General features: G+C 51.3%; 1 protein-coding gene and 1 long non-coding RNA gene across 2 annotated transcripts; both read right to left on the bottom strand.

Annotated features, from left to right (window-relative positions):
• Positions 1 to 22,233: 22,233 nt before the first annotated feature.
• On the bottom strand, positions 22,234 to 28,348 carry LOC119239423 (uncharacterized). Its single transcript, XR_005123856.2, has 3 exons — positions 27,766 to 28,348; positions 27,106 to 27,227; positions 22,234 to 23,276 (listed from the first exon to the last, which is right to left on the bottom strand). It is a non-coding gene; the product is annotated as an uncharacterized LOC119239423 (long non-coding RNA).
• A 14,055-nt stretch (positions 28,349 to 42,403) lies between these two features.
• Positions 42,404 to 46,230, bottom strand: TCL1A (TCL1 family AKT coactivator A). Its single transcript, XM_037502009.2, has 4 exons — positions 46,074 to 46,230; positions 43,999 to 44,169; positions 43,572 to 43,629; positions 42,404 to 43,085 (listed from the first exon to the last, which is right to left on the bottom strand). The coding sequence occupies exons 1-4, from the start codon at positions 46,188 to 46,190 to the stop codon at positions 43,054 to 43,056; spliced, it is 378 nt and encodes a 125-aa protein (XP_037357906.1). The 5' UTR covers positions 46,191 to 46,230; the 3' UTR covers positions 42,404 to 43,053.
• Between the last annotated feature and the right edge of the window lie 23,854 nt (positions 46,231 to 70,084).

Genomic DNA, 70,084 nt, shown 5'->3' with positions numbered 1-70,084 from the left:
AAGGTGCCCACACAGGGTTTGGGGGTGATCTGCTTATGCCTAGAGGCTCCCAAGCACAACACTTCCCCTGTGACACTGTATTGTCCTTTAAATAGCTCCGCTCTTCCCAGCGTGGCTGCAGAAATGGAGAAGGTGTTGTCACCTCTAAGCATTAGATTAGAGGATGGATTTTTTTTTTTTTGCCTCATAATTCGCCAAACTCCGTGATTTACAATGAAAAATATTTATTTTTCATATCCATGGATCCGGGTCCACGAGGGTCCCTCCACTTCAGGCTGCAGGGGGCTCATCTTTGCTCTGTGTGTCTCTGGTTCTGGGGTCAGAGGACGTGACATACTCGTGTCCCGGCAGGTGGCAGGAGAGCCCTGGCTACAAGCAGGTGCGGGGTACCTCAGTCTCCACCTGGTGCTGGCACGTCTGCCCACATTCCATTGGCCGAAGACAAGCACATGACCAAGGTGAGCCTCTGAGGAGCACGCGGTGCAATACGCCTCCACGGGGCTTGGGTGCATGGACACAAGGGAGGCAGAAACCCTTCACCTGGAAGCCCCACCTCATTGCTCATGGAACAGCTGGCATCACCTGCAGGGAAAATGGGTTAAATCAGGCTTTTTTTCTCCTTCCCGCTGCTACGCTGCTCGCCTTGACGGCTGCCACCTGCTGCCTTGCTTCCTCCCAGGTTCACTGTCCACACGTGGTAGCGTGTTGCTGTGGAAGATGTGGGAGTGTGAGCGCAGGGCTCACACTCCTGATGATGCAGACACCTGGGCGGCGCCCATAGGCATGAGCACAGGGTGCACAAGCCTGTCGGTGTGGACGCCCGGGACAGGGGGCATCGCAGGATTGGAGAGAGAAAAGCCAGCATGTGGTGCTTGGGGAGGAGGGCGTGCTGGAGGCTTTGGTTGCTGCCAGCCTCCCAGCCCCCGGCCTCCCTCATGCCCGCCTCCCTGCCTGCTGCTCTGCCTCTACCTGGCCTCCTGCTTCAGCACCAAAGGCCTGTCAGATCTACTGAGGGTTCCAAGTCTCTCTGTTTGCGGGAATCAACAATGAACCCGCAAGCTCGGCTCCATGCCTGGTTGCCACTGTGTACCCCACTCGCCCCATCTCTGTAGACCTAACAACAGGCAAGGGCCGTGCAAAAGACTTGCTTCCTATGGGAACCCTGTCCCTGGGGCCGATGGGAGGAGGTGGGCTGGGCTGGGTTGGCAACCCCCTGGCCTTCCCCTCATCAGAGTTCGTGGAGGGAGTGGAGGGCTGTCAGGAGGCCAGGAAAGCTGCCCTAATTGATGTCCTGCAACATGGAACCATGGACAGCAGCAGGAAGTGTCCCCCCTGAGACCCACACGAGCATGCGCTGCAACCTGGCATTGACCCCCCCCGGCCAGCAGTGCAGGCTACACGCTCCTTGCAAGGATGGGCTGGAACTTGTCCTGAAGGAAGTGACAGGGTCTATGTAACGAGTTCCTCATGTGCAAACGAATCTCTGTGGTTACCACAAGGGGTTAAGTCCCTGACAGCCTAAGGCAGTGGCTCTTAAACTTGGCTGCCCTTGGAATCATTTGGTCCCTGAGGGGCTTTTAAAAATCCTGGTGCCTGGGCTGCACCCCATATCAGTTCATTTTTTTTAAAAAGATTTATTTATTTATGCCTACAAGAACTTGGGTGTAAGCCAGAGGTGCCGGGGGTGGAAGGATTCACCAGTGACAGAGTGGGGAGCAGAACAGGCAGATCTACTGAAATACACTGCTGAGGGGAGCAGCAGGGAGACAGACGGTCTGCTGCAGGGATCAAACTTGTGCTGTAGTGGCTGGCAATGACTTGACAGCACTGTCCTTAACCCCTGTGCCACCAGGGAGGGCCCCCCCATGCCAGTTTAACCAGAATCTCTGGGGGTCATTTTTCACCCCATCCCCTGCAGGCGAGGTCAGCGTACTATGAAGCCTGAGAAACAACAATCTAAGGCGGGGGTTGGGGGGGCAGGGGGGACAAACTTTTTCTACAAAGGCTAGATAATAAATACTTTGGGTGTCGCAGGCTAGCCAGCCTGCCCCAAGGACTCAACCCAGCAGGGGCGCCTGGGCACCTAGGACCATTCTCAGCCATGTTTGTCCTTTTTTGGTTGTGATGATTTTATTTTCATAAAGGAAGAGGCCCCTTCTCTGTGAGCAGGTGCTGATTTGATTTGAAGTGCCAGCAGCTGGAGCAGCCAGGACCCTGTTGCAGGGAGATCACTTTTGTTTTCTGACAAGTGAAAGCTGTGGAGTTAATTAAAGCTAATTTAATTACCAAGGAGTAATTAGCATGTTCATCTAGGTCTCTGTTTTCTTTCCTGGTGAGATTCCCCACGCAGAGTGGACTTTGGTAAGAAAAACTCAGAAACAAAACCGCACGTCTAGCAAATTGGGGAGCAGCAGCACCCCTTCCTCAGCTCGTAGGGGAGGTGGCCCCTGGTGGATAAAATCCTGGACTTTCTACCCACGTGCACTTCATCCTTTGTCAAGGAGGTTCTGGGTCCTCCTGCTTGGGTTTCATTATTATTATTATTATTATTATTATTATCGTCAATGCAGTGTAATCAATAGCCAATCCTTGCCTTAAAAGACCTTCCCCCGCAGACTGTGGCCCTCACTGCAGAGCCTCCGGTTATATAAAGGTCCAAGCTGGGCTTCGGCATTGCTAGGTGCTGTGACTTCGGAGGATGTCCTGGTCCCGGAGGTGACCTTTTTTCCCTCTACCCAAGTGCTGGGGTCATCCACTGCCTTCCCCACCCCCGCAAGAGTATAGATCAACTGAATAGCTTCACCAGGAGTGTCAGCAATATCTCCCTTTCCAGGTGTTTCCAAAAAAGTCAACGTCATGACTGATGCTATTTTTATCACTGCCCATTATTTCTGTTTCCTCCGTGGTCTGCAGGGACGGGCATCACTTTCCAGTGACGCACGCACCTCCTACTGTTCGGGGAGGGGGGCATGTTTGCCTGGCTCACGCTGTCCTTTCTGCCTGTCCTACCCTTGAACTTCCTTTCCTGAAGTCCAGCCCTACCCATTCTTGAACACAAAATTCAACCATCTCCCCTGCCCCATAGGAAGTGACGGCCCCCTTTCAAGCGTCCCCCAAATTTTGCCCGAACATTCTGGAGGCAGGGGGCTCTCCACCTGTTATAGGGCTGAAAGTTTTTCAAGGTCACTAGGGTCAGGTGGTTCTCCTCTTGCAGAACATGGCAGAGAAGAAATGGCAGATGGTACAGGGAAAGGGTGTGTCCTTAGAGTGAGGGTTTGACCTCTGACCGGGTGACTTCACGAGTAGGTCTGGACCCGGGACCCTGCCTGTCGGAGGAGGAATCCTCTGTGAGTTGAGCGCCATAACCCCAACATCAGAGGTCATGGGCAGGAGGCACTGAGGTGCTCTGTATTAGATGCTGGCACAGCGTTGAGAAAAGCAGGGTGTAAGGCAGGGCTGGACCCAGTGCAGGTTTTCTAGGATCCTGTAGGGTAAAGAAAATGTCAGACTTTTCTGCCCTTCCGCCATCAGGATAGATGATGGATCCTTGTCCTGAATGCATGCCTGATGGCGGGCACCTGAAGTGGGTCCACCTGAGCTAGGAGACTGATTTCTAAGGGTGGTGCAGCAGAGTGCGGGGTGGTGGTAGTGCGGTGTCGAGGGTGGAGGAGTGGAGTGTACGGAGGAGTGTTGGAGCGACTACAAACCACGGCGAAGAGCATGTGGCTGCTAGAACCGTTCATAAACCTGCTCGGAATGGGTTGGTTGCCTTACAGATCCCATGCAGACCGGGTAAAGGAGGAGTCAGAGTCCTCAGTGGTTTTGCAGGTTTTTTATTGGGGTTCACCAGGCATATGGCAGGCAGGGGTGCTGGGGGGCCGGGAGGCTGGCAGGCCTTCCAGCCCCCAGCAAGTCTTCACTCTATCTGGGCTCTCCGGCCTTCTCTGCTTCTCTCTCGGCTTCTCCTCGGCTTCTACTGGCGTCCCCGTGACGCCACCCTTAAAAGCCCAGTCTCAGCCCAGGTGAATCCCATCTACATCTGCCCACACCCTACTCCATCAGGCATGCGTTCAGGACCACAAGGATCCATCATCCATCCTGATGGCGGGAGGGCAGAAGAGCCTGACACTTTCTTTACCCTACACAGGGCCACCAAGATTTACCAACTCCCCCATTACCCTCTTGCTGGGCGGGCTCACAGCACTCCTGGAAATGCCCATGGAAGCCAGAGAAGGAGGAAAGGAGAGAAAGAAGGCAGCGGGCAGGAAAGAAGAGCAGGAGAGGTCGGGGGACGAGAGGGAAGGCCGGGGAGGGGAAGAGCAGGAAGGAAGGGGGGGGCTTGTGGACCAGTGGACACCCAGGCAGCTTCTGTGGTTGGGCCACGGAGACCTGGGCTTTGACTGGGCTGGAACGCAGGCCAGGCCCTCCCTGCAGGGCTCAGCCGATGGCAGCTCGGCCTGGGCAGAACAGGAGTGACTGCACGGTAGTAGGAGGCTGGGTTCTCCACTGTCCCAGGCTGAGCTCAGCCAGACGGGGAGTTCTGGAGAGAGGCCCGTGGTTGACCTTCTCTGGGAGCTTTGAGGGAAGAGCCCTCAAGGTGAGCTAGTGACACCCAGAGCGGAACCTTCTCAGGCTTGAAGGGTCAGGTTAGTTACATGGGGACCTGTTCCCAGAGGGAGGGCTTGCCCCACTCATTCATTAAGCATTTATTGAATGCCTACTGTTTGCAGTGCCAGGTGCTGAGTATATGATGGTGAATAAGACACTGTCCTAGACTTGAAGGCGCGCCCAGGCTGGGGAGGGGTCACAAATCCCTTCAAGTCCTCTCTGGTTAGAGTGGTAAGTACTGTGCCAGAGCGGAGCAAGGGGCATGGACGGGTAGAGTGTGTCAGGGGATGCAGAGATGTCTCCATCTAGCCCTGAGCCAAAGGAGCCTTCAAGGAGGAGGTTACCTTTGAGTGGAGTACTTTGCTTGGTCAAAAAATGATGGGAAGGTATTCCTTCCAGAAGATGTGGCATAGCTGCGTGTGGGGACATGAGAGAGTGTGGCACCTGCAGGTGGGATGTACTCCATTATGACAAAGGGGCAGCTGTGGGGGAGGGATGCATAGATGTCAGGCTAAGGCGTTGGTGTTTTATCACAATGACGTGGAGGGGCTGAATAGGGGGGCGTGGAGCAACGGGGGCCTTGTCTGGCTTGAATGCACTCAGGGCCTGAGGACCAGGGAGGAGGTGATGGGAGCCCATGTAGGAATTCTGGGGGTAGGACTGGAAGGTGTGCCTGGAGGAGGCATACCAGGGAGGCAGACTGGCTGGCCCTGGTGTGTATGACACTGAGGCTGAATTGCTCTCAGAACCTAATGTCCAAGAAAGAAAAGAAAAACTTGTCTCAACTTTTTCCTGAGACTTGCTCTTACAGATGCAGCAGAAACCTGAGTTTATTGACAACTGTGAGCTTTGCTTGAAGGGCAGCTGGGGACTGAGAATGCAGAGGAGGGGCCTCCCCAGAGGAAACAGGGCTCAGCAACAGAAATTCAAAACTCCAGTTATCTGAAAAGACCCCTCAGACTTCACGTATGACGTGCCCTGTACTAGATAATGAGCTTCAACCACGTCCATAGGTCTTTGCCCCAAATACATTTTCTGCCAATGAAATTGAACTTTTTTGTTTTTATCCCTGGTCCCCAAAACCTATGTTTACATGACCCGAATTCCTTCTTAATCAGCAAGGTAGATAGATTTCAACTTAACTTCTACCTCCTTGTCAACAGAGTCCCAAAGCTGATTTCTCTTCTCAAATACCTGCTGATCTATCTATGCGCATCCCGCAGTGCCCATTGCTTGGTAACAAGTGGAAGGTAGAGGGACACCAGCTCAGGGGACAGAGGCTGCGGGACAGTCACGGGGCTTGGTGGAGATCCAATAGGAAGGTTGACTCTGGAAACAGCAGCCAGAGGCCCTCAGGAAAAAGCCTGGACAAAGAGCTAGTCTAAAGTGGAAGGGTGGCCGGACCAAAGGAGCAAAGGGCTACATCTCCCTATTTGGGTGAAACCTCCCAGTCTATGAGCTAGAAGCCACCTCCCAAAATAGAAGCTGGTGCTTAGCACACATACTGGATTTCCAGGACCCTTTGCATCAGGCTCTGGGGGCACGAGCCAGGCCTCTGCCCTTTGCACCAGAAGCTGTGCAGAAGCTGGCAGCATCAGTGGCCTGTCTGCACTTCTGGGTTGATATGACTGGGCCCACGGGCTTGCACAGGTTGAGTCTTTTGCTCCCAACCAGGTCTTCAGGGTAGTTTAGGGTGTCTGACCTGCTGTGTAGTCCCTAGTCCACCTCTCTGACCTTGCCTATGTCTTTCTTAAGTTTTTAAAAATCATGGTAAACTGCACATAATATAGTTTGCCATTTTCATCTCTTTTTTTTTTTTTTAGATTTTATTTATTTTTATTTTTATTTATGCATACAAGAACTGGGGTATAGGCCAGAGGTGCAGGGGGCGGGAGGTTAGAGGATTCATTGGAGACAGAGTGGGGAGCAGAGCAGGAGGATCTACTGAAATACACTGCTGAGGGGAGCAGCAGCCAAGACAGGAGAGGTCTGCTGCGCCATGTGGGTAGCTCCCTGGCTAGGGCTAGGAATCGAACTTATGCCGCAGTGCCGGTGACAGCTGATAGTGCTGAGAATTTAATCCCTGCACCACCAGGGAGGTCCCAGACTTTAGACTTTGTTTGGATTTCATCGGTGTTCCTGCTAGTGCCTGGTTCTGTGCTAGGATCAAATGTAGGTTCCTGTACTGTGTTTAGTCCAAGGTCCTTTTAGGAAGACAGCAGGTTTCCGTCACATGTAGCCAAGTACCCTGCCTGGCAGAGAGGTCAGTCACCTGGGTCCATTTGGCACAGGCATGAGAGGGAGACAGGCATCACTGACGCCTTATGGGCTTCGGGCTTGCCAAGATGGGGACGTCAGCAGGAGGAGGGGATTCGGGGCAGGAGTCACAGGGTCTTTGCAAAGATGCGAGTCTCCCCCAACCCCCAAGTCTCTAAAAGTTCTGAGCCTGGCTGGGGACTGGCGCAGGGGTAGCTCCTGGGATTATTCTAGAAACTCAAAGCATCGATTCATCTGTGTCCTCCTCTTCCAGGGACTCTCCAGGGTAGGGAAGGAGCTCTCAGCCCAGAGTTAAGCCTTGCCATTGGGCTGCCCTCCAGGATTTCCACAGTACTTTGGACAGCAGACCCTCCTTCTCCCTTCTCCAAACCTCCACTTCCGAGATTAAGCATCATTCCCAGCTCGTTAGTTTCCATGGAAACACATTAATGGCTTCTCCTCATCAGCATTCCACCTGAAAAACTGCCAAAACTTGCCCGGGAGGAACAGTTAGAAAATTCTTCAGTAACTTCCCTGCTTCCCTGCTCTCGTTAAGGAAAACCTGCCCTGTGGGGGCTACAAGTGCTGACATGGGACTGAAGCCACCCCAGCTTTGTTAACCTCTCAGCTTGACTGGGTGAGACTCTTCCCTCGCCGAGCCTCAGTTCCCCATGGGTGACATGAGGGAGCTGCCATACAACAGCGAGTGATGATACCCAGTCTCTTCCCACCACAATATTCTCTGTTGTCTGCCCGTAGAGGCCACCCTTTTGAAAGATGCTGTCTGTCAGACAGAGCTTATTTAATATCACTAGATTTTCCATGTTTTATTAAAGACATCCATAACCTCCAACCAGAGCTTCCGGTAACAGGACAAGAGAATTGGCTTGATGTCATTCAGGCGAGCGCTGGTGTGGCCCCGTCCTGGCTGGGAGCGCAACACTTCCTTTGAGATTTAACAGCAGTGAAGCTCATCCTCAGGGTTCTCCCCACACCTGGAGACCCAGGTTCTGTTCCTCAACTTTGCCACTGGTTATTTATTTATTTATTTTTAAGATTTATTTATGCATACAAGAGCTGGGGTGCAGGCCAGAGGTGCAGGGGGGTGAGAGGATTCACCAGAGACAGAGTGGGGAGCAGAACAGGTGGATCTACTGAAATACACTGCTGAGGGGACCAGTGGGGAGACAGGAGAGTCTGCTGTGGGTCAGCTCCCTGGCTGGGAATCGAACTCATCAAAACCATGCTGCAGTAGCTACAGATTGCTTCATAGTCCTGAGCTTAACCCCTTGCGCCACAAGGGAGGCCCTCTGCCACTGGTTATGTGGCGAGACCTTCCCCAGTCTTCTGCTTTCAAGGAGCTGCAGGATCACACGAGCCCAGCTGTGCTGTCCAGGCCGCTCTCCCACTGGTGGGTTTGCAACCTTGATTTCTCCTGAACGCGCAAACCCACATGGCCGGAGGTTCCAGGGATCAGGGTTTGGACATTCTGTAGGGCCACGGTTCTGCCTCCCGCGATGTGGACCCTCCAACCCCGGTCAAGTCTCAGAGGACAGCAGCCCACGCGACACCCTGACTGCAAACCTCCCGAGATACCAAGTCAGATTGCCGGCTGGGCGGCCCCCTAAATCCTGACCAGCTGGGGGGCCCCCAACCCCTGACCCTCAGAGCTGGTAAGCAGGCACACTCACTGTCTTACAGGAGCGGGGAGGAAGTTTGGAGGAATTTCAAAGAAGCAACACTCTCTTCCACGGCAGCTTGCTTGACCCTTTCAGCCTCTCTCACTTACATAACGGGGTGACTTCCACCTGGGAGAACCGTGCCATGGCTGACCTAACCAGCCAGCACGGAGCAGCTGCTCCAGAAACGTTGGCGATTTTTTCCCCGTTTTTCTCTCCTCTTCCATGGCGTTGTCTGCAGCGGTAGCACAGACCAAGGCGGGGTGTCACCCCCACCAAGTCTCCAAAGTGTGCTTGTCACGCAGTCAGTGTTGAGACAAGTGCCAGACCTAACTTCCAACCAGGTGCCTCCTCATCACACAGAGATTCCACACAGAGATTCTGGTCAGCATCACCCTTGGGTGCTTCTGGGAATCTTGTAAGCTCAGGGCATCTCATAAGCTCAGAGGCTGAAAACCACTGATAGACGCCACTGGAATATCTGTCTTCAAACAGTGAGGAGTGTGTGTCACATGCCCTGTGTGTAACTCTCGGAGGTGTGGCAGGGCCAGAGTGTGTGCTAGTTGGGAGAGAAGAAGGCACATCTGCCGTGGAACTTCGATACGTAGTTCTCGGCAATAACTCACCAGACACGGCCTCTCAAGGGGATTAAAATGATTCTTTGGTTTCATTTGCGGCCTGACAACTGAAGCCACCCGTACATTACCGGCGTGGAGATGGTTAGCATATTGAATGTCATTATGAAAAAATAGGGCCTTCTTCCCATCAAGGTAATTGTAAATTCAGGAGCGACTTGTCGGAAGAGAGAGGAGGAGGGCGAGGCTGCGTCTGCACGGAACATCTTAGGTACATTTTAAAGACGTGGCTCTGCTGACGGGAGCGATTTGCTGTTGAAAGGGAGCGTTTTGTAGCCAGGGCCGGGGCAGTCCTGGACCTTCCAAGGACGCCAAGAGGCTCATGGGTGGGGTTGGAGGGTCCGGAGGACCGGGGCAGAAAAGATGCCAGTGTGGTTTAAGGGGCAGGCTGGGGGCGGGGGCGGGCAGCGCTGTCAGGCCAGCCCTGGAGGGAAGGGACAGAGGCGAGACCGCCGTCTTGGATTCCCTGCTGGGAAAATAGGGAAAATACTGGGACTAGACTGAACAGAGGCGCTTATGACACCACAAGACAGGCCAGGGGTGAGAGGGTGAACCACAGATTGGAGCCAGTGACTTGACCAAAGAGAGGATGGGGGAGGGAAGCTGTTCCTGGGATGGACTGTCGGGGGCTTTTGCTGCATCCACTCTTCATTCTAGTGTTAACCGAGCATCTACTGAGCCCCAAGCCCCAGGCTAGACAAGGAAGGTGGGTCAGCAGATTACCCCCCCCCCAGGATGTCCACGGTCATCTAATCCCCAGACTCTGACTAAGTCAGGCTGCAAGTGGACGTGGTTGCTAATCAGTGTGCCTTGGAGCTAGGAGCGTGTGCTGGACCACCCAGGTGGACGCAGTTTCATGAAAAGTGTCCCTGTAAGCAGGGAGGGAGGGCAGATTTAGAGCAAGAATCAGAGAGGGGTGTGGCAGACAGGCAGCCTGGGGGGGGGGCGGGGGAGGTGCAGGGTGTCGTCACCTGGTGGGACAGTGGCAGCGACGCTACACAGAGGGACAGGGGCAGGGCAGGCTGAAGGGCAGTGGCAGAAGACTTGGGAGGAAGTGGCGGTGAATGGGAGTCGGTGGTGCATCATGTTTGATGTCTCACAGATTCTGCGTGTGTGTGTGTGTGTGCGTGTGTGTGGAGGGAGGGAGGGTGTCAGCCCTCACCTCATTTGCACTTATTTTCAGAAAGGTGCAGACTTTATTTATGTAGCAGGAAGAAGTTTTGCAATTATTTAGATGAGCCTGGCCCCATGCAATTCTGGGATATGGTCCATGTCTCTCTGACCCTCAGTTTATTCATCAGCAAAATGAGAATAATATCCTTTTCTCCCAGAATGACCATGACGTTCACTTGAAAGCACTGAGCCTCGGAGGAGCTGGTTCCTTTTATTCCTGACGCCCCCTCTCACAGCTGTCGGGCCGCCCCCCACGGACTGGCCATTCCCTTCACATCCCTGTGCTTTCTCGGTCACTGTCATTGCTGATTCTGCGTCCCCCAGCACTGCACGGCCAGGCTGTCCTGCCCTGTCGCCAGCCTCCATCCTGGCCTTCCCAGGACTCTCCCCTCTGCCAGCCCAAGGGAGAGGCGTCTTTACCATATAAATGAGAGGCACCCAGAAATTGCTGCAGAAAGCAGAGAGGAGAGCAGGCTAGTCACCCCACTGCCTGCCCTGGCCCCATGCCCCCCAGTAGGAGTTTGAGCAGAGACCTCTCACCCCCATGGGGACAAGCCCTGGGTGGGCCATGTCTAACACCCACACGCTCATGCATTCATGTCCTTTTCCAGTACAAAGGCATTGGGGGGGCTTCTACTATGCCCGCCCCTGTGCCTGTGCCTGTCCCTGTTCCATGCTTGTCAGTCCCTGTGTTACCTACTGAGCTCTGCCTGTCCCAGGAATTCCTGAGGTTGCACCTGATTTCACCGACTGGGGTCTCCAGCCTACAGCAACTCTGGAAGCAGCCACCATGGCATGGAGAGCACTGAGAGAAAACAGACAATTGTTGCTTAGCACATTCTCATATCTAGTTCAAATCCAGGTCTCCCCAAATGGGGGACCAAGACCTGACTCCAAGTTCCTCTCCATCTCAGTCAAGATCATCCCGCAGCCTGCCACTCCAGGTTGCTCTGGGGTTGGCCGTTCATTTCACCAGCAGGCTTATGTCTCTTCGTCCTGCATCCTCCATTGTCCAGTGGAGTTGACAGAAACAGAAAAAAGGTGAGCAAACATGAAGAGGAGCTACAGTGATGCAGGTCAACATTGGCGCTTTGGGGGTGTGTAGAAGAGTGGGACACGGAGACACAGAGGTGGCCAGATTATAAAGGGTCTTACGTGTAGGATTAGCGAGGTGGAGTCTATTATCCTCCGCACAGAGGGGAGCTGTTGAGGTATTGTAGATGGACAAGGATGATGATGTGTGTTTTTTGGCTGCACATTGGAGTCATAACTATGTACTTTATTCGTCCAAATATTTATTAGTGCCTTCTGAGTGCCAGACGCTATTCTAGATGCTGGGAAAACAGCAGTGAACAAAACAGCCCAGAATTCCTGCCATCGCGGAATTTAAAATTGAGTGGAGGGAGGCGGACAGCAAATAAATCAATGTGAAGTTTGCCAGAGGGGGCTAAGCATTACAGACTTAGGGCCAGGGGAGCCCAGCCGGCGTGCGGAGGGCGTGTGTGTGTGTCTACTCTAAGTCAGGGTGGCCCGGCGAAGCCCCAGAGCAGAGGAGAGCGAGGGAGAAAGCAACGCAATTCTCCAGAGCAAGAGACTCCAAGACGGGGGGAGCAGAAGCTCAAAGGCCTGAAGGTCGTGCTTGAGGGTTTGCCTGGAGCCCACGTGGGTGAAGCAGAGGGGACGTAGGGAGTGGAGGAGAGAGAGGTGTAGGGCAGGGGCCGGCCATGTGGGGCCACGTGGGGCCTTCAGTGCGAGTGGCTGGGACGCCATTAGGCGTCTTAGGCAGAGCAGTGAAAGGGGCAAATTTCATTTTAAAAGGATCACTTTGGCTTCCGTGCAGAGACGAAGTGGACGGGAGCAAACTCAAGTTCAGGGGAACCAGGTGGAAGAGGAGAGAGAGCACAGGCCGGTGGCAAGTGGGGCCAGGTGGGCTGGGCAGAGGCAGCCAGGGGAAGGCGGGGTTTTGATCTATTCGGAACCAAACCCCCAGCCAGACTTGGCGACGGGCGTGGACAGGCTGTGACGGACAGAGCAACCAAGCTTCTTCATCCTGAGCGACAGAAGCCACAGGGGCAGGTTTGGCGGTGGGACGATGGCGTTCAGCTGGGACGCGGGGCCGGGGAGAGGTGTTGGGTGGGAGGAGTGTTGAGGCGGGTGGAGACCGGAGTCCCGGGCACACGGAGGGCCCTGCAAGCCTCATGCCTGATGAGGTTGCAGAGGAAGCTGGTGCAGGGAGAGAGCCGTGCTCAGCAGCCGGGGCACTCTGGGTGAGCGGAGTAGGAGGTGAGGGAGAAACTATAAAGATTTATTTATAGTACAGATTTATTTATTTATTTGTTTGTTTGTTTGTTTGTTTATTTATTTATTTATAGTACAGACCAGAGGTGCAGGGGGCAAAGGTGAAAGAATTCACCAGAGAGAGTGGGGAGCAGAACAGGCAGATCTACTGAAGTACACTGCTGAGGGGGCAGCCGGTGAGGCAGGAGAGGTCTGCTGTGCCATGTGGGTCAGCTCTCTGGCTGGCCTGGGATCAAACTCGTGCTGCAGTGGCTGGCGATAGCTTGATAGCGCTGTTTTAACCCCTGCGCCACCAGGGAGGCCCCAGCCCCACATCTTTCCCAGAGATGGGTAAACTGAGATCCAAGCATGTCATGACTTGCCCAGGATCAGAAGGTGAAAAGCGGAGCAGCCAGGGCTAGCTCTAGATTTCCAAATTCCAGGCCAGAGGCTCTTGCATGGAGCTCTGCAGCCTCTCTGTCAATCTGGGTGTCTGCCAGCACCTCCCCAACCCCCCTCCTGGGTCTGGGATGCAAACGGGGGTGCTGCAAACAGAAGACCTTGTTATCAGAAAGCCCATTCGGGCAGGTCGTTCCCTTGTTTGGAAGGATGCGGCTGTGTGCGGCAGGTGTTGACTTTGTACTTTGTGAAGAGTGGGGCCCAGGGAGCAGGGAGAGGCAGGTGCTGCAAAATTCTGATCTCCTAAGGACGTGGGATGGTAGGAGCCCTGGGCGAGCATTGTGGGTTTAGAATTTAAATAGAAAGAGAGAGAAGCCAAAAGAATTCTAGGGCATTTGAAAGGCAAGGCCAGTGCCAAACAAACTTCCAGAGTACAATTATAAAAGAGGGAAAAGCAGGCACGGAAATGAGGCTGCCGTGCAGAGCCTAGAATAGACATTAATCACTGTGGAGGAGGCCGCGCGGGTGAGGGGGGAGCTGGGACCGGCAGGCTCGGCACAAGCCAGGCCGCAGGTGCCTGGATCTCGGAGGCCGGCACAGCCCTGGAGCGGGGCTTTAACCACGCCATTTTACAGATGAGGAAACTCGGGCTGGGGTTTGAAGCCTGGCTACTCAAACTGTGGTCCGTGGTCCAGCGAGGGGTGGGCATAGCTTGTGGTTGGATGGCCGAAGCCCAGAGAAGAGGTTTGTTGCGCAAATACCCTCAGAAAGAATTGCAAAAATTGAGAGAAATGCAAACTCGCCCACCTTGCCAGAGATGAAACGCCCAGGTCACCCCGCCGGGCCAGACCAGCAGTGTGGCTGACCGAGGTGGTCCGATTCCAAAGCAAAACTTCTTTCCTTGAAGGTGGTTTGGCCCTGTCTGTCATAAGACCCCAAAGGAAACTTTAAAAAATGCAAACTGGATTTTCACCTGCCTGCTTAAAATCCTCCCGTGGCTCCCCAGCACACTCAGACCCATCTCTAAGAAAGATGCGGGACCAGTGTTCCCCAGCAGCCCTGCAGCCCGCACATCCTCGTGCGGCCTCCTGTTTAAGGTGAGGACATTTGGGATTCTTGAGATTCTAACCCCCAAGACGAGGGTAGGAAGGGGGGCCTTTGGGAGGCGACCAGGTCATGGGGTGGAGACCCAGGAATGGTCACAGAGTAAGAACCACCACCAGCACCCCGGAAGACCATCCTCCCAGAACCAACCATGCCAACACCCTGTTCCTCCACTTCAAGGCCCCCGAACTATCAGAAACAAATGCCTGGTTCATGAGCCCCCGGGGCAGTACTCTGTCGTGGCAGCCAAGCAGGCAAGATGCCCACCCTGGCATTTTCTATGCTCAGCCTCTTTTCATGGCCCTGCTTGCCCGGCTGCAGGGCCCCAGGTGGGAGGCCCTCGGTGAGCGGGAGTGACGGGCGCTGCAGGGCAGGAAAGGAGAGCAGGCCAGCGGTGGGAAGGGCTCCGGGGCCAGCTCCCTCAGCCTCATTTCCAGTGGCCCGTCATCTATGTTTAAGATCAACATTCTGGAAGGGGCTAGAAGGCGAGGGGGGTGAGTCCGGCAGTGGCCTCCCCTGGTCTCTGATTCGGCTGCCCAAATCAGCCCCGGGACTAGGCTCAGAAGTGAGCCCCTGCCTCGCCATTGGGACTCGCCCCTCCGGGCCGGGGCCTGTGCAAGGAGGCGGCGGTGGAGGGATGGGCAGGGATGGGCAGGGGTGGGCCAGGAGCCGACGTCCTGCCTCGGGGTCTGCGGCGTCCTCCAGGCACCTGAGGGACAAATGCCCGTCTGTCTCTCCGGTCTTTGTTCTCCACTTACCCAAAAAGCCGGGCAGATGCGCCCAGGGACTGAACAATCCTTATTGATGTAAAAACGTAACTCGCAGGGGCGGCATCCGGCAGCGGGTTACTGTAACCGACCCTCGCGGGGTGCACACCAGCCGCACCTGGCGTTCCCACTGCCCCATGCCCATCAGACCCTGCACTCCCGACAGAGCGTCACTTTGACGCAAACCACCTGCTGGGTGGATACACGGGGTGCACTGCAGTCATAGTGGAGGGGCGGGGCGTTCAGCCACCAGAGGAGTGAGGAGGTGACCCCTGTGGCATGGATGGAGCAAGAGGCCCGACGCACAAGGCCCCGTGGAGTTCACAGGAAATGTGCTACCAGCGAGCCAGGCTGGAGGCGGCTGTTGGCGCTGGAGTGGGGGTGCTGTTTGCTGGCAGGTCGGGGTTTCCCGGGACAGTGACCTGTTCTGGGGTTATACAGTGGGGGTGGAAACACCCCTCCTCAGCATCTTCAAGACCACCAAGCTGTCCACTTTGCAACGGTGAGGGCAACGCGCCGGTGCTCGCAAAGCTTCCAGACTCCTCAGCTCCAGTGCCCCTGAGTCAGATGGAGAAAGTGCCCAAGTAGTTTCTTGTCACGAGGTATGTGTAGGTGCAGCCTCGTGAGCTCCTCAGTGATGGAAACTGTAACATCCAGAATTTAGCTTTCCTCTGCGCAATTACTTTCCAACCTGAGTTCCCACCTTCAAGGTAAATCCTCCTTCCGCTGTGCAGCCGCCATGTCCTGTCACCCCATTATAGCTCTCGCTTCTAGAACTTCATCGCAGCCATTCCTCACTTCAGCCAGTCCTTTCCCGTGTTTCCACTGAGGACGCCAAATTTCCTGAGATGTTCTCCCAGCACCTTCAGAGGCGTGTCATTTAGGGGTCCTTGCTTTTCCAAGTTTTCAGGGTAACATTCCCTCCCCCCTTTCCTGCAGCACTTGTTCCCGGGGCTGCTTAAATATTTGTAAACAAGTGGCGTTGCTTCTGTCCCCACCGCTCATGGCTCTCCCTGGACGCGTAGATGCCTGCACCCTGGACCATCCAGGTCCAATTCTGGGGAAACCAGGGCGGGCGTCCTCTCCCTCTGTGCCTGCTGGAAGGGGAGTCGCACACAGCGACAGTGGCCATCAAGGGGCAGGACTTCGCTGGGGACCCCTCTCCAGGACGCAGCAGCCCACCCCATTCCTCCCAGAGGTTTTCTGAAGCTGCCCAGGATGAAGAGCTGTAGAAACGCGGGAAAGGAGGCAGAGGAGGGAGCCAGCCCCGGCCCCTCAGAAGCAGGTCTTGCTGGAGAGAAGCCGGCACTGTCTGGCTGGGGGGCGTGGGGTGCAGAGCCAAGACCCCAAGTGGAGGTGTCAGTCATTTCCCAACTTCATTAGGTCAATTACCCGGCCTTGAAGCACAGCTGGGGCGGATCTCTCTTAATTCAGCCCCTTTTGTCTTCCAGTTAGCGGGTTCCCAGCCCTTGGCATGAAGGCATCCGTCGGCATCCGTCGGCTTTCTTCGGGGCTGGTGTTTGGAGTTTTCAGCACTGGCTGTCTCTCCAGAAGCCTTTTGGGGGGAAGTGAGGAGAGAACCCACAGCAGCGTCAGCAGCTGCCATTTAAAACCAGGACACCAGTTATACCTTCAAAATAGCTTAAAATATCAAATGCCATTAAATAAAAATGAAAACTGGCAAACTATTTAAAATTAGAAAGGAGAACAACGAACAGTTCTACAACCTAATGAAAAATGCGCTTGACTTTTTGCCACCTCGCCATAGTCTTTTTCTATTCATGTTTACACAGATTTATGACCATGTGGCTTTAAATTCCCCTTCTTAAGCTTACTACATCATATGCAAAATATGCTTGTTGCATTTTACTAAAGATCTTTTTGTTTGGGTTACATAATCTCTCACTGAGTGGCTCCTTAAACATTCCATTTTCATTAGACTTTTTCTACTTTTTCACGAACATGAGGTTGTCCTAATGTATTTTGTGTAAATCTTCACACTTAGGTCATTTCCTAAGCATGGATTCCGAGAAGTGGAATTACAGGATCAAAAAACATGAATCTTTTAAGGCTCATGACATACAGGCTTTCTAAGGGAGTGCCCCAGTGTTCACCCCCACTCTGCCAGCAGAAACGCAGGCATCTCCTGGCTGGATTTTAGACACAAGACTGTTCTGAAAAGGATGGTATCACTTCAGACGGGTCAGAGGCTGTCCAGAGAGAGCGCTTCTTTCTGCCAACATCCAGAAACAATCCAGGTGAAGATAAGGCTGGCAAGGCTGATCTTTTTTGTAAAAATAGAGAAATGGCCTCTGTTGTGCCACCATCCCAGACTAGGCAGGTTCACTGTTGATTTGAGCAGACAAAAAGAGAACCTTGGAGTCATTGGTATCTCCGACATGCCTTGAATGCTGAACTGGGGGCTGGACTCACAGGCAGATCAGCAGGCAGGGAGGGAGGCAGGCAGGCCAAAACCTAGCCCCCCAGCCACCCACCCCACCATGTCCGCACAGTCTGACTTCTCTTTCTCCCCCAGCCTTGCGTACCTCCCGCAGGCGTCCACATTTACATATGGACACTCCCGTGCGCCCGGCTTCTGGGCCCAGTTGTCTTTGACTACAGGTGTGTGTGCCCCGTGCTCACGTTCCCAAGGCTGTTTGTAATCTCACGTTATCACACACGGGCAATGAAGCCTGGGAGGACAGCAAGGCCACAGGTGGCAGCTGTAGAAGCTGGTGTCAGGAAGGCAACAAAAATAAATAAATAAAAGCCTGAGTCACTCCATTTTCCTTACAGCTCTTGGTCCATTTCCTCTCCAGACTTTAGCTGGGAGGGAGGCACCCAACATGCGGCTCACCCGCTGCAGTCAAGCCTGGTGGGAAACGTCACAATGACCTTTTGTGAAAAGCCACCGTGAGGAAATTCTCCACTGCAAGGGAGCTCCACTGCAACTGTTTCAGTTGGACGGTGCAATTTCCTAGTCATCCAGGGCAGAAGCCCCTACCGCCAACCTGCCAAATATCTGCACATAGACTTTGTAGACAAAGTCCTGTGTGAATGCAGAGCAATGGCCAAAGACAGCCCCTCTGCAGGGATGGGGTTTGGGGCAGGACAGCCGGGGGGCGCTCCGGAGCTGAGAGCGCAGGTTGAGTGGGCGAAACCCCCACTGAGCTCCACAACTGGGTGTCAGAAGAGGAGGAGTAAGAACTAGATGGGCAAAGATGAGGCCTGGAGACACCATCTGATCATTTCTTCATCCACTCTGGGATAGTTTCTGACGGTGCATGAAAGAAAGCCCTTGTCTCTGTCCCCAAGACCCTCACATCTAGTGGGGGGATCATGACTGCAGATCCCGCCCATCCCGTGTACCTTGTGAGCTGCCCACGGCGCTGGGGAGACCTGCCTTCACCCCGATGGTCACTTCCTCCAGGGGGATCTGTGCATCCTGCCCCGAGAAGTCAGTGATTTCCTTTTGTGGGGTCCCAAGTCCGTGCCTTCCAGTGTTACGTTTCCCTAGAGTGGTGGCGTAGGGACTTGGAAACCAGACAGCGAAAGCAATTAGGAATGAAACTTTCCTACCCCCTCTTGCCCAGGGAATGGTATCCAGTTGTTATAAGACAGGGTGAGGGGCACCCCAGAACCCCCAAACCTGCCCACTCTAAATAGTTTCTGCCACCCACCATATCAAGACAAAACATACTCCAGTGCATAAGACCTTTAATGGAAAGGACCTTTCATACAACTGGTGTGCAATACAGAAAAGACAAAGAATATAGTTTCCAAATCGAGCACCCAAAGTTACCCGTCCCCTCGTGGGCAAAGGTCCAGCCAAACAGGGTTGGCCCAAAGCAGGGCCACGGAGGCCCAAAAGCTGCCACTGGTCTAAGGCACCTCCTGGTGGGGATCCACAGGGAAAGAGCAGAAGGGCCCAGCATGTCTGGGACAGAAAATCAAAATCAAGATAAAAGCTGCCATTGTTAAGCTCCCCATGGGTCTCTCACCCTCATCTGTGTCAACTCGCCCAGGACCAAGAAGCAAGTGCAGCTCCTTCACGTGTCTCTGCTCCATGTGCCTCCTCCAGGTCTCCTGCTGGCTCCCCACCCTGCTTCCTTCCTGCCCCAGTCTCCTCTCCAGCCTCTCTTCCCTGCTCAGCAACACCCTCCCTTGAGAGGGGCAGGGAACCTGGGGCTTCCCCTTCTCCTGGGGACCCATCACCTGACGAGGTTCAAAAGGAAGCCTGGGACAGCGCTACAGGCTAAGGGCCCCAGGACTCAGGGATCTGGAGAAGGTCCCAGCAGCGGTGACTAGTCCCATGCTTGAAAAGGCTGGTTGCGCGGCAGCCATGTCTATAACAGCCCAGAGTGAGGAAGGGTGTGTGGGAGAAGATTCTAGAAGGTCAAGACAATCCAGATGAAAGTCAGTGGGAGTCTGTGCTGCTGTACAGGAGGGAAAATGGAAAGGGGAAAAATTGTTTTTGCTTTTTTAAAAAAGTAATTTATAGTCTGACCCTTGCAATCCCCGCCCATCCATCGTTGCTGAGAACAGGGCAGGGCCAGGCTCCAGTCCCTGCTCACCCTGGTGAGGCTCTGGATCCGTCCTGCTCTCAGGGTCAGGAGAAGCTCCCAGGCCAAATGCCGCTTCTGGTCTTCTCGGGACAGTTAGTTTCAGGTGAGGACTTGTCTGGGCTGTAAGCGGGGCCGGCAGGCTCAGGTACTTGGCAAAGCCAACATTTCCCTCTGTTTTCTTTCCAGAACACATTCAGTCGGGTGTGGACAGCTGGACCCTCCAACCATCTCTTCCCTCTTAACGCTCCACCCTTTGGTCTCTTCCTTCTGCTTTCCTCAGCTCTTCATGGAAGAATTTTTCATTCTGCTTATTCTCTTTACTCTCTAACTGTCTCCTGGCCTCGAGTCTCCTGTTCTCATTCTCTGTGTGGCTTCTCCCATTTCTTACCATCCTAAGGATACCCCCCCCCAATTTTAATTTCCTCAAGATGTTTGTGTTTTAACTTCCTTGAATTAATTCGGTTTCTCACTTTCCTGTGGGAGCTTTTCCTCAGGAAAAGCTTTTTCTTGCCTGGACCGGCTGCTTCTCTCAGGAGCAGACCCTGCGTGCAGGGGTGCCGCCTGGCCCCTCGGCGGAGGAGCTGCTGCTGTGCAGAGTTGCTTCTTGGGGTTCCTGCGGCCAGTGGGGAAGCGGGCATCTTTCTATCTCCTTCCCAGGAGCAGAGCAGGAGGGAGCAGAGGCTTCCCCAGTTTAAGGTGTGGAATTTCACCTGACACCTCCTTTTCCAGCCAGCAGCCCCCGCTTCCTACCCAGCACCAGGCCAGGGGAGCTCAAGCCGGGGAGGTGTGGCTTCCGCACACCATCACCCCCCTCTTGGGAGGAGGGGTCACTTGAGCAGGTGGGGAAGTGCTGGGGAGGGGGGTTCACTGGCTCCTTTATACTGACTGGCCAGCCCCAAGCTTTGGGCCGTGGGCCTCCCTGTCCCTGAGCCTCCCGGCCGGGAATCTCTCAGGGACTCTCAGCTCTTGGGGCCACTTCCCCCTTCCCCGCTCCCCTGCCAGCCCCTTTCTCACCCTTCCAGGGGTGCTCCCCGATGTGCCGGGCACTCCGCCATCATTGCCACCCCCACCCCTTTCTCCTGATCCCCTGGGGCTTGAGGGCAGAGAGGAGAGATCAGCGCGGGCGGTCATCCCAGGCTGGCCAGAAGCGCGTCCGCGGGGCCTCCGTGGGCACAGCCGACAGCCTGCAGCTGCAGACGTGGGAACGAGAGGAGCAGGGGGCACGGGGGTGGGCTGGGGTGGGGGGCTCAGAGCGTCAGAGAGGGGAGATCTGAGGGAGGCGAGGAGGGGGTGGAGAGGCCTTGGCCCAGGTTTGGACGCAGAGCAGGGGAGCCCGGCCGGACAGCCCTGGCTAGCCCTGCTCAGCAGGCTGGGCGGGCGCAGGCAGGAGGGGCAGGTGCTCAGCTGGGCTCCTCAGCAGCTGGGCCAAGGTGCAGGGCTCGGAGGGACGTCTGGGTTGTTCATTTGCCCTGGGAGAAGGAGCAGCAGGCTCGGCCATGCTGCCAGCAGGCTGCAGGTGTTAGAAAGTGCTGCGGTAGCATTGTTGGGCTTCTCTCCACGGTCCCTGTGGGCGCTCACACACGCCCACGCACGCGCACACACCCACACACACTCACATGGGCGTGTGTGCACGCGGGCACACGCGCGCCTGCAACTCGGAGCTTCCCTTTCAGAGCCGCCGGGATGGAGACTTGTTTGCCAAGAGGAAACTCGCAACCCCTTTAGAGCAGTGTCACCCGACATGGCGTTTCTAGATAAAAATAGGATGCCCCTCCTCTGCCCAGGTGCCTGGCGGGCAGGCGCACAGCCTCCTTCTTTCTCAGCTTTCCACGTTATTAATTTTCAGTGCAAAGACAGTGCCCCGGCTCGGGCCTCCAGCCGCAAGCACTAGAGCAGAAGCCCCCGCGGTTCAACACCCTCAGCCCCGCGCCCCTCGGTCCCGCCTCACTCGGAGCCTGCGCTGTCAGCGGGCACAGACTCCTCCCTGTCAGAGCAGAGCCGTGCCCCGGTCTGGGGGGTCCGGTGTGCAGGCGCCAGCTCAGCCTGCCACCCTGGGGCCCCTCTGGGCACCGAGGCGACACAGGTGAACCCGGCAGCACCTGGCGTCTGCGGGAGCCGCCTTCCTCCTCCCGTGCTGGGCCTCCTCCCATGCAGGCTGCGCGGAGAGAAGAGCAGCTCTTCTGAAGGTGTGGGTCACCCAGCAGCGCGGAGAGGTGCAAGGACGCGCTTGTGTTGGGGGGACCCCAGCCAGACTCCCATGTGAGAAGCTCAAGGAACGAGAAGCAGCATTTGCTACGAGGACTGTGTCTAGGGGTGTGCCTGTGGGTGACCCAGAGGCCTAGAGAAGGGGAGAGGGAGCCCCATCTGTCTCCCACCCTTTAGGACTGCAGGGTAAATAAAAAGTGTCAGGCTTTCCTGCCCTCCCGCCATTAGGATGGATGATGGATCTGCGGTCCTGAACGCATGCCTGATGGCGGCCCCTGGGGTGGGGTGCGGGCATGCGTAAGTGGGTGCACCTGGGCTAAGGCTGGGGTTATAAGGGCGGCGTCACGGGGACACCAGTGGAACGCAGAGTGAGAGACCAGAGGAGAACGAGCAAGAGGGCAGAACGGAAGCTAACCAGCAGCAAAGCAGAGGCCAAGAGAGAACTCTGGAGAGCCCAGATAGAGTGAAGACTGCTCGGGTCATAGAGAACCTGCTCCGTGTCCTCCTGCCGCTACAAGGACATTACAGCAGGCGCGGCCAGGGGCTCAGGTGGAGCTCTGCCTCCAGCGTCCTGCCTCCCTCCCCTGCACTGCTCCTGGGCAGCTGGAGGTGCTCCTCCTCTTCGAGGCTTTGAAATGCTGTTGACATGTCAAAATCTTCAGTGTAGCTTGTGGTTGTCCAGGTTTGCCGGCCTGAGTGAGCAGAGCCCCAGAGAAGTGCAAAGAAAACATCCAGGGAGGCCCCTCGCAGGCCAGACACCATTTCAGATCTGCAACATTTCCCTTTGCTGCCGCGCCCGCCCCTCCCCTGCTGAACCGTTACTCTGTGCGCTCTGCCTACAAGACCTCTTAAACAGCCCTTGTTTTATTTCCCCCACCTGTTCCCTGCACCATGCCCATGCTCCCGAGGCTGTTTTGGGCACAACCTACACACAAAATCCTCTGCTGGGGACCCCTGACACAAGACCCTCACTGTTCCACATCTAAAGGCTCCCCTTTGGCCACTCTTTCTTGAATTTTCTGAAAGCAGATGTACCAGATGAAGCAGCTCGGTGGTGGGGCGGGTGCTCCGCTGCAGGCCTGGGAAGAGCCTGAATGGATGAGCTGCGGCGCCCTGGCCCCAGGTGCTCAGACCACACAGCTCGGAAGCCAGGAGCCGAAATGGGTGTGCACGGACCGAACCAAGGCGGGTGCTGTGTCTCTGGGTGGCTCTTGGAGAGAAAATATTTCTTCACCTCTCCTAGCTCTAGAGCTGCCTTCCTGGGCTCGTGGGGCCCCAGGTTTTAAGTCTAAAAGGCAGCTGGACAGTAGCCATGGCTGAGGGCTGGCACGGAAGCCACCAGGGAGCATGAGGACTGATGATGACGCAGGCGCCAGGACAGGCTGCTCCGGGCTCCTCTCACCACGAGCCCCGGGGGCCAGGCTGACGCAGAACTACGCAGCAAAGCAGACAGCCCAGCTGAGCTGATCTGAGCAGCCCCAATGCAAGTCCAGGCCAGAGGTGCCCCTGGATTGGGGCTGGGGAAAGGAGCAGCTTCGGAGCTGAGACGGTCTCCCAGATTCTGCTGCAAAAGTCTCAGTGGTGACGGCAGCGGAACTCGAAGGCTGTCTGGATTTTGCAATGGCCAGAACACATCATTATCTGCCGCTTGTTTGACGTCACTTTATGCTTATTTGCAAAATAAATTCTTATATGGAGAAAAATGCCTGCAGCCATGCGCCTGACTTCCCCGGGATCTGCAGGCTGCTTTTTCACAGCCGAATGTGGGAGGGGATGGTGAACTGATCCTTACCCAGAATGTTGGCTGCATCTACCACCTACGACAAGCAGGGCCTTCCACCTGAAGAGAACAACTTTCTAACAAATGTGGTCTCTCTCATAAACCTTCCAGTCTCGGCCACAGGCCAGGCAAGAGGTCCTTCCGCTGTGGCCACCTGCCTTTCAACCTTACAGGAACTCTGTGAGACACAGAACAAGTGCATTTGAATTGAAATTCTAGGCTCCCGGGATACTAGCCTTCCTTTTAACAATCTAGCAGAATGGGAGGGCCAGCCAGGGGGAGGTCATCTCAGCTGGGGGTGGGGGGTCATCTCAGCCAGGGCCCCCAATCGTCTCCCATCTTCCACCTTCCTGATGATGCCCTCCCCGGCTGAGGTCTGTATAATCTCCAGCCAAGAATAATTACAGCCTTTGGGGGCCACTCATTTTCTACTTCCATGCTAGAGACTGGATTCTCCTGAGCCGGTGGGCTCCTGTCCTCTGGGCAAGCGCCTACCTGACTTCCATTTTAGCCACATGCATAACAAAACAGAAAACAACAATAACAATAATGTAGAAGAAAACTCACCACCCACGGGCATCGGCTGTGGTTCAGGCTCGTGGCGTTTCCTCTAGGCTTGTTTTTGTTCTCACACCAATTCCCTAGCTCTGACCCTTCAGCCGTCCTTGTCTGATATCATGGGGTCCCCCCATGATCCAAGATCATTTCCTATCTCAAGATCACTTAATTGCATCTGCAGACTCTGCCAAGTCGTAGAAAGTAAGACTCACATGGGATCCAGGAATTAGGACGTGGGTGACTATTGGGGGCTATTTTTTAACCTACTGTACGAATTAGCCCACTTTCAGGGGGATCTCAGGGGAAGCTCCCCCCAGCTAGAAGAACCTGAGCTCTGGCCTCCAGCCCAACCTCCCCCATATCCCGAACAGCTTCACCTGGATCCTCCTGCCATGCTGGAGGCCAGTGACCCCCTGGGCGCCCAGGACACCCCTATGACTCACCCCCTCATTTGGGAATCTACTGCTTGTTGTGAATGATTCTCTCCCATCTGCTCCCCTTGAGTTGCACATCCCCCAGTAGCTGCAACCGCATGAAGATAGTTATAGTAACTGGTCTGTCTTTGTATGTATGTGTGCGTTTCAGGAAAAATGACCAGAACATCAAGCCCGCAGCTCTGGTTCGGACGATGCTGCTACAGGCGGGGGCGTGAGCACACCTCTTTCGCAGACCACGAGGATGACAGATCAGGGCGTTTCCATCTACCCCTCCCGCTACGTGTCCAGGGTGAGTGGCCTGGATCACTGGGTTTCTGGAGTGGACCCTGGTCAGTGAATTTGGGGTCCACTGCTGGGTCTTTGTCCAATACCACCCATGCTCCCGAGGGCCGTTCTGCAGGGGCCCTTCTGCCTCTGGGCTACCCTTGCGTCGCTCTAAGGCGCGCTTCCTCGTCCGCTGTCTCCACACAGGTGGGAGGACTCAGGAAGTGAGAACATTTGCCTGAAGCCCATGAAGCAGGCATGGGGCTGCCGTGGACGCTGCCCACAGCTGGTGCCCTTTACACGCCCCGCTGCACCTGGGCACCTGTGGTCTCGCCCCAGCACCTGTCGCCAAGTAGAGACCACCGCGAGGTCTGAATCACGTGCTCAGGCACCACCCACTCATCACGGCCCCTTGGCCCTGTGTTCTGTGGGACGAAATCAGGTTACGGACACGCTCACCTGTGCGAGCAGAGAACTCGGGGCCGCAGGCAGTTTTAGAACTGCCGACCCCACTTCACGATCGTATTTCAGCTACCCTGTGGGCCTCGAAACCCCGGGCCCCAGCTGTCCTGCCTCTGCTGACCCCTGCCTGGAGTGCCACTCCCTTTACCTGTCCCTGCCTCCGCCTCAGGTCTGGCCTCCTGCTCTTGCCGGCAGCACCCACGCCTGTGGCAGTTTCTCCTAGACAATGTGTTCCCCCTGCATTATAATTGCTCTATTTATTTCGCAATACCCTCCCTCCCAAGGCCTCGTGTAGCATCTACCCTGGACCCGGCCTGTTGTGGATGCGCCATCAACTCTTGCTGAGCCAGCAAAATAGGAGAAGGGACGAGTCCGGCTTGGAACCCGGGCCGGGCCCTCACTGCTGGGTCCCAGCCCCCTCAGGCCTGCTCGCCGGCCCCCTCCCAGCGGCCCTTCACTTTGAAATCACCTTCCCCTGCCGCTCTCAGGTGCAGGTTCCTGGAAACTCTCCCTGTTCTTTGCCTCCCCCTCCCTCTCATTACTCCACAGTCCTGCCAAACACCAGAAGCTCATTATTAAACCAGGAGCGGTTCCATCATCCCAGCAGCTACAGATGGAAAATATTAGCTTCCTTCCCAGCTGAGGACTGACAGAGGGAAGGCTCCTTGAGCCGTAAGCTGTCAAGGAGAGGAGTAAAAGTTTTTCATCTGCATGAGTAATGGCTTCCTAGGTTATCCGGAGAGACGAGGGATTTGCACCCCAGACACATCCTCCTTGCCAGGAGCAGCCGCTGTTGTGGAATCTAGTCACGCTGTCCTCCCTCTCCTTGGAGCTGGTCAGCACGCAAGTGGGGAGGGGAGGGGCACAAGAGGAGGGGGGAGGCTTAAGAGTGTCCAGACTAGGAGGGACCAGGGAGGAGTCTGGGCAAAGGTGAGCTGGGCCCTGGGGCAGGACGGGCAGCCAGGAAGGCCGTGCCTGTCCACCAGCGGTCCTGGCTGTTGTCCGTCTTGCCCTCCAGAGTGTGTCCCGAATCCACCCCCATCTCCACCTTGCCATCCACGCCTCTCCCCACCCAGACTTTGGCAGTGGCCTTCATAGCCCCCCGGTTTCTGTTCTCAAGTCCTATAGGTGAATTTTGGATCCGCAGCCAGCTCACGGCTCTCCCGGTTCCTCTCAGGCCCTGGAAGGGAACTTGCCTCAGGGGCTCGTGTGACCAGCTCCCGTCTCTGCCTCCTAGTCTCACCTCCACTCTTTCTTCCCCTCCGTAGACCAGCCTTTCTGGCCCTTAGACACCCCAAGCTGTCTTGCTCTCAGGATCTTCACCCCAGAGGGGTGTTCTGTGTCTGAGGAACATGTTCCCCCAAATCGTGAAGTGGCCCCACTCTGCTCCACAGCCCCTGACGTCACGCCTCCTCTCACAGGCTCTGTCTTCACAGGCTCCCTCCCCGAGCCCTGACCACCCCCCAGAGCCAAACAGTTTGGCTGCTCATGGCCCCTTTTAGACTCGACGCTGACGACAGCAGGAGAGACGGGTTCTCCCCGGCCAGCCCTGGACCCAGCACCCAAGGCCTAGCCTGGCATGCAGCAGGGGTCTGGGAAATCCTTCCTGAATCACGGGAAGCAAGCGAGGGCGGGGGCAGCACAGAGGTGCACCTGCCCCGACAGGTGGGTGACGTCTCACCTGAGAACAGCCACAGATGGCCGCCATTGTCAACCCCAACAGCAATGGCTCCCATTGTGCCTTGCGGTGTGTTTTAGGTTCTGAAATTGTCCAAAGCACTTTTATCCAGGGGCTGGTTGCATGGGGTGGGGAGGTCAGCAGAGGAGGCTGCTCCCTCACCCCCCAGAGGCAGAGGAGACACAGGGGGAGAACAGGCCCCACAAGGGGGTGGGGAGAGAAATGAAACAATGACCCGGCAGGAAGTATGATGCTTACCTGTTATGTGATGGGGTATCCACTCTCGTCATCCACTCCCAGGCTCTGTGTATGTGACAGGATGGGCCTCTTGCTCCCCAAAGCTTGGGGTCCACATGGCACATAGGGGGCCGATCTAGATCCTAAAAAAGAGGTAAGACAAGCCTTAAACACATGGCTGAGAGTCTCCTGCATCCCCGGATGGAGAGGGTGAGGAAGCTATAGCCAAGAAGCTAGAGTCACGGTCCTATCAGCCCACTGGGACTGGGGAGGTGGTGAGCAGGGAGGGGAAAGCAAGGCAAAGCTTGGGTCACAGGCAGCCTCAGTTTCCACAAAGGGTGAGCGTGGTGTGTTTGTGTGTGCTGGGCGGGGGGGCATTGGACTGGGGGTGGAAGGTGCTCCCTGGCAACACTAAGGCCAATCTTCTGTGCAGGAGGAGCGGGTGTGTGGGTGGGGCTCAGACCTGAGTTTATGACACCAAAGGGGCCAGCACGCAGCCTGGAGGTGCTGGATTCTCGAAGGCAGCAGACTTCCCTCCGGGACAAGCTCTCCTCCTCCCAATCGAGAGGGAATAGGACTGTGAGCTGGCTCAGGGCTGAGAAGGCTCAGGGCTGGGCCGTCCCGCTGCCGAGGCAGGGGGGATTAGGGGCCCCAGCGCCAGGCCTGCTGTGTATCAGGCACCTGTGTCCGCCGGGGCTGCTCCCTCTTCAGCTCCAAGCTCCCAGCAGCCTGCAGGGATTCCATCAGTGTACGGTGATGGACTTGCCGGCTTCTGGGGTCCTATCAACTGACGAACAGAGCCTGCAGCGTCACCACATTCCCCGGGAGCACGGAGGAGCCTGGATTTGGAAGCAGTCGCACTGGTGTGCAGCTTCTGGCTTTCCACTCACTAGTTCCGTGGACTTGGCCAAGGGACCGTGGTGCTCTGCGTCCCTTTTCACCAAAAACGGGAAGAGGAGCAGAGGGGCCGCAAGTCCCCCTCCTCTTACGCCCATCGCTGGTTAGACGCTTGCTCTTTGCAGAGACCCAATTTTTTCCCGATAATAGGTTGCCACAGGCCTGCAGGTAGTGACCCACTTAGACAGCCATTGTTTGCTTCTCATGGATTAAAGGAAGAATCCTTTAAAACTGCAGCCCAAAGAGTTGCAGGGAATGGCTGCAGAAGGGGTGCAGATGGAGCCTGGAGCTGCACTGCAGCGGAGGGGGGAGCTGGGGATGGAGAGAGAGAGGGGAGCCAGGGTTGGGGGGCTCCAGGGAGCAAAGGCAGGCTCTGAGGCCAGTCAGGGCACACATCCCGCCCGCCCGGCCATTGTGTGGGGTCATTGTGTGGGCTGACCATGTCGTCACAAAGTGGACCTGCGAACAGATGATGAGACAGAGACCCTGGGCAGGCCACCCTGCTCGGCTTTGCCTCTCCTGGCCCCTCAGATGGACCTCTCTTACTTCCCTGCACACAGAGGCCCAAGGCCTCTGCTGCCCTGGGGCACTTTATTTCTGAGCACTTGTTCTAGGAGCTCTTGGCAAGAAGGGTGTCTCCAAATGCCCTTATTTCTAGCACACCCGAATTCCTGATGGGCTTGGCCGAGCTGCTCTGAGCCAGGTAGCCACTTGGACCGAAGGACGTTTCAGTCCAACAAGTCTCTGCTGGGTCCTTCCTATGTCTTCCACCTGGGATGGTGTTCGGGGCGCACAGAGGAATAAGGGTTGGTGTCTGCCCCCCAGCTAGTGAATCCCTGTGGACAGGCCCTGCCATGGGCCAGGAGTGTCTCCAAAGTTATTACTTCTTACAACATCCTAATGAGGTAGATTTTACCTTCAGGCTACAGGTGAGTAGGAAGCTCAGAAGTGTTCAGTTATGAGCTCAAGGTCACACCACAGGAAGGATGAGAATGGAGCTGGGGCTGTTTGAAGGTGGTCCCGTAGCTTCCAAGCTCCTAGGTTGTCAGGGAGACAGTGGTGACAAGACAAAGCCTTCAGCACCCCCTGGGCAATGCGAACCCCCATCTAAGGGTCAAGGTCAAGTGAATCTGATGCTATCAGGCAGGAAACATCCTTCAGTCTGAAAGGGAGGCAGATCCCCCACACGGCAAGACATTGTGTGCTCCTGGATTTATTTGCAAAGGGAAAATGTTACTACAGTGGCAGGAGGAACTGGCCCCTCAGCCTCCCCCTCTCTCTATTGTTAAGGCAGGGCTGGATAGATGAATTAACCCTTGGTCCTCCACAGAGCTCTGCCGGGAAAGGTGAACTCTCCTCTCCCCACCCCACCCCACTCCACACCCCCTTCCTTTGGAGCAGGGAAGTTGTGAAAGCCCTTCTGACAATACTAGAGACCCCAGTCTGCAAGGTAGGGACAGACCCTGGCTACCTGAGAAAAGTCTCTCCTCAGTTTCTCAATTTGCTTGAGTCCGCCCCGCCCACGGGGAAGCGTGTCTGTCTGTCCTTGGGAGCGACACCAGCCTTACAGACCTACTCATAAAAGAACTGGCAGTGCACAGTGCTTCCTGACGAGACAAGTTGAACCACAGAGGCCAGGCTCTTGCTGGGCCAACAGACCAGGGGTTTATCCTGCAGGTGGGCAGGCAGGATAGAGGTTCAGGGAATGCCCCCTGAGGCTTCCCTTTGCCAAGGCCTCAGCTCCCAAGAGATTTTGTCTTGCAAAATTCAAGGGAAAAATCCAAGTTCTCTCCAATTCAAACATTTATCTCTTCTACACCAAAATTTTCCTTCTGACACTGGCTCCACCTTGAGGAAAGGAACTTGCCTGCCCAGCTCAGTGCGCCAGTTTTGTGGAAGTTGCCTGGGGTGGCCTGGTTTCAGCTCACCCCAAATCTTACACTAGGGGGCTGGCAAATAGGGCAAATTGTACCACTTGTCATGTTTCACAGGATCAGTGCCTTTTTTCCCTGCCGATATTACAGCTTTTAATAATAATCTCCTTTTGAAAGTCTGCATTTTCTCCATCACTTGTATGATTGTCTTCTCGCATGGACTTTGGCTGTTTGTGTCTCCTTTACTGTGCATTTATTCGAGCCTTTCTCTATTTTCTAAGGGGCAGTTCTTTTTACTTATTGATTTGTGAGAGTTCTTGTGTGTGTGTGTGTGTGTGTGTGTGTGTGTGTGTGTGTGTGAGCCTTGCCGGCGGCCAGGGAACGAACCGGCGCTGCAGAGGCTGCGGGCAGCCTTGCAGCCCAGCGCTCAACCGCCGCGCCACCAGGGGAGGCCCTGATTTGTGAGTTCTTTATATATTCTGGCAACAAATATCTTGTTGTCTATTGTTGTTTTTTTATTATATTTTTATATTCCTCATACAATTGCACCCCCCTTATTTTGGCCCCACCTTGCTGTCTATTGTTAGTACTTTCTCACTCTAGCCATTATGTTTACTGAATGTTTGGCCATTTGCACTTTTGGGCATCACAACATTAGCCAGCCTTTTGTTTTCTATGTCATCTTTAAGAATGTCATCTCTACTCCAGATCATAAATATGTCTTCTGTGATGATCTCTCAGTTATCTCCAATATTTTGTGGTCTCTCTAAACCTTTTATAATGTTACCTTGTGAAAGGGGAAGTAAGGGGTGTCTCTTGCCCCCACTAATCTGAAGCCTATATATCTCACCCTGCTACTTCTCCCTCTTCCCTCCAGTTATGGGAAGAGAGGCCCTCCTCCCTTCCAGGGCTCTCACCCATGTGCCCACCTCCTTCAAGAACTTTCTTAGGCTTATAGCTTGCCTGTCGTTACTCCTTCCTTCTCTCCTGGATCACTTCCATCAACATGAACACATGGCTTCATTCCTTCTACCTTTAAAAAAACCTTCCCTCCTTTGGGGTAAAATGGAGTAGTTTGAAAGAGACCAATACTACTGTCAAGATACAGAAAATGTGGATAAAATTAAAGGCTGTTTTCCAAAGCATCAGGGAGCTGTGGAAGCAAGAGAGACCAGAGGAACTAGAATTCTGGGCTGGGAGGAGCGCTCAGAGTGGGCATCTGCTTTTCCCTCCAGGCCACAGGATGGTTCTGGGCTGAAATTTGGACAGGATCATGAGGCTGCGACGGAGTGAAAAATTAGAGACTGGAAGGTCCACAAACACCCAGCCTGATTCCATCTCAAAACAGGGGCTGAATTGGGAAGCTGTATAATGTGAGAGGCTAAAGACCTCTGAAAAACAGTGGAATTTTCTAGAGTCTCTTGAAAAGACAACGACTTGCCAGGGATTGGAGCTCCTAAGAATAATCTGGCAAGAGCTGAAAGTGCTGGAGGGCATGGTGAGCTGACAACAGCCATCAGCCATCTGTGGCTGCTTTTTCCCTGAATACTTGCTGATTCTGTAGGCAGCCAGATGAAAGTGGAGACTTGAAGGACCTCAAACACTAGGCTGGTGCCCTCTCTCCAAAGACTTTTTACAAATGGAAGCAGCTCAGGACAGGCTACTAAGAGCAAAGCCAAAACTCCCAAAGGCAGAAGAGAATCTTCTGTAGTCTATTTGTGCTGAGACAAAGATCTGCCAGGCCCTTGAGTGAGAGTCCACTACAGAACAAGATGAACTGGAGGTAGCGCCAACCAAGACTGTAACTGAACCTGGACTCACTTCTGCCTTTATTGAGGCTGTGCAAGTTCAACACCCCACTCTGAAATTTGCAGAGGGGTTAACTCTAACTGGGGTGGGGTTGGGGTGGGGAAAAATTGTCTAGAAACTTTCCCAGCACAATGTTTTGTATTACTTAAAATTATTCCAAGAGGGGCATCCCTGGTAGCCTAGGGATTAAATCTCAGCACTAGCACCATGCAGGCCCACTGCATCGGTCTGAGTTCAATACCTGTCCAGGGAGCTGACTCACATGGCACAGCAGACCTCTCCTGTCTCCCCACTGCTCCCTTCAGCAGTGTGTTTCAGTGGTTCTGCCTGTTCTGCTTCCCACTCTGTCTCTGGTGAAACCTCTCACCTCCTGCCACTTCTGGCCTACACCCCAGCTCTTTGCAAAATAAATAAAAATCTTACAATAAAGGAATAATTCTTTTAAAAAATAACTCCAGGGGGGGAAGGAGGGATTTGGGTCAAAATAAATAAAAATAAATAAAGATATTTTACTATGTGGAAAAAAAATAACTCCAATAGGAAAAAAGACCATATAAGTGAAAATCAAGAGAAAAAGCTGACAACAGAAGCAGACCCACTTATAAACCAGTTATCACAAAAAACAACAACCAAAAACTTTAAAATAACTGATTAGTATGATCAAGGATCTAGAAAAAATGGACAAAATGGTTCAATAGCAGAGATTATCAGAGACAGATTGAATCTACAAAAAAGCATCAGATGGTCATCCTGGGCTGACAAATACTAATATTTGAAGTTAACCCATCAATTAATAGGATAAGAACAGATCAGATGCTGCAGATGCCAGGATTAATGAACTATAAAACATCAAAACTAGAAAAACATCAAAATATAAGCTCAGAGAGAAAGAGAAGAATAAAAAGCAAAATATAACAGAACATTGCACAGAGGGTATTGTGCATGGTTGAAAAGGTCTAACAATGTGTAACAGATCTTTGGCTATATGGTCAATGTACAATCAGTTGCATTTTTCTAGACAAACAACAAATACAACAAAGAATCTAAAATAACATCACTTAAAATGTACATAATCAAATACCTAAGAATGTGTATATGGTCAAAAAAAGATTAAAGGGAAAGTGACAGAAATGGAAGAAACTCCGAGGAGGTCCAACATAATAATAAGTGCCATCTTAAGGAGGGGGAGTAGAAAAGTGGAAGGGGAAAAATTTAGAACAGTTCACTGAGAACAATTGTGTGAAATAAATACGAGATCTATGTGCTGTTGGTAGGGTACATTGTGTCCTAGGAAAAACACCTTAGAACAAGTAATACCAAGACTTTGCCTGTCAACATTGCAGGACTTCAAATAAAGGAATAATACTGTGAGTATCTAGACCTCCTCCATCTTCTGTCCCCTCCCCCCCGAATCAGGTGCTTCATCAGGGATAATAAGATTGGCCTGGACTCATTGTTCCATAGAATTCAGTGCAATACAAGGAGGCAGTGGAGGGGTCTGTAAAAGACTCCAGGGAAAGAAAGGGGGCACAGGAAGTTAATAGCCAGAAGCACTGTGCACAAATATTAAGGCAAAGATATTTTCAAAAAAGTATTGTCAGGGCCTCCCCGGTGGCGCAGCGGTTGAGCGCTGGGTTGCGAAGCTGCCCGCAGCCTCTGCGGCGCCGGTTCGATCCCCGGCTGCTCCCCGGCCACCGGAGGAGGGTCCCACAGGGCGCGCAGACCTCTCCTGCCGCCCGCTGCTCCCCTCAGCAGTGTCCTTCGGTCCTTCTGCCTGCTCTGCTCCCCGCTCTGGCTCTGGTGAATTCTCTCACCCTCCCGTGCTTCTGACTGTACCCAGTGCTTGTATAAAGAAATACATAAATATTAAAAAAAAAAGATATATCACTCTTAAACCTTTCTCGAGAAAAATGTATAAAAACCACGAATGGAATGGTCAGAAGAACAGATGGAGCTTTGGCGTGGAGTGGGCCTGAGTGGGCTTCTGGGAGCTGGACTAGTCTGCCCCGGGTGCACTGGCTTCGTGAGAGTTACCAAGCTCCAAACTTAGGATTTCTGCTCCTTGCTGTAAATTTTATTTAAAAAAAAAAAAATCTAGCAGAGATTATCAAATCTGATTAGGAAACATGCCACTGTATTGGAAATTCTGCCGACGGCACAGAATGTAACATTTTTAATCTGTGACAATGTAAAAATAACAATCATGTTTCCAAACTTGTGGAAGAGGAGAGAAGGCCTAGGTGGACCCCTGCACAACACAAATTTCAACTGCACAGTCAGCTTATACTCAGCTTTTCATGTAAACAATGTACATTTATAGTATCAACGAATACAGTACAGTATTGTAAATGTATTTTCTCTTCCTTGTGATTTCCTTAATTACCTTTCTCTAGCTTATTGTATTATAAGAAGGCAGTCTATAATTCATATAGCATACAATGTGTGTAACTGACAGTTTGTGTTACCGGTAAGGCTTCTTCTGGTCAGCAGCATGGCCTGTTAAGTTTTTTTTTTTTTGGGGGGGGGGGTCAAAAGTCATATGTCGGCCCTCCCTGGTGGCACAAGGGATTAAGACACAACCTATGAAGTTATCGGCAGCCATTGCAGCATGAGTTCGATCCCTGGCCAGGGAAATGACCCACATGGCGTAGCAGACCTCTCCTGTCTTGCCCGCTGCTCCCCTCAGCAGTGTTCTTCAGTCAATCTGCCTGTTCTGTTCCCCACTCTGTCTGGTGAATCCTCTCACCCGCCCCCCCCCACATGTCTGGCCTGTACCCCAGTTCTTGTATGCATAAATAACTAAATCTTTAAAAAAAAAGTCATGTTAATTTTGATAGCAAACAATCAGTGCCCTAGGCCTTTATTTGTTTAAGGGCAGTGTCCATAGATATTTTTCATGGAACAGAGTTTAGAAAATATTGTCGAAAATTCAAGTAGCAAAGGTAGGAACATATTATTTAAGGGAAAAAAAGGAACTGCTAGAAAAAATAAGACTTACAATAAAACCAACCAAAATGGGTGGCAGGAGACTGGAGCGGGAGGTCGGAAGAAGTCCAAGGATACTGTTTCATCATCTTTCATGGTGGAAAGTTGAAAGAAGTTGTTGAAAATAAACAGTTATGTGTTACATAAAACTCTAAAGGAATAATACAGACTTATCATATTATCATAAGGAAAGTATTTACCACCCCTAGTCTGTTAACCAATAATAGCATTCAATGAGGTGAATGACTGTAAATTTAACATGCAAAACCCATTTTATTGAATAATCATAAGTCAGAAAAATAGAAGATCACATTTAAAATACTCATAGGAAGGAAATTTTAAAATTCTACAAAAGGGCAGTTAACAACTCTTCAATAAATAGGAAGACCTGCCTGTTGTAGAATATTCATGTGACTTGAGCAGCTTCCCCATCTGTAAAGTGGGGGCACTACTGACAATATGGCCTCTCCATAGGGCTGCTGTGAAGACTGAGTTGGTATTTATAAAACTGTGTTGTGTATTACAGAGCCTCATAAGGGATGGGAAAATAAAGTCTGAGATCAAGGGGTCAACAGACCCAAAAATTGTAAAGATATAACATCTCCCCAAACTATTGGGTTGTCGGAAAAGTCATGATGCATTTTTGCTTGAAATCTGACAACCCAACAGTTTATAAATGTAGCACAATCACATTTAACAGAAGTTTTGTGGCTGGACAATCTGATTCTAAAATCAACACGGAAAGTTTAACATGTAAGAGAAAACTGGGAAATTCAGAAAGAGAAGATTAAGGGGTGGACCCCAGGCTGTGGGCACAGGCCTGACAGGGTAGGTCAGGGCATGGGGTGGAATACAGCTGAGAGAAGAGATGAAAATCCACGGAGAATTTAATGTATGACCAAGGAGACACTCCCAAGTATTGGCAAAGGAATACATTAGCCAATAAATAGTGTGGCACCAACTGGCAAGCCATTTGGGAAAAAAATTTTGCTTAGGTCTCTACCTAATTTCTCATATGAAAATAAATTCCAGATGGATCAATGATTTACACAAAGGAAATTATGAAATACTAAAAGAGAAAATGAGGGAAATCTGTAATTGTGGAGCAAAGAGGTCCTTTCTAAGAAAAACATAAAACCAGAACCCACAAATGAAAAGCAAAAAAATATATAATTGCATAAAAAATGAAAAATGTCTAACAGCAGAGGGAAAAAAAAAGGAAAGAAAGAAAGCAACAAGTAGAATGTCCGAGAAAGTAGTCAAAGGACTCCTTTTCTGAAAATCTAAGGATCCCTGACAATTGTTTCCCCCTTCGCTAAGCCCCCACCCCACCTGGATTCCATACTCCAAACGCCCCTTGGCAATGCCCAAAATCCCCCCCTTCCCCACTCTTGCAATATCATTTGCCAGGTAAAATGCCCAATTTGGTGGAAACTAACTTATCTTCTTATTTTCTAAACAGGACAGAAAAACACTGCTGGATAAAATAACAAGACCAGGCTGATGACTTCCACTTGAAATCCCTGCCCACTTGCACCGGCAAGTCAGGGAGCTCAGCCCTCCACGATGTTCCCTCCCGAGTCTGCCTTCCCTGGGTCTGAGGTGCTGCTTCCACCTCTCCCACCTCCCCACGCCAGCCTCCTGCTCTCGCGCTCACCTTCCAGCTCACTTGTCCCGGCAACGCCCGGTGGTGACAACCCTGTTGGCGATCTTGAAGCCTGTGTGCGCTGTTGCCGCTGCTGCTTTTCACTCTGGTCCGGCTGTGAAAAGCCAGGAATGTAGCCCTTGAACCACCACAGGCTCTTGTCGCATGCAGCCATAAAAAGGAAACTGCAGACTTTTTACCTGAGTAAGCAGAGAGGAGCAAACTTTATTTAAGAAAGTAAAGGAAGTTTATTTAAAGGAAGAAAGCAAGGCAGCGTACCTGGGAGGGGCAGAGAAGCCATTCTGGGGCCTGTCTAGGGGTATTTCAACTTATTTTTCTCTGTCATAAAATCTCATCATCCCACTGTGTGACTGCCTCACCCTCCCGGAGTCTACTCCGGATGGCTGCGCCCATTCTCCCAGCTCTTGTCTTGGGGTTTCTCCTTTTACTCCCCTGCCCAGGGCCTTATTCTCTCATGCTTTACTGTCCTTGTTTATTTAGTCCTCTGGGCTGTCTGACCTCATCTCCGCAGTCTGTTTCGGTAGCACCTCTTAGAATTTACTGTCCTTATCTCGGAAGCCTCTAACTCTGCCCAAGCCTGGCCTGCACTGTCTCTGAAGCTGCCCAGTGAACCCTCACTTGCCCTGGGACTCAATAACACAGCAAGCCTCTCGGCAGCTGCTCTGTGGGTGAGGCCATGTCACCCGTCCCCTCCCCTGATCCTCAGCCTGGAATTCTGCTCCTGGCCTGCAAGGGCCACCCCTGCTCAGAAAGTGCCTTTCCCAAGGAAAGGAAACTATTCTGATCCTCTCTACAGATGGGAATTGGCTCACGGCAGGGTTCTTCTTGTGTTCCTGCCAGGCAGACTGGTGCCCCTGAGCATTAGCCATCCCCTGGGCTCAAACAGTGCCCTGAGGCTGCCCTCCAGGTGGTTCCTTCACAGCCCTGCCACCTCCGCTGCCCGGCACCCCATCCCGAGCACACTGTGTCTGCGCTCTGAGCTCAGGGCACAACCTCAAGTTGAACAAACAAATATGGGAAGGCAGAGGACGACAGTTTCTGGAAACATCGGCACCACACCACTAACTTTGGGTGAGTAACACGTGTGTTGCCCAGGAAATCTCGGACAATTCTCTATAATGTTGGGGGGAGAAACTCTACAGTGACCACATGTCACACTAGCAAGTCCCCGGTCATCACTCTTCAGCCCAGCTCCCTTTCTTTGCTGGGGAGGTGACGAAGGTGCAGAGCGGCGGCCTGACTCTTCTGTGCAAGTTATAAGTGTGGAGTTGGAACTAAAACCCCAGCCTTGGGCAGGATCCTTGCATCTACAGCACATGCCTTCAGCCTCCTATTGCCAACCTGTGGGCAAATTACCCAGGACTGAAGCAGCTATGTTTGCAAAAATACAAATAACTGGGATGAACGAATTTAAGGATATAGTATTTCCAAACCTGTCATTTAAAAAATTATCCAGAAATGTGAAAGCGCATGATACACAAGTTTTATTCTTTAAGACATATAGAGATCTTTCTTTAGTACAGGTTTCCCCCACTATCTGAAAAAGAACATTCCTACTTGGTATGATTGGGGGGGGGTATTTTGGGGGCCTGGAAACCCTATTATTAATTTACATGGAAAACTATTTAGGCATTTCCAGACTTCAAAAACAAGCTCCCAAATCATAAGAACATGCTACTTTTGGAAGTTGCGGGGAACCTGCAGCTATACACTAACAGTGCACTCACATTTCAGGTTTACCCTTTCTTTCATGCTAGTAACACTGCACAAATTCATTCTTAGGTTGCCTGAAGCAAACGGGTCTGGGGTGCTTGTCCCTCCATTGAACAGTCTCCAAGAAAACAGAAATCCTGAATAAAGGCAGCTGTGACTTGGAGCCAAAATTGACCTAATTAATTGTGATTATATGTTCTGTGTTTTAAGGTGGGCCCCACAAATAAGCCCTTGTTTTGTTTTCTTTTTAAACAGAGCAGGTTGAATTATTCTTGCAATGGTCTGTCTGTCTTTAGCTGCAGACCGACATTTCTTCCCTCCTGGTTAATGCTGTGCATAAAGGAAAAGGCACCGCCCTTGTTTTGTCCCTCAATGCTTTTTATTCTGCTTTCACAAAGTAGAAAAATCTTAGAAAGCTTCTGATTTTTCCCTCTTAGGAATGTTGTTAATGAGACTTTCCACTAAATATAGAAAATAATATCATAAAGGAGGAAGATCAGAGTTGATTGAATCTACTGTCAGACACTTTGTACCTGCTAAGCTGATCTAACAATCAAAGCCACCTCGAGGGGCAGGTCTTCGGGGACAGAAACTGAGGCTCTGAGGACAGAACACGTGACTGTGGGGCTGAGGACCAGGAGGGTGGGGATCCCACCCACATGGGGGCTCATTCTCCAAGTCAGTGCAGGGACAGTGCCGGGAGGGAGGCCGCACCTTCCAGCGGGCTGCCCTAGTCCATGCAGGGCTGCTGCTGACTGGCAATGCCAGCTCCGAGCAAAGGCTAGAACGGCTCTCAGCCCGTTTCCTCATGTCTAAAGAGGAATCATTTTAATAACACCTCAGTCCTGGGCCAGATGTAGTCCCTTCCCTTGACCTTTCACGCCATGGGTCTCCGTGGGCATCACCGGAGGCCTTGGTTGTATTGGTGCAGAAGGTGCTCGGGAGTGTGGGTGCGGGCACGCATGCCTGATTATGCACATGTGGCGTAGGGGTGTGGGCATGCGTAAGTGTGCACACCTGAGCCTGGAGGCAGGGATACAAGTGTGGTGTCGCTCAGAGACAAAGGTTATGAGGACGAGTAACTACAGAAGAGGTAAGGCCATGAGACTACTCCTGTGAGAATCCTAGGCAGGGCCCAGAAAAAGCACGTGGAGGTTGGGGGCGGGGGGCGTTGCCAGGCCTCCCTGCCCCCAGGAAATCTTCACACTTTCTGGGCTCTCTGGCATCCTCTGGTGGTCTCTGCTTCTCTGTAGTTCTCCTTCTGGTCCTGTTCCGTTCCTCTGGTGTCCTTGTGAAGCCGCCCTTATAGGCCCAGTCTCAGCCCAGGTGAATCCCATCCACATATGCCCACACCCCACTCCAGGTGCCGCCATCGGGCATGCATTCAGGACCGCAGGCATCCATCATCAACGCTAATGGCGGGAGGGCAGGAAAGCCTGACAACCATTTACCCTACACCTTGGAACTCCAAGTCAGGTGACAGAGAGAAGTGTGAGCCCCACTGAAATCTTGGGAGAGGTAGCGAAGGGTGATGGGGGGGGGGGCAAGAGGGGGCAGCCCAGCGAGAATAAATCTTGTCCGAAAGGAGGGGCTTTTGGGCCTCCATACAGGGCACCCGGGGCTCAGCGGGTTTCACCAAAGCACCCGGGTTTCACTGGGAAAAGAACAGGGATTATTAAATTATGATCAGCGTTTTATTCACATATAAGTTATGCTAAGTATGTATTGTTTCTGGGTTTGGGGGTTCCTTGGTCCTTGTCTATGGCCATGAAAGACTACAAAGCCAAGTCTGTAGCAGAAGCAAAAGCCAAGGTTTTTTTAGAGACAGAATAAAAGCATCCGGGGCGGGAGAAGTCCCAGGAGGGCAGACCCCAAGGGAGAACCACTGCGAGGAAAGGGGGGAGCTCCTGGCTTAAGTGGGGCACAGGGGCTGTTTGCTCTGCCCCTTTCTGGGTTGTGCTGAACAGACCCTTGTGGAGTGTTGGTTTATTGGTCCAGGCAGGAGTTTGTAAGTCACCCCCACCCCCCCTTTTACTGTGCTCTGGGGGTCGTTCCATCAGCCCTGGCAGGTGGGGGCCGCGTCTTCCTTCCCTACTTTGCTTCTTGCTCTCCACCGGGCATTATGGCCATCTGGAAGTGGGGGTGGGGGACAGCTTGTCCTCTCTGGGCGTTTCTAGGCTCTCCCCAGCTTCATGGGCTTTTGCACATGTTGCCCGGGATCTGAACGCAGTTGACCATTTAATTTTCTTCAGCCATTCCTCTAACAGCGTGTGCCCCTTCAAGATGAGGGATCCCTATGTCCATCCAAGGCCATCTAGGTCAGGGAATCAGATCAACACGGAAACACTTAACCCAGGATAATCCAAGCAAAAGGTGCAGAAGTGGACACAGCTCCGCGCATCTGTGGCCAAGGAGGCCAGTGGAGGGGCAGGACGGTCAAGGCAGCGCCCCAGCCAGGTTCCTGGGATGCCTGCCCTGGGGGCCTCCACCCCAGGCAATCTGAGTCTTCACCCACGTACCTGGGCTGGGCTTCGAGGTTGGTTTATCCAGTGTGGTTGAGACGCCTAGAGAGCTCCCCGTATTAGTGAAATGTTCTGTTTAATAGTTTCAAGAACTACTGACTTTTCACCCACAAACGAATGGTCCTTATAACAAGGTTATTTGTGAGATGACTCTCTTGGGAAGATCTTCACTTTAATTAGTGAGCTGTGTTTGCCACAGAGGCCACCCCCCTCCCCACACTGACTGCACTAGGCTGGTTCAAGTTAACCTGTTAGTTGGGATTAGTCCCTCTCTAAGGATTTGCTCATGGTAAATAAAGTTGTTCTGTAAACCAAACACCAGGTCACTAATAAGGTAACTTAGTGTCAGGGCGTCAGGACAAGATGGTAACAGTGGCCCTTGCTTTCCAACCCCCTCAAAGCTCTCCACCAGCAGCTAGGGTAGAAAAAATACTATAGAAAGCAGAAATAAAAACTCTGTAAGGGGGCCTCCCTGGTGGCCCAACGGGTAAAGTCTCAGCACTATGAAGCTATCCACAGTCACTGCAGCACAAGTTCAATCCCCAGCCAGGGAGCAACCCACATGGCCCAGCAGACCTCTCCTGTCTCACCCGCTGCTCCCTTCAGCAGTGGATTTCAGTCTACCTGTTCTGCTCCCCACTCTGTCTCTGGTGAATCCTCTCAGTCCTATACTTCTGTCCTGTCCCCTGGCTCTTACATGCATGAATAAATAAATCTTTAAAAAAAAAAAACTCAGTAGGAAAAAAAGGTCAAGGGAATTCAAGAGGAAATGGTGGATCTAGAACACACAGAACCAGGGCCTCCCCTGGTGGTGCAGCAGTTGAGCGCTGGGCTGCGAAGCTGCCTGCAGTCTCTGCAGCGCTGGTTCAATCCCCGGCCGCAGGGCAAGGGTCCCACATGGCGTGCAGACCTCTCCTGCCGCCCACTGCTCCCCTCAGCAGTGTACTTCTTTGTCAGTCTGCCTGTTCTGTTTCCCGCTCTGGTGAATTCTGTACCCAGTGCTTGTATAAATAAATTAAAAAAAAAAAAAAAGTTAAAAAAAGGTAAAAAAAAAAAAGTAGAACACACAGAACCAAATAAACTTAACAGAAGCCCACTCCCCAGGAAAAAGAGGGCAGCATAATAGAAGGAAAACAGAAAAGAGAGCTCTCCCCCAACCCTCCCCAACACGCACCAAAAATGATTTGAACCTGTGTATTTAAAGAGGCATGAGGGAGGCTGGGACATATGACTAGAAAATCAAGACACGGTTTATAAAAATTTTAGAAATCTTTTTAGCATAAGGTAAAATAACCAAGTCATTCATATGGTGTTAGACCTTCGCAGAACACTTTGAAGTTAAAACTCAGTGGGGTGAATGGGATAATAGTGCAGGTGCTCAAGAAAGAAATGCAAGCCAAGAATAATTTTTCCAACCAAAGTGACCTTCAAGGCCCAGACAAACGGTGCAAGTTAACGGGATCAACTTACCCTTCTGGAGTAATCTATTAAACAATGAGCTTCAGGAAATCAAACATTTAGAGCAGCCTCCGAGAGTGCTGGGAGCACGAGCTGGATTCACCTGTAGAGCAAAGACTGAAGGGCACAAGAGTGAAAACTGCCTTGTACTTGTTACACCCTCTGAGAATGAAGATACTGGACCTCTAATGATGCTGCCCAGAGCAGTGAGGCTTCACGTGCTTGGATTATATGGGAAGGGGACCCACTCTTACCTCCAATATAAAGAGCTACACTAAATTCATGGGTTTTCTTTCCCTTTCAAGATTTCCTACATGTGACCACCTGTTCTTGCTTCTCTCCACCAGCATCCAGGCCAAGGGTATAAGCTGATCGAACACACAGATGAACTGTTTCACATTTAATTAACATTACAAAGTGTTCACACTACATACAATCTCAGACCACCCAGTGCGGAGGCCCCTAAAAAGGTGGGGGGGGGAATCCAACCTCTGTCCTTCCACAGGTGGGCTCCTGGGGCCCGTCGCAGAGCTGGTGTGCCTGCCTCCTCTGGGTCCCAGCTGTGGACCAGACCCGCTGGCTTCTGAGCCTGAGCAGAGACCCGGGCTGCTGTCAGTTTATTCCGAGCCGTGCCTGCACCTGCTGGGCCACGGGGCTGCTGCTGGGTGCAGGCCGGTGTCACAGGAGACAGCTGTTCCAGAGTGCAGGTGAGGAGGCCCGAGGCCTACAGCTGGAGCTTCACCGAGCAGAATGGGGAGCAGTTGGTGATGAGTTCTGCGAGGCACAGTGGGAGAGGGAGGATGAAGACCAGCAGGCAGTGGAGAAGTCAGGAGGAAGGCAGGAGGAAGGGCTAGCCACCAGGTCCTGCCCAGAGTCATCTGCCCGGGAGGCCGCAGGGGCGGGTCCTGCAGGCCCCGGGAAGGTGTGCATCCTTTGCCCGTCTGTTCCCTCAGGGGCTGGGTTGTGGGTAGTACAGAACACAGGACTGGAGAATGAGACGGACATGGCATGAACATCCCCACTGCAGGCTGGCAGGACTCGGGGCTCAGGAGACCAGGGGAGACAGGACAGCTGGACCTGGGACAAGAAGACCAGAGATGGACAAGAGGACAGAGTCAGGGCAGGACCATTAGAGGATGGGGTGGATGGAGGGCAAAGGGGAGTCTGGACAGGGGAGCCTGGTGGCCAGTGCTGGTCCCCAGAGCTGAGCCAGGGTGAACAGTGCCCAGAGGTGCGGATGACCTGGCTTGGAAATGTGACTGTGAGCTGGACAAGCCAATGCACTTGCTTGAAATCTTAGCTTTCACCTTCACCATGCAATTCCACCTTGGCGACTGACGCACCAAGCAAGCCCAGAGGCTCTGGACATGTGGGTGTGACACCGGGGGGTGCCTAGAAATGACTGACTGCCGAGGTGGCCAAGGAGAGAGCATAGCTCCTAGTCCTGGGGCCTCATGGGCAGCACGGTCAGGGTGGGGTCAGCACCATCTGCATGGAGAAGGGTTGTCCTTCCTTGTGACCTGGCCACTCTGGACAGACGGGGGTGGGCCTCGAGGTGCTCACCAGGTTGTACATCCGGGTCTGGTAGCTGCTCAAGGAGCAAGTCCTCTATGCCGCCAAACTGCGGGAGAGAAGGGCGCTAGAGACCGGGACCCCACAACTCTCCTACTTCCAGCCCCTGGGCTTCCACCAGCTGGGAACAGCTGGGGGGGTTCCAGTACTCTGGGGAGACCTCCCACCTTCACTCCATGACTGCCCACCAGAGAGGATCCCTGAGGCAGAGTGGGCTTCTTAATTTTAGAGACCTGGCGGGGGGGTGGTCTGATAATTTGGCTCTACCTTCTAATCCAGTCCTTAAGAAAACCTGTGGTGAATTCCTCCTTCAGGTGCAGACGTGGAGGGAACAGATATTGGAGAGACCAGACCCCCAGGCAGGGGCCAGGGCCACCCTTGGAGCCCCGACTGGTTCCTGGGGGCGGCACACACTTGCCTCGATGTGGTACACGATGCGCCAGAAGCTGGAGTCAGAGGCTCGGTACCTTCTCCCGGGGTAGAGCTGCCACATCAAAGGCAGCAGGCTGGGGGGCAGCTGGCTGGGGCGCATGGCCTCCCCGGGGGCCACATCCACCTGACGCATGAGCACTTGGAGGTTAGTCTCTGCCTGAAAAAGAAGATCGGGTGCACCTCGGGCCCGGGACCACACTTCTCCAGCCACAAGTCCTCCTGCCACCCACCCAGCATCTGAGCTGGGGACACTGTTCCCAGGAGCTCAGGCTTGGCCGTGCACACTCCTCTAAGGTCTGGCTGGGCCAGGGCCACCAGGACTCACAGAGGTCTAGACACCCAGATGGGGTCACACAGGGCTCATTTTTTTCCTGACCAACTTCTCGTTTCTGGGTGTGATTTCCAGACAGGTCTCCACTCAAATCTATGTATATAAAGACAAATTTCAGCAAAGTTTGACTCTGGAACATACATAGGTGGTCAGCCTCAAACGGAGGTTCAAAAAGCTGGGCAGGAGCAGACAGGCAAATGCAAGCCCAGGTTCCAAGCCTCTTGCCTGCAGACACCACCCCACGTCCCATCACTCACTCTCCGCTGAGGTCCACAAACTTACCACCCCCCTCAATTGTCCTTTCCCAGCAAAATGGCACAACCACTGGGATTTGACCACGTTCACTGCAAACCCCCATGGCCTAGGCCCATGCTTGGGATGTAAAGGAAGCACCCAAGATGGTTTCCAAAGTGGAAGCAGTTTTTTAAAATTTTCTGTCTATGAAATAAATTAGAAGTCTGTTAAAACAGATCTGACTGAAGGTGTGTGGAAATCACATTCTGGCTGTGTTAGTAAATCATCTTCCATAACCTTTAACCATTTTTAGTTTGTATTATTCATCTTTTACTTGTTGGTTTAAGTATCTCTTTACATGTTGAGCGCATGGGTTCCTTTGGCTTGCCAGGGGATTATATTTTGTGCAGAATTTATAATGAATATGTGAAAAATCCTGCTTTGTGGTTTTAGTGTCAGGTTGAGGAAGTGGTGCCCCAACCAGAGATGAAATAGATATTCACTTAAATATTCTTTCAAGTACTTGACTTCCAAACAGTAAACATTTCACTTGATTTCAACATTTTTAATGCCAATAAAGATGTAAGTTTGGGTGGTGGTTAAGAGCCTGGATCCCAACCCGTTACCTACCAACAACTGTACATTGGACAAGTTGACCACTTTATACTTTGATTTCCTCATCTGTAAAATGGGGACATAGTTATGCAATAACTTCTTGCTGTTTGCTTATATTACATAAATGTCCTCATATTACATAGATTTAATTTTATGATTACATATTTCCCTTTTTAGTTTATGGGAGGAGTTTTAGCAGCTTCCACCTAAGTTGCTTTGAGAAAACCTAAGCTGTAATGGAAAGCATGTGTAAGAAAGTTATGTTTCTTGAAAAAAAAAAAGTTAAGGTTAACTTAAGCTGCAGCTCAGGTGTTAACACACCGACATCAGCCTGAGTCATGCCGGGTTCTACATCACCTTGGGAAGAAGTGAGGTCCTCCACAGCACTGAGAAGGATGAAACACCCTAAACTCTAGGGCAATGGTTTCTAAATCTGGTTGCTCGTAACCTGTTGAGGGTCCTTTTAAAATAGATTGCTGGGGTTCGCCCAAGGAGCTTCTGAAAATCGGCGACCAGTATGAATGACTCACTTACTTTAGAGGTATTTAGTCTATTTTATGAACTAGGACCCAGAAGCCCAGAAAAGTCCCATTTTACTGTAGGCCGAATGCATACACCCCCCGGCCATCCTTTGAGCCACAGCCCTTGTGTTTCTCCTCCCTCCTTTCCTGGCCTGGTGAGCTTCTGGGCATCCTTCACAGTCTCGCTCCAAGTGCTTTCACCTGTGAGCTCCAATGGCCGCCAGGAGCAGAACAGGCCTCCCGAGTCCCCTGGCTGCTGCCCTCCCCCAGCTGCGACCAGGGGGGCCCAGGCGCCCAGGGCTGAGTTAGGGAGGGTGACCCCACGCCCTTGCGCCCAGCAGGACCGTACAGCGGCTGTACCTGGATGATTATGGGCAGCCAGGTGCGCTGGTACTCGTCCACATACAAGCCCGCGTTCCAGATCCACAGGTGGTCCGGGTCCAAGGACGCGTGCACACTGAAAGGGAGCTCGCCCATCGCGCCCAGGGCGGGCCCGGGAAGAAAAGCCGGAGCCTCTTGAGGCCGTTTGCTGGTGGGCTGGGTGCAGGATTCAGACGCTTTATAGGGCGCCCCCAAGCTGCTGGGCGGCTGGAAGGCCTCGGGAGGTGGGACCCGAGAGAGGGGCGGGGCTCCAGGTGGGGCGGGGCTCCAGCAGGGTGGGGCGGGGCTCCAGGCGGGGTGGGGCGGGGCCCCAGGCGGGGTGGGGTTCCAGGCGGGGTGGGGCGGGGCTCCAGTCAGGGAGGGGCGGGGCTCCAGGCAGGGTGGGGCGGGGCTCCAGGCAGGGTGGGGCGGGGCTCCAGGCAGGGAGGGGCGGGGCTCCAGGCAGGGAGGGGCGGGGCTCCAGTCAGGGTGGGGCGGGGCTCCAGGCAGGGTGGGGCGGGGCTCCAGGCAGGGAGGGGCGGGGCTCCAGTCAGGGAGGGGCGGGGCTCCAGGCAGGGTGGGGCGGGGCTACAGGCAGGGAGGGGCGGGGCTCCAGTCAGGGAGGGGCGGGGCTCCAGGCAGGGTGGGGCGGGGCTCCAGGCAGGGTGGGGCGGGGCTCCAGGCAGGGAGGGGCGGGGCTCCAGCCAAGGGTCCCGAAGTGGCGCTAGCCCCGCCCAGACCTGCCCCTGGTGCCCTGGCAGAGTAAGGGGCACAGACCCAGCCTCACGGACCCAGGGCTTCTGCAAGGTCTTCCGTCTGCCAGCCAGCCAGCCTCGCCTTCTGCTCCGGCCCCCCACTCCTGACTGTTGGGGACATTCCCCGGTCTGTGTCCTTGAACCTCCTTTTCTGTCCAGAGGCGCTGGCCTCCCCTGCGTGCTTTGGCGCCCTGCAGCCTGGACCGCACTGTCCGGGTCAGCTGCGTGTGTGGTTGGTCAAGCCGCAGGCCGGGCTCTGAACCCGGGCTCGGAACTCGGCTTGACGCCAGCAGCCCAGAGCTGGGGCCTCTGCGTCTGGGACCAGGGGAGACTCTGGGGAGCCTGACGCAGGCCTGGGCTCCCCAGGTCCACTGCTCCCCCTTCAGCCTGGGAGTTGGGTGTCAGAAAAACTTTCTTGGCGAAGTGCGGCCCCTCCCTCTCCCACTCCCAGAACGTGGTTTTCCAGGCTTTGATGAAGCTGCGGTCCCCTAATGGCTATTGTGAAACGGTGGGTGAAGAAACATGGGTTTTTCTTTCATGGGCTTTGAATTCATTAGTGGGACATCTTCAAAATGAATACTTAAAAAGAAAACCTCCCTGCAGCCCACGATCAGTGGATTTGAAAAGCCTCTGGGATAAAGGATCAAACCAGCTACAGCAAAGAAGGAAAACAGTTTCACTTCATTTTGCATCACACAGACCCATTAAGGCACTTAAAGGGAACAGTACAGTGAAGGCGTGTGCCAGGTGCTCAGGGCACCCCTCACCCTCACCACGGCAGCAGCTGGGCACCCCAGCTTTAATTCCTTCCTGTCTCTGACTTGGCACTAAGAAAATAATCGGACATCCGTCGAAATGTCCCAAACGTGAACCTAAACTTAAAACCCAATCTTTTGACAGCAGAGGTATGTATCTGCTTCTCTGCCTCTGCAGCCAGCCCCGGTCCTGGAGGTGCCTACAGAGAGAGATGTGGGTTTACCAGGAACAAAAAACAAGAGACAGTTGGGGATGGAAGGAGTAGGACACAGGAGTCCAGCAAACCGCCTTTTCAGCTCAGCTCCGAGTGGTATTAACCACTAAATACTCAGACTTGTAGTTTTTAACCTGATTTCCCTGTGGCTGGATCTTCATTTAGGACACAGAGAGGCACTGGCAAGCAGATAGTATGGGAAATTGGTAATAGGGTCTGTTGGAAAGTCATAGCCCAGTTCTAAGCTTTGAGGCAAAGTGATAACAAACCGCACTTCCATATTAAAGCGGGGGTGGCCACTTGGGGCAAGAGAAGGGATACCCAGGAGCCAGTGTGCCTGCTGGCCCAACCACATTGGTGGCTCCAGAATCCAGACTATTACTAGGCCGTTCAATTTTATTAACACTCAGAGGGTTTCCTAAGAGGCCACCGAAGAACAAATATTAGAGCCAGAATCAGACCCATTTGCCTGGATACGCTTTTGAATGTTCTGCGAATATAATTCCTTCCCTCCATTAAAAGAACAATGTAGTCAGTTTCACATGAGGGCTTCTTAATATTGAGCAAGACTATCTGTCATTCTTGTGTTGGATTTAGAAAACCATTTGGGAAAGCATTCCAAAACATGAAATAAAGCTGACCGGGGAGTTCACAGGGCAGCCTCTGTGGAGCCTTCTATGGAAGTTTCACAAGAGGGAGGATGATGCCTCCTGTGTGGTCCCAGGGACCGGGACCCTCTTCTGCCTGGCATCTGCCCCACGTTGGGACCTAAGGCTGGTCAGTGTAGCTTGTGAGTTGTTATTGCTTTCTGACTCTATTAGTCTGCAAGCTCCCTGAGGATAAGAAGGGAGATAGCTCATGTAGAAAGTAACACAAAGCAGTTATGTTGACTTGTTTTTTATAGTATCCTTGGCTGATGTTTTCATGTCCTGTCTTGGATCCAGTTTTGATTAGGGCACAGATATCTGTGAACTTTGCCAGCACAGTCTAAGTGCCACTCTTGGGTAGCCAGGTACCAAGTTCTGTGCCCCTTGAGCTCCATGCTGCCTGCGCCCAGTGCACCCAACAATCGCTGATCCACCTATAAATTGCCTAGTTGAGAGGGAAACTACAGTGTAACAAGATCCCCAAGTGAATCGCAGGTATGTTAAGCCTTGCTCCGCAGGGGGAGGTTCAGGAGAGAGAGGGGGTGGGTATCTACCTGGCTCTACTGGATTTCTCTTACATGACACAAGAGTCAGATGGGTGTTTCTGTCCTGGAGCTCTGGGTCCTTGTCTGTCCTAACATGCTTCATAAGCCTGTGAGCTGCAGAGAACACATTTAGAGTTACTTAGTATCCAAGCCTCTGGGCCACTTTACAATGAATGGCTCCAAATACAATCCACTCCTACTGGATTACAATTGGCCTCTTACTAGAATCAGCTGGAAGCTTGTGTGATCCCCTGAGCCTGAACCTCACCCCTGGTCAAAATTAGGCCACAATCTCTGAGACTGAGGCTAGGGTGGAACTTTGTTTTGCTTTGTTTTTCTGAGGGCGATGCTAATGCGACCACTCAGTGATCCCCAGGGGCAGTCAGGGTTAAGAACCACTTCTCTAGGATTTAAATTATGGTTTTTGAGGTGTGGACAAGACTTATACAACTAACTGCGGAAATAATAAAGCTCCTCTTTCTATTATCAATTCTTCTTGTCAGTTTCCCCCCAAGGCCATATTTTACTGCTTTTCATTTACCCTACTTTTAATTTGCTACATCCAGGTTTTTTTTTTTTAAAGATTTAATTATTATTTATTTACACATATAATATCTGGGGTGCAAGAGTGAGAGGATTCACCAGAGACAGAGTGGGGAGCAGAATAGGCAGATGGACTGAAATGCACTGTTGAGGGGAGCATCCGGGTGACAGGAGAGGTCTGCTGCACCATGTGGGTGGTTCCTAGCCAGGGATTGAACTCCTGCTGCAGTGGCTGCAGATAGCTTGATAGAGCTGAGACTTAACCCCTGTGCCACCAGTTTTTGTGTGCAGGGAGCCTAACTCCAGGACTGAGCATTGTAAGGACGGACTGAGAGCTTGTGGGGGGCACAGCAGAAGCTCCAGTGTGTGCATGTTGAGGCGTCCATGCCGGTCATCCTAGGCCTGGGTCATAGTTCAGTTAGTGAGGGCTGACGATTAATGAGAATTTGGTACAAGTGATGGAGGCTGAGTAGAAAGTTTGGGAAGGAGGCATTAAGAGACCAGAAATTGGCTCACACCAGGCCAGAAGCTGGAGGTGGGGGTAGAGATGATTAACATAATCATTAACAAGGTACATAGAAAAGTATCTGCAGGCGCAGACTGAGGCCCAGACCAGGTGGGGTGTGGAGATTAAGGGCCATTGTGAGAGAATCGTTGTCCTTCCAAATTGACCTAGTCAGACCAAATATAGAAAGCCCCTTAGGTGCCAACCCTAGAAAATAATTTAACAGTAGTTAAAATTCCACAAAGGGATGAACCCCTCCCAAGAGAAGAAGATCCTGTCTGTGCAACTCTGCTGTTTCTGCCCTGACAAGAGGCAGCCCTCCTGCTCGCCTGCCTCCCTGCGCCTGTGCAGATGCTTCTCGTCAGCCTGCCGAGAAGCAGCTCCTCTGAGGCCACCCGCCTGGCCTGGCAGGTGTCCTTTATCAGCCCTGTCCCTCTCGGGCCACTCTTCCTGACAGGCTGGGAGCAGGAGGATAGTGCACCAGGCATAATCAGGAATCTGCAGGTACACACACTGTTTGACCTGTGACCTCTTTGCTGAGTTAACTTTCCAGCCCAAAGGGTGCCTGGAAGAGCAGTGGACGCATTTCCATCAGAGGCTGAGACACTGTTGTGCGAGCCAGCACCGGGCAGGTTACATTCGGGCTGATAGGTGAAGACCTTAGTGGCTTTTTCAGGCTTTAATGCTCTTTCTATGTCAACTGTTTTGGGGCAGGCCCACAGGCTGGCAGAGCGGGGAGGCCAGGGGCTGGCAAATCTTTACTGCTTGGGCTCTCTGGGGTTGTCGCATGGTCCTCTCGTCACCATCGTCCACTGTGGTCCTAGTCTGTGTGACGCTTCCCTTATAGCCTTAGCCTCCAGGCTCAGGTGTGCCCACTTCTGTATGCCCACACCACGCTCCAGGTGTCCACCATCAGGCACGCCTGCTCATGCCCCCAGTACCTCCTGCGTTCAAGGCTGCAGGTCAGAGCTGCAGAGGCCAATGGCGTAAAAGCCTGAGGCGTAGAAGCCTGAGCACTCAACTTACCCTCCAGCCATCCTGGATGGAGTGAAGTGCACTAAATCCAGATGCCAGGGGAGGGGGAGCTGCAGGGAGAAGAAGCACCAAAACACTCCCAGAGGTTGTTCACTGCCTGAGTGAAGGCCCCTCAGTGATAACCGTCTTTATTTTTTAATTTTTTAATTTTCTTACATCGTTATTCATTTTTGTACAGTATTTGATTTCTCCCCTCAGGTGTAATCCCCATAAATCTCCCACCACCCCAGCACCCCATGAACCATCACCATAGTCCCTTCTGTTCATCCCATCCCTGCTTTGACCCCCTCCTTCCCTTAACTGTATTTTACTCACTCTAAAGTAGTCTGTTAGGGATGAGGTGTTAGAACGGTTTTCTTTAGAGCATGATGCTTGTTTTCAGATTAGCTTGCTGATCTAATTAAAGCATTTATTGGGGCCTTCCTGGTGGTGCAGGGGTTAAGTCTCAGCACTTTGAAGCTGTCCGAAGCCACTGCAGCAGGAGTTCGATCCCCTGCCAGGGAGCTGACCCACATGGGGCAGCAGATATTTCCTGACTCGCCCACTGCTCCCCTCAGCAGTGTGTTTCAGTAGATCTGCCTGTTCTGCTCCCCACTCTGTCTCTGGTGAATCTGCTCACTCCCCCCCCCCACATCTCTGGCCTGTACCCCAGCTCTTGTATGCATAAATAAATCTTTAAAAAAATATATGAGAGAGGTTAATAAATGGTAACTCTTAGTAGTAATAAATAAATACAATGGGAATCAATTGGGCTGCTTTTTCATTAGAATTCTTTGAACAGCTTTTGAAACTGACCATATTTCCCCCCAATCCATGATATTTTCAAATAGAATAAAGTTTTTACGTGATACTCCCAGTAATGATATTATTCCGATTCCTTCCTTATGAATAAAAACTGAACTTCTGATCTGAGAAAACTGAACTGATTACGTAGCAAAGAGCAAAGGTTACATAGCCCAAAAATGGGCATGATAAACAAGTGATCCATCTGAATAATTCTGAGTAACTGACTCAGTTATCTGCTAATACTTTTGAAGATTTAAAATGTATACATGAAAATAGTGATGTGAAAGTGGGCAATTTTATTGCACGATTTTGTTCGCAAAGCCACTATTGCAGTGAGCAGTTGACTACAGAATGAATTTTGCCAGGAATGGAATGCAGAATGACACTCTCTAGTTTGGTCTCTTCCACAGTTTGGAAGAATTTGGTAGAAAGTTTTAGTTTCACTGGTACTATTCAGCTTCTTTACATAGTAACCCATCCACAAACATTTAAAAGTGGACTAACACGAAGTACAGGTTTACAGAAAATGATGGACTCGAAGATATTTCTTATGTGTCAGAAGTGTAGTGGCAAGAGTCTTGGGTAGCTAGGAAAAACATCTGATTAAATGCTACTCCTTGATTTTCTTGGGGGAAATCTGGATAGACCGTAGATTGAAATTTGTTGAATACTTGTTGAATTTTTTTCAATATGTATATACAGTTAAAATCCACATGAAAGTATATATTACATATGCAAAATGTACAGAGGTATATTTTAAAATGTTTACTATTTTATAATCACCAGGGTAATAAAGTGGGTGTTGACATTCTTTATCATTCTTAATATTTATGGTCTGTAAAATAGACCACGTATTCAAGAGCAATTGCTACATGTGATGTTTCTAAAACTCAACTTTGAATCATGAGCCGTAGTTAGTGCTTGCAAACAGGTTCTTTAAGAGAATTGTACCTCATGAACTTAGCACCTCATGAATTTCTCTGTAGTTCTGTATGCAGGAACATTGCTGGAATAAAAAAGAAACATTGAATTTTGTGGGGGGTGGGGGATAACCTTAAGTAGTAGAGAAAAATACTGAAAATTAAAAAGGAAATTGACAGTGATGTAATGAATACATACAGAAATTATTCTATTGTATCAACTCAAGGAAATACTAAAAGCTTATGTATTCTAATTAAATTGTCTGGAACTTCCAGAACTCTCTGAGATAGAGGAAGCATTAGCCTACCCCTCTCCCCCACCCTCTTAAGTTAAATGCCCCTGGGGCTTAATATTCAATGCTGCCTTGGTTCTTGAATCAAGATATATTGTCTTTATAATATATAAAGCAGGTTCTCCCTGGTGGCGTAGGGGTTAAAGTTTCAGTAGCAAGCGCTATCAAGCTAATGCAGCCACTGCAGCCTGAGTTCCATCCTGCCTGGATGCTGACCCACATGGCACAGCGGACCTGTCCTGTCTCCTTGCTGCTCCCCTCAGCAGTGGATTTCAGTAGATCTGCCTGTTCTGCTCCCCACTCTGTCTCTGGTGAATCTTATTACACTCCCCTACCCGCCCACCGCCACCTGTGGCTTATACCCCAGTTCTTGTATGCATAAACAAAAATTAAAAAAAAAAAAAGTATAAAGCATCCTCCTAATCTTGTTTTTTTTAAAAGTTTTGATCACGGTAAGTCTAAAAAACCTACAAGCAAACGTGAAAGTACGTTGACATAAGCAAATGCTTTTCCATACATCTAGTGTCTTTTTTTAATCTGTGGATTTCTTAATAGTAATACTATTTCTATTCCTAGAATTAACTCGATTCTGTCTTGAGGACTCCAAGGCCTTATACACCAATGCACATGATTTGTGAATGTTTTATTTGAAGTTTTACAACTTTACTTCTACAGGAAACTTGTAAAATGTTTCATGTTATTGTTGTTTTAAGATTTTGGTTGCAGTTTATGATAATGCTATAAAATCAACTAGGTTATTTTCAGTAACTTTCAAATATGTTGGGAGATGCCCTGTCCTTTAGAAATTCACATTGCGCAGATGAAAGCTATTTGGAGGTGGAGGTAATTTTATATAGTTACTAGTTTTTTTTGTTTACTTCATCTGATGCAATGACCACAGGGCAGGTCTCTCCTGCTGCCCCTCCCCCCCAAGATAAGCATCTCTATCTCCTGCATTTAACAAGTTTATTTATCAAGTCTGTCTTCCTGTATTCTAAGGAAAAGAAAGGATATTCCTAAGATCATTTGGAAATTAAGCAAAGGGGGTTACAAGGCCGAGCTGGTGCCAGCCATTGCCAATCTCTCCAGATCTCCAGAAGGCTGCACAAGAAGGACATGCAGACCCTGGCCCATTTCCCCTTTTCCCCACTCCTTTGTATAAACACCCCTGCCCTCTGCCAAAGGGCTGGATGGAGGAGTCTGCTGCCCTCCTCTGTTTGTCAAATTCAGAGACTTTCCTTCTCAAACTCTGTTTCCTTTTATTAGCTGAGGGAAACTGAGTTCGGCGTTCAGTATCACATCTAGCTCTCCAGTCTTTGATGAAACCGATATTTTTCTAGAAAATGAACTCATCGAGGCTGATGAGTTATTTGTAATAATAATGTGATGATGACCATGATGCGTATTAGGGTAGCCACAGTTACTGCGGACAGCTCTGAAGAGTGTTTCAACTGCTGGGTGTTGTTCTTAGCACTTCATATACATGGACTCCACAGCATATTCCTATGTAAGTTCGGGTTAGAAGCATTCTTCGGAAGAAAATGCATCACCAAAAAAGTGTTTTGATGATTCTGATGATTAGGTTTAAACTCTCTGGATTTTATTTATGTTTACATTTATGTCAAAATTTCTTGTATTAAATGCATTCAGAGGTTAGTATGTGGATGTGTATTTATGCTATTTTTAAAACATGTGAAAATGCAGAAGGGGAAAAACATATGTGAGATTGTTTGCATTGGTAGATACTAGTATTGTATCTTCGCTTGACTTGCTTAATGTTATTGGGTAGTAACAAGACATTTGGATGATATGCCATTATTGTAATCACATGATTATTGGTTGTTGGAAGCATAAAAATTCCTTTTCTCGAAAAGATCTCCTTGAAAAAAGATAAAGTGCCTCAAAAAATGAAAAGAGGCAAATTAATTATTGGTGATTTATGTGAGAAACCGAACACCAAATTAAAAAGAATTTAAAATTATACACAAACACCCAAGTTGAAAGAAAATCATATACTATGCGGTAAAATAAATTATTGATGAAATGAAATTGCTATTGACAATCACATTAAATTAATAAATACACCAATTTCAAAGGAAGAAATCTGTCCCATTAGCAAACAGAATTAATTTTATTGGCTAAATACTGCCAAAAATCAGTAAATGACTATGAACACCATTCATGAAAATTCACTCAAAATGGATTGAAGACTTGGACATAAGAACAGAAACACAAAGTGCTTCATATAAAATACAGGGGATCAGTACAGGACCCCTGCTGCAAAGCCGTATCCAGGAAGACAACCCCAGCAGCAAGGGAAACATTACCCCAGCGCCATTGGGGTGAGGGAAAGCATAATTTTTCACAGTGTTTGTCTCAAGAATAAGCAAATCAGCAATAACTTAGTGACTTAAAACAACACAAATTTATTATTTTATGAGAAAAAGACTCCCAGGCAAGCGTCCCGTAGCTCCTTGTCTTATGTATATGTAGGCTAAATCAGGATGTAGGGTAGCTGCACCCCTGCCTGCTGGTTCTAGTAGCGAAAGATCCCCTTCTGATTCCTTTATATTGTTGGTGTAGTTTCTTTTATTTTTTTTTTTTAAGATTTATTTATACAAGAACTGGGGTACAGGCCAGATGTGCGGGAGGGTGAAAGGATTCACCAGAGACAGAGTGGGGAACGGAACAGGCAGACTGATGAAATACACTGCTGAGAGGAGCAGTGGGCAAGACAGGAGAGGTCTGCCGTGCCATGTGGGTATCTCCGCAGCCAGCCAGCCAGCCTGCAGAGGCTGTAGGCAGCTTCACAGCACTGCGCTCAACCACCCATGCCACCAGGGAGGCCCGTTGGTGTAGTTTCTAACCCAGCAGTTAGAAGACCTATGTCCCTGTGTCTTCTCAGCTGTCAGCCAGGATCCATGCTCAGCTCCTAGAAGCCACTCTCAGGTCCTTGCCATGTTGACCCCTGTCTGGCAACAGAAACCCTCCTTCATGTCAAATTCCTCTCATGTTTTGACTCTCTTTGCTCCCCCTTGTACTACTAACGAGAAAGAATTCTAGATGTTTGATGGTCTCGTGATTAGGCCAGGACCACCTGGATAACCTCCCTCTCCAGGTCAACCATACCATCTAACAGCCTCACCACAGAGTTCAAATCCATCCAATTCCCAATTCCAGGGCAGGGCATGGAAAACAGCACCTGCCACGTGTTGTCTCACCCGCTGGTGGTTCTGGGGCACATACTTTTCTGGTGCACACACTTTTCTGGTGCACAAGTCTGGATACAGAGAAAGCAAGAAAAAACCCAGGGAACTCACTGCCAAGTCATTCCTCTCAAGTTACCTTGTTAGCTCACCTTCTTTTCTCCCCTTTTCAGATCTTCTGGTACGTGACTTATACATTTTGTTCTGGGCATTTTTGTGAATGTAAATGTAATTGTTAGCAAGAGGTGTAAAATGGTATGCATGACTCCCTCTTGTCCTGCCTTATACTGTAGTTCCAATGGATGTTAGAAAGGTGAAAAACAGTAAGATAAGAGGAAAGACTGCTGGGTTCTAGCCCAGATTCTGCTACTGACTAGGGCAGTGGTTTTCACATTGTGTGTGCGTGATCCCCAGGAGGAGTTGGCAAAATTAGAACTTCTATTTAAATTGTTTTAGCTTATCCTTTCAATTTTTCTACTCTGTTTTATAATGTACATGGAGGGCCTTCCTAGTGGCGCAACCAGTTGAGACGCAGCCTGTGAAGCTGTCCGCGGCCTCTGCAGCATGAGTTCGATCCCCGGCCAGGTAACAGCCTACGTGGCACAGCAGACCTCTCCTGACTTGCCCGCTGCTCCCCTCAGCAGTGTACTTCGGTCAAGCTGCCTGTTCTGCTCTCTACTCTGTCTCTGGTAAATCCTCTCACCCCCCACACCTCTGGCCTGTACCCCAGCTCTTGTATGCATAAATAAATAAATCTTTAAAAAAATAAAAATAATGTACATGGAACGTAAATTTCTACATATTCTCTGTGATAGTTTATAAATATATAAATGTGTGGGTGGGGAAAAATCATCTGGTCTTAAAATTAATTTTTGCTAATGAGGCAGATTTCATATTTTGAAATGGATATACTTATTAATTTAATGTAATTGTCAATATTAATTTAATTTATCAAATAATAATTAATTTAATTATTTTACTACATAGTACATGATTTTCTTCCAAGTTGGGTGTTTCAATGTTGTGTAGAATTTTAAATTCTTTTTAATTTGGCGTTTGGCTTCTCACGTAAATCACCAATTGTTAATGTTCTTCTTTTCCTTTTTTGAGATACTGTATCTTTTATTTATTTATTTTTTAAATTTGCCTTTAGGCTTTGTGTCTATGCATACAAGACCTGGGGTACAGGCCAGAGGTGTGGGGGGTGAGAGGATTCACCAGAGACAGAGTGGGGAGCAGAACAGGCGGATCCACTGAAATACACTGCTGAGGGGAGCAGTGGGCGAGTCAGAAGAGGTCTGCTGCACCAAGTGGGTATCTCCCTGCCTGGGGAATCGAAATTGGGGGATTGAACTCTGTGCTACAGAGGCTACAATATCTTCATAGGTTGCATCTTAACCCCTTGCGATACTGTATCTTTTTAAAAGGAGATCTTTTGAAAGAAAGTAATTTTTATGCTTCCAACAACCAATAATCTTGTCCCAGAAAATCTGATGTATTCTAATTCACTCCAAATGGATTAAAGACTTGGACACAAGAACAGAAACACAAAGTACTTGAACGAAAACATAGGGGATCCCCTACAGGGCCCTATTAAGGGGTCAAAGATATGTTTAGGAAGACAACCCCAGCAGCAAAGGAAACAAAAGCAAAAATAAACCTCAAAGCTTTCACGCCACAAAAGAAGCCATCACCAAAACAAAAAGGCAAACTGCAGAATGAGAAAAAGTATTAGCATACCATACATCTGCCAGGGGGTGAGTTCCAAAATATACAGAGCACTTATACAACCCAAGAGCAAAGAAACAAATGAGCCAAATAAAAATGGGCAAAGGACCTTAAAACATCTCAGAGAAGACATTCCAAGCCTGCAAACATGAAAAAAAAGTTGCCCATCACTTACTATAAGAGAAATGCAAATTAACCAAATTGAAACACCACTTCACCACTGGGAGAAGGGTCCAGGAAATGGTAAGTAGCCTGCGGGACTGGGACAGGAGTGATGACAGCTGGAGGAGCTAACAGGTGAGCCCACAGAGCAGCCCACTGCAAAGAATGCTGAACCCAGAAGCACCAGCAGGGGGCGCCAGGTATACGCCACGGAGTGAACCCACCACTGGGGACCCTTGTGGGGCCTCTCAGTCTGCCCCTTCCCTCTGGGTCCCACCAGGAGGTGCCTCAGACTGATGGCAGACTTTCAGGCCTCAATGGCCCCGCTTTAGTATGACATCTGTGCTTGAGTTCACAAAGAGAGCAGGCTACGTATACAGAAAAATCTTATACTATCCTATCAGGTGATATGATTGTTGATCATATTCTGATTTGGAAATTTTGTTTTTAAAGATTTATTTATTTATGTATACAAGAACTGGGGTACAGGCCAGCAGTGGGGGAGGTGAGAGGATTCACCAGAGACAGAGTGGGGAGAACAGGTGGATCTACTGAAATACACTGGTAAGGGGAGCAGCGGGCAAGACAGGAGAGGTCTGCTGTACCATGGGGGTCAGCTCTCTGGCCAGGGATTGAACTCAGGCCCCAATGGTGACAGCGCTGAGACTGAACCCCTAGGCCACCAGGGAGGCCCTGACTTGGAAATTTTAATTTTTATGAGGAGTCTTAACCCTCAGGCTGATCACCCCTAACATTTAAATGAAGGCTGCACTCCGCATGCATCCTGTTAGCTTCATTCTCCTGACTGTGCCTGATTTTGTGTGGCGTTACCTGGATGAGGGGCTCTGCAAGGAGGCCTAGTGGCCATTTGTCCCAAGGCACTGTGGCTTCACTAACATCTTTTTTCACCCCAGCTTTGTGTTTGTGCCAAAAGCTCGAACCTGCGTTCATCTGGACAATGCTGCATTTGTTAAAATTAAGCAAACCAAAGTGGCAGTGACCTTTGGAAAATGCAATATATTTCTAGATCATCGAGTCAAAGGGCTGCTGTTTTCCCCTCATTCTCATTTACAACCCTCTGCTGCTGGTTCAGTGGCCTCCCGGTGTGTGAGTGCTGGGGGAGGCGGCCACGGCATCCTTCGACTTGGCCCATTTATCACGCCTGATCGCAGCCCATTCAGTGTGGGCCGGGTGCGTTATATTACTCACACTCACCTGCTCTTTTTCCAACTCCCCAGCAGAATGGAAGCCCCGGAAGGGCAGAGACTTGATCTTGCCTGAGGACGGAGGCGAGCCTGGCCCAGAGGAGCCCTTACTAAGCACACGAATGAGCAAAGTGCTGTCCTGGAGAGTCCTTGTGTTGGCCAAGTGTCCCGAGCTCACGCTCGTGTCCCCTGTGGGCCGCCAGGCGGGGGGTGGGGCAGCACAAGGTGTTGCCACACCTGACCCTGAAATCTCCTTTAGTGACATCAGTCCATGGATTTCGCGATGTCAAGGACTCATCAGAGAGTAAACACCAAGTGCTGGATTTGCAACACACAGAGCAGATGGAGTGCGGTCTCCAGAATGTGGAAAGAATTCTAACAAATTAACAGAAGAACAAGCAAAAGCCTTGAACAGACCACCTCACAAAGAGGATGCCGGCATGAGCATCAGCAGGCCCCTTCTGCACCTTTTCTGTGGGTCCCCACCAGAGGGTGCCTTAGACTTGGGGCAGACTCTCGGGCTTCAGTGGCCCTGCTTTGGGCCAACCCTGTTTGGCTGGACATTTACCCACGAGGGGGTGGGTAACTTTGGGTGCTTGATTTGGAAACTTTTATTCTTCCTCTTTTCTTTGTTACACACTAATTGTTTTAAAGTTCCTTTCCACTGAAGGCCTAGCACACCAGAGTGTGTTTTGTCTTGATGGAACTGATGCCAGAACTATTTAGAACTGACAGGTTGGGTTTCTGGGGTGCTCCTCTCCCTGTCCTGTCACAGTTCCAGGCTTCCATTTGTCCATTTCCTGCATCAATACCGGACTCCTTGATTTAATATATAGATTTGATAACTTTTGACATAAAAGTGTCTTTCCTTTTTTGCCTTGTTCATACCTTCCAGTTGCCTTCCAGGAAAATTCCTTAGATGAGCAGCCTGGACGAGCCCCTGGCCCTCTGGCCCTTGCATCTCTCCTCCATGCCCTACCCCATGCTCCTCCAGAACAATATGCACTTAGCCTGGTCCAAATGTATCGTGTGGGCCACCTGGCCATGTGTTTGCACACACTGCCTCCCACCCACATTGCCTTTTCCTTTCTGCCCTTTTGCTGGTACTTTAAAGCTCATTCAAACTCACTTCTTGCAGAAACCCTCCACCCGGCTGGTCTAGGTGTGTTTCCCGAGCTCCCAGGACACCTGTGTTTACCTTGGTTATTAAGTAAACCCTCTGGACTGTGACTGTTGATTTGCTGGCTGTTTCCCCATAACATGGTGGGTGCCTGGAAGCCTGCCTATGTCTATCTGCCTCATCTCTACATCCTTGTTAAAATTTCCCTCATCAAAGAAAAAAATTAAAAAACAATCCGTGTACTAGGACAAAATATTTATAATATATACATTTTATTTATTTTTATAAATTTATATATATATTATATATAGGCCTTCTTATCCAGAATATATAAAGAGATTTTACAATTCAATGCTTACAATAGGAACAATCCAGTTATTTTAGTGGGCAAAATATTTGAGCAGATATTTGACAGAGTAAGATATACAAATGACCAATATTCATCTGAAAAGATACTCAAGTTTACTAATAATCAGGAAAATACACATTAGGACCATAATTAAATATCTCTTTATACCACTGGCAGGCTTGTAGCCAAAAGAAGTGAAAATAGTTGTTCACACACACATTTGTAAGCCAATATTCAGAGCAGCATTATTCATAAGAGCAACTGGAAACAACCGAAATGTCCATCGACTATAAACAAATCATGGCATAAACACCCTGCGGGTACTGCTCAGCAATAAAGAGGGATTTATTACTGTAACATACAACTGCATGCCTCTCAAAAGTATTATGCTCAGTGAAGAAGACAAACACTATAAACTTCAATTCCATTTATTCGAGTTCTGTATAGAAAAGAAAAAAAACTAGTGGGAATAAACAGATCAGTTGTTGCCTTGAATCAGAGTGACAGGAGAGGATTGAGTAGAAAGAGGCAGGGGAAGTTTTGAACTGATGGCAATAACCTGTCTTGGTTTTTGGTCGTCACTGCGTGACTGTCTACAACTGTCAAACTCATCATTCTATATTGAAAATGGGTGTATTTTGCTGCATGTACTCTAAACCTTAGGAAAAGTCAAGTCAGGAACATAAAGGGGAAACAGAAGTATATAAACAAGGCTCTAAGTGTTCCATCACCAGAGAACTTTGAAGGAACTCTTGAATAATGTGCTCTGTCTAAAGACTAATGCATCTCTGAGGAAGCAAAGACGGGAAGTGAGGAATGGACACTGTAAGTGATCAAGTTTGTTCTAGAAATAGCAAGGAATTTTCAAAAAGTAATTGAGGGTCCAGAACTGTGACTCCCAGGAAGGAAGGCTTAGTATACTAGAGATGCGTGGCCTGAGGCTCAGACCAGACCCTACCAGGCAACACTCACACAAAGCTGATCAAGGAGGCCAAACTGGCTGGAAAAGAGGTGAGGCTGAGGGAGCGCACTGGCCTCCAGCCTGGCGGGTCCACAGCAGGAGTCCAGCCCCTGCTCAAAGGAGAGTAGACTGAAATCAAGGAGGTTTGCCCTGTGCCTCTGAGCCTGTGAGAATGACAGGAAATCTCTCCGCAGGAGGCAGTAGAGCCAACTCTGCTGGTCCCAGCCAGCAGGTTGGGCTTAGCCCTATCTACCTGCTTCACCCTGAATCTACTCGCCTCATTAGCACAGTGATCCAGCAGGAAGGTACATCGTTACCCCCATCCCACAGACCAGAATGGCGAGGCCTGCCAGCCCCATGCCCACGTGGCAGAGCCGAGATGCCAACCTTTCGCCCTCTGGCCTTACCAAAGGAAGGAAGCGCTGAGTAGGGGCAGGGCAGAGCAGGCCAGCCACAGTTGGTTGAAATAATATCCTTTTGTATTTTTGCAAAGGTGTTTATTTACGTCCATGGTTTGCTTGACTCTAACATTATCTTTTAATCGATACCAAAAATAGAAAGGCAGGACTCACAGTTGTTATCTTCATTTTTCAAGAGTGAACAGAAGTCCAGAGATGACACATGACCCCAGGGTCACCCAGAGGGTCAGCAGCAGGACCACTGCAGCACATGGGTAGCTGACAGCTGCAGTCCTTCCTGCCACCACCCTGGGTGTGGGCAGCTGGGAGCGGGCTGACCAGCAGGGCCGTGGCCCATTGGCATTCCAGCGCTGTCCCAAGTGAGTCAGGCTCCAATAAACAGACTCAATTTTACCTGCAGCAATTTCCTCCCTCCATCAAGATTTATTTTGTGCTACAGATAAAAATGGATTCCTTAAAGCTGAAAGTAAATGTCATTTGCAACAGTGCCCGCTGATTCCAGACCTGCCAGGAAATGTCTGTTTTCCTTGAGGCCACATTTCCTGGGTCTCTCTCACGAAAGTCAGCCACAGGGTATGGGCCCCCGCGCTGGGGCCAGCACCCCTTCCAGGTAGTGGCCCATATGCATGCTTTTTGGTTGAGTCCGAAACAAGAGGGTTTTCTGAATGAACAGAGGAGCCGGGATGCTCGGTGTCCCCAGGGCGAATGCCAGAACAGACCAGCACAGGGGCTCACCCTGGAGGGCCCAGCGGAGGGCCGGGCCATCCTCCGAGCCTCAGGACGGGGTGGTGGGAAATGCCAGTTGTGATCAGACGCCGGAAGCCCTGGTGCCAGCACTGGAGGCTGAAGTGCAGGGCAGTCTCTGGAGGCAGAGCCCTTAACCCACGGATCTGACGCCCTCGCAGGGAGATGGTGTCAGGACTGCGTCGTGGTCTTTGACGCCCTGCTGGAGTCTGAATGTTGCTGAGGGTATGGGCGCCCTGCCTGGACACTCACATTAGAATCAGGCCCAGGAACCCAACGCAATGGCCCATCTCAGTCCAGACCCAAAGTGTTCTCTGCTCTTACAAAGCTGCTGTTCACCACGCAACCAGGGGGATCTGACACAGCGGGGCATGCAGGATTTCGCAGGCCAGTGCATCTCCCTTCCGTAGACGGACATTCGGGGGTCGGAGCTGGAACTCTGGGGCAGGGTGGCTGTGTTCAGGTTCCCAATCCAAATGGCTCAACCTTACTGTTTCCCACATGCAAAATGGGGTTGGAATAGTCACCACGCCAGGCTTGGGAAGGTCACCGGGAGCGCCCGTGCGCGGAGTCAGGCGACTGTGGTCCCCACGTCCTGTGAGCTGTGATTGGCCCCCGCCTGTTGTTTTCCTGTCACTCAACACGGCTAGCTCTGGTCTCCATAAAACGGGGTGACCCCCTCACTGGGACCAGGTCTTGTTTTTGTTTTTGAGGAGTGGAATTAAGGTCTACAAAGCGTTCGCTAATTCGGGAGGAGATAAGCCCTTGCTAGGTGGCGCCCTGCCCAGCCCATGCTTATTACCTTAGGTGCTTTTTCAGAGTAATTAGCATTTTTTAGTTTAGCAAATTTTAATGAGACAGCCAATTAGGACTTAGAAGCTGGCAACATAACAAAGTAAGCAGAGGGCGTGGAGTATGGGGGTCCAGCTCTGAGGAAGCAGGGTGGGTCACCCACATCTTGCAGATGGTCCTGAGGTTCTGGAGGAGCAGGACACCATGTGTGCTGGTCCAGGGGAGTGGTGGGGGGGGGGTCCTCTTTCAGCCTGAAACAGCAGGCCTCACTTTTATTTTCCTGTCTAACCCTCACAACAACCTAAAGGTGAGGAAACATCTCCAGTAAGGCCTGAAAACCCAGTCTGTCCCCATGGAACTAACATATTTATGGCCTATTGGTGTCAGAATCCTTGCATTTGCTAATGTCGAACTGTGTTATGTCGCTGTTCCATCAACAGCTGGGAGACTGAGGCCATGGCCAGTAAAGCACCTGAGCTTGCCTGGCACATTGCTGCTATAAGGTGTCTTCTCCTTCCCCTCCTGATCACAGTGTCGACTGTGAAAGGAGAATGGAATGGAATGAATCATATGGGGCCTGTGTCTTTATTTCGGGAAGCCCTGTTTACTGAGCAAGGGGGGAAGCCAGGGGTCGGCCAGAGAGGATTTCTCTTCCCACATTGCTGTTCTCACTTTTAGATTTTCTTCAATGAGCATCTTTTACTTTGTAAGTTAGAAAGCATCGTACAGGCAATTGTGTATACACACGTATATTCATATTGAGAGATGCTGCTTTTCACTGACCACTCTGAATGTTCTGGGCGTGAGCATTTCTGTCCAAAGACTGCTGGCTAAGCCTGCTGTCAAATGATCTTCTCCCTGAACAGTCCCGAAGCTCCCCAGACTGCAGACCCCCCATGGAAATCCCTCCCTTCCCTCCACCCCACTTTCAATTTCCGTTCATTTGTCTCCACGGTGATGCCTGCAGTGAGCTTTAATTGTTGTTCTCTGCCAGGGCTGGAAAGGGCACACAGGGCACGTTTAATAATCTGTCTTTCCTATTGGCATGGGTGATGGATGTGCTGCATTAAAGTGGTGCTTCCTCCCAGGATAAAGTTGCACAGCAGCCCTGTTTTCCTTGGGGAGAGTCATCATGGTAGGGACCGAAAGATACGTAGAGGCCCCCCACATTCTAGAGGATGAGAGGAGCTGGGGTGGTGGGTGGGATGCAGGGTGTGGAGTCAGTCCCAGTGCCTGCTGCCTTTGCCCAGTTCTGCCTTGTCCTTGCTCTGTGACTTCAGGCAAAATGCCTTGTTTTGTCTCTTTGGCCCTCAGGACCTGAACCTCCAAATCCCTTCTCTCTAGGCTACCAGGAGGGCTATGTGGGGGCCCCCCATAATCTTAGCCACAGTGTCTGTGCATTGAAAGGCCCCAGAGCAGCAATTCCTTATGTCTCAGCAGAAGATGCCCTTACAGGGGATGTTAACATTCACGTGACAGTCAACTTCTGAGCACACCTACTATGTGTGCTCCACGATAGGGAAGGGCTGGCTTTGCCCTCAGGGAGACAACAGTCCCGTGGAGCTTGGGAAAGGCTAATGAAATATTTTAAGTCCTCACGTCCAGAACTGTTTGCTGGGCAGAAAATTCCAGAAAGCAACAGAAGCAACCTGTGCCCAAGACCTGGCTCCAGACAGCACAACCGCGGCCCCTGGAGAGGAAGGGCCCTAACCCAATGAAGAAGCACAGGTCCAGGAAAGTTCCACGTCCCAATCAAAGACACAGCCGTGGCCTGACTTCAGGAGTCAGGAATCACTTCTTAAGGGATGTTCTCAACTGCCTGGCCATATGCATGTGCCAGCCATACGTGACAGCACGCCTGCCTTCCCTGCTGCAAAGTCCTGCTCAGGGCTGGCCTGGGGTCAAGGCTATGGAGTGGGCAGCGAGCTGCGGGGTTCTCTGGGGTGCTGCGGGAGCAGAAGGCAGCAGGTTGCTGGGATCTCTGTGTGCATGCATGCATTTGTGTGCATACACGTCTTCCCTCGCTCCATCTGGCAGCTGTGACCAGTCACCAGGGCCCGGCAGCTTGTCAGCAGCAGTGTCTGGCGAGAGCCTACATCCCATCTCCCAGCTGTCCTCACAGGGTGGAAGGGACAGGGGCCCTGGAGGAGGGGTGTCTCTTTTATAGGGCCACTGATCCCACTTCTGAGGTTCCACCTTTTGACCTCACCTCCTAGAGACCCTGCCTCCTAACACCACCACATTAGGAATTTAGTTTCAACATATGAATTTGGGGTGTGGGGGCCACAAATATTTAGTCCAGAGCCAATGTTTCAGGTGTACCTGAGACGGCCAGAGCTTCTTGGGGTTCACTAAGATCTCTGTTGATGCTCGCACTTGTCCTGTGGTGCTGGGCGTGTGATCCTCTGGTTTCACAGGTGGGGCTCAAGTCCACCGTCACTCCAGTGAAGTGTAGAGCTAGGAGCTCAATCCTGTTTGTCACCTCCTCTTATGAGTTCATTGATGACACCCCTTCAGGAGGAGATTCCGCCTGAACCCCTTTGGGTAGGTGGCATTAATCCCCTCAAACCCTAGAATTAGACTCACCAAGAGATATGAGAACACCCAGAGCAGCGGAGTGGGACAGGACTGGGGGTCCAGATGGGGAGGGTGCTGCCAGGCCTAGTCAGGGGAGGTAGAGGGGCAGAGAGCTCACACCTGCTCAGGGTAAAGATGGAGGGGCTCACCTGAGCCTGCCTGGCTTATTCGTCCATATTTGCCCATCAGATAAAACTGCAGGCCCTGGAGGGGACTGAAGAGGGGGCCAGAGAGAGGCCCCTAGTGACATTCCCAGCAAGCAGTGGGGTGGGGAGCAGGAAGCCCTGGGAGCTGCACCAGGCCTATGCTTTCCCTAACTGTGAGCCTGCCAAGAGCAAGGATGGCCTGTTCCCCCACAGCAGTGAGAGTCCTGGAGACCCCGGGCCTGCTGTTAGTACTAGGGTATTGCAGAGAGAGCGAGCTCTGGCGCTGGACTTGAAAGCCACGTGCTGGCAGGACTCCAGCTGGCACCCGGCCGCCTGCCCTAGGACTCGGCACTGCCAGAACGACCTTTAAGTTTCCTCTCGGGATTCTGCCCAGGAAGAGTGTGGCAGCCACAGAGAAATGTGTCAAAAGGTTAAGAAAAGGACTTTACTGTCATTAGCAAGAAGTAATTATAGAAAATGATGGCCTTTTAATTTGACACCAAAAACTACAAAATATGAGAACACTTAGAGAGGGTCTGTTGTCTGAAGTTCTGGAACTCTCTTCCAGCCTGAGATGTGTGTCCTAAAGATAAAACTGAGAGTAATGTAGACAGGGACATTTTCCACCCAGGAATGCGCTAGGTAAGATTTAGCTAATAATAATTATTTGAAAAATACCAAATTTCCTAGGTGTTTAACAAACCAACCAACCAACCCAGTTCTTTCGAGGTATAATTTACATAGAGTAAACTTTACCAGTTTTAAATATAATTCTGTGAATTATGTTCAAGGTAAATAGCCTTATAATCACTGGTAATAACTACCAGTTAGAAAAATACCCAACTCTTTAAATAGCAGTTGATGTATTTTTTAAAGCTTCCAGGAATCATTCTTTGTTCTCCAGGACATATTCCATTGAACTAATTTCATACAGAATTAAATTTTTGATTAAGGAAGGGAGTGCGGAATATTTCCCTTGCAGACAGCACGCACCTTTAATTGGAAGTCTCCCAGGAGCGTGCAGTCTGCTGCAAAAAAAAAAAAGTACTTCCGAGGGGGGAGAAAAAAACATTCACTTGATAGCAAAATTTATAAACCCAAATTCCTAAGAATTTAGGGCTGCCTTCAGCTCTGGAGCGCGGTTTCCCACAGTCCACCAGCACCCTCCAGGGCGGCTGTGCCCCATCTCCTTCCAGTTTACATAACACTTCACAGTTAGAAAGTGCTTTCACAACCATTTCACAGTTAGAAAGTGCTATCACATCCATTAACTTATTTAATCTCTTCCTGCTTGCCCTGAAGCCAAACAGGCCCTCAAATGAATTCACTGGAGTTGGATCATAAAAATACTCACCTCTGATTGCCTGCAGCTCTGTGCCCAGCGCCGCGCTCTCTGATGGGGAGGTAGATGCCCACCCCCAGCAGGCTGAGACTGCATTGGTGACTATCCATCATTCTGAGGGTTCCATCCTCACCCCACACTGAGCTGGGGCATCTGAGCCCACAGTAATTTGGAACTTGGCTCCACAGCCAAGCTCCTGCAGCTCGGGCTGGGATTTGGGGTGTCAGGAGCAATGCTGGAGAAGGATCCAGAACGCGTCTCAAAAGTGGTTTTTGCTAAAAAGCCTAATTGTGGGGTTGAGGGAGAGTCTGTAGGTGAGTCAAGGGTGGAAGTTAATTCCCCTCCCCATCTGCAGGAGACCAGCACTGCCGGGCCAGGGCCCTCGCAGAGGTGGAAATGAGGGAAAATGACGCCATTGCCCGGGACGACAGCCACGGCCCCGGCCCGCAGGGAAAATCAGGTTACCGTGGTTATAGTAAGGCCGCTCTGGACAGTGACTCAGGAGTTGGAACCTGGATCAGTGCCAACTCCGGTGTCAGCCGCTGTTCATCCTCGAGCAAGCCTCTTGACCTCCAGCTGTCTCATCTGCGAAATGAGCAGAGCTGATGATGTGATTTCTGCGTTTCTTCTGGAACTGGATTCTAGGTCTCCGTGGAAGGAAAGCCAAGGGGAGAGAAGGGCGAAAGGTTCCAGGTGGTTGGCATGGGGGGATGCGTACAGAGGCCCTGGAGACACAGGGGTCTCGCAAGACGGCCCGGCCCCTCTGATCTCTCCGTGACTCTGCCCACCTCTCTCCATCCTCATGGAGTCAACATCTGCCTGCTCCAAAGCCTTTGCGCCTACACTGACATGTCTTGTAACAGAGGCACCCCCACTACAGGGGGGGACCATGTTCCCCATCCCCACTTACACGCAGCCCAGGGCTGCGAGGGGGTAACGCACCCAGGGTGTCGCTGCTGTGGCGGGGAGGTGGGATGACGTAGGAGAAGCGCCTAACACAGAAGCCACTCGGGAGGACAGTCCTTAGCAAGTAATGCTAATATTTCGGTAGTAAAATACTCAGCACTCTCACATTGTCCCCCCTCTCTCAGTGCCACAGGGGGTTCCATGGACAACCCCAGGGGTGCGCCTTGTCCATGTGTCCTGGAAGCGCGTCCTTCCCTTCTCCCTGCACAAGAGAACAGGCTGGAGCGAGACACCTGGGTGAGATGCAGACCCTCACTCATCACCAGCCCTCTGAGCCAGTGTCGCTGCTGTCCGTCTGTCCGTCTGTCCTCCCTCCCTCCGTTCCTTCCATCCATCACCCACCCACCAGGCTTTTACCGGGCCCTGGTCCTGTGCTGGGGGGCATTGTGCCAAAGGCGGTACATAGCCCCAAATCTGCCTTGGGCCTTGGAGAAGATGTCAGGGAGCACTGGATGGGATTGAAGGCATTTTTTGAGCACTGGTTATTTTTATTACTATTGATAAAGCCGTCAACGACTTCGGTGATTACACCAGGTCAGCTGTATTAAAATGTAAGGCCAAAGGGGCCAAAAAGACCATGGGGCGGGGCTTTGGTGAGCCACAGGACTGGACGATGAAAGGGAACAAATAGCTGGACTCAGCCTTCTGGAAGGCCGGGGCAGGGCCACACTATGGCTCATCCCTGCATTCCTGATGCCCAGCTCCTTGCCAGACACAGAGCAGGTCACAGGAAGGGTGCAAGGGAATGGAGGATTGAGTGTGGCTCTGTGTCCATTTGAGGGCCTATAGTCAAGGATTTTCAGGGAAAACAGTCGTGCCCCCTGAGATTCCTGCCAACAGTACACAGCTGTTTGGGGTCAGCTCAGGAGTAACTGAAGAGGTTAGTGGAAGAGGATAATTGACTTCACTCAGGGCGGGTCTTACTATGGTGGTGCTCAGGCTCAGCTGCTCACCACTCCCAGGCCAATCACGAGGCATGGACTGGAGTTAGGAAAGCAAAGACTTAACCAGGAGCCAGTATCCCGAGGGCGTGACTGGAGGAGCATCCTAAGATCCCATCTCGGATTTCTCAAGTTGACCAGAGGGCTGTAGAGGGACGGGGCTGTGAGGGTGTGTGAGTCAGTGTAGGGGCAGGAAGGCACTGAGCAGGTTTTTTATGATCTGAGCAGACTAGGTAAAGGAGAGTCCTGGAGCCCTCGGTGGCTTTCTCAGGCTGTTATTGAGCCTTACATGCATTGCAGCAACCAGGTACACGGCAGGCAGGGGTGCCAGGGGTGCCAGGAGGCCCCCAAGCC

This window comes from Talpa occidentalis, unplaced genomic scaffold, assembly GCF_014898055.3.
Source record: "Talpa occidentalis isolate TD23 unplaced genomic scaffold, MPIMG_talOcc4v2.1 talOcc4.11, whole genome shotgun sequence".
NCBI lineage: Eukaryota > Metazoa > Chordata > Mammalia > Eulipotyphla > Talpidae > Talpa > Talpa occidentalis.
Note: the sequence above shows the minus strand (reverse complement) of the source record. Positions and strands in the feature narration are given on the sequence as shown.

Excerpts from the sequence above, each read along its gene's own strand:
- TCL1A (XM_037502009.2), bottom strand. The coding sequence starts at position 46,190 with ATGGGCGAGCTCCCTTTCAGTGTGCACGCGTCCTTGGACCCGGACCAC. Across the intron at positions 44,170-46,073 it reads GGCTGCCCATAATCATCCAG|GCAGAGACTAACCTCCAAGT; the intron begins GTACAGCCGCTG and ends CTTCTTTTTCAG. Across the intron at positions 43,630-43,998 it reads GCATCGTGTACCACATCGAG|TTTGGCGGCATAGAGGACTT; the intron begins GCAAGTGTGTGC and ends TCTCTCCCGCAG.